This window comes from Phaethon aethereus, assembly GCF_964289735.1.
Source record: "Phaethon aethereus genome assembly, chromosome: 7".
In the NCBI taxonomy this organism is placed as follows: Eukaryota; Metazoa; Chordata; class Aves; order Phaethontiformes; family Phaethontidae; genus Phaethon; species Phaethon aethereus.
The window spans coordinates 22,831,274-22,886,630 of record NC_138583.1 but is presented as its reverse complement, the minus strand read 5'-3'; the positions used below and the strand labels follow the sequence as shown (position 1 = coordinate 22,886,630).

Genomic DNA, 55,357 nt, shown 5'->3' with positions numbered 1-55,357 from the left:
GCAACCATGACCTGCAATAGCAGGTTTCCTAAACAGACCGCTGCCAACAGCATCTTTGTTTCTGCATGTCATATGGGCTTTGGAGTGCAATGGTAGAAGTTAACCCAACCATGTATGGATCCCTCAAGTCATCAATGTGAGAACTCCTACTAACATTAAAGGGGCCAGATTTAAGCTACAACATGCTTTCTCCTACAGAAACACACTAATGTACATGAACAAAAATTTACAAAGGAGTTACAGCCTTGCATCTATCTTTTATACTTGATCCCAAGATAGAATTTTCACTTTGTCTTATCTAAGTATGATTAGTCCACTTTGTAGTATCTTCTGAAAAGTTGATTTGGTTCCTTTTTGCTGTATGCAAAAGGCGTAAGAAATTAAGTAGTTATCTACAATACTAGCAGGCGTGTATTAAAGTAGAAATTACATAAAGGTACTGAACTCTAAGTATCTCCACAGAATTTGAAGTGAAAAACTCAACTGACTTAAGCAGAGCAAAGACAATGGAAGACTACAGAAAACATATGCATTACTATGCTCCCTGCAACATTACCAGAAACCTCAATAAGCATTCTATACTAGAACCATTACGCTTGCAATACCTAAGGCAACAATCACTTTTTATCCTGCACTACCAGGTCTTAGGAAAAAGAAGACCTGAACAATTATTTTGGTCAGACTGCTTATCTTCAGTATTGCATTACCTCTAATTTTCTGGACATATGAATGAAAATTTCTGTAATGAATGATAAACTCCAGACAGTCACAAGAGATATATAATGTAATTAAAGCTATCTATTATTTTTGTTTTAGCATATTATATACCTCCAACCAATCTTAAAAGGAAATGCTTAGTATGAAAGGCAATAATTCTGTAAAAATTTGCCTTGACTGGAATCTTACAGTGAAATTTATTTATTCCATAGTCACTAACATTATTTTTAACTTCCTTTTTATGGAGGTTTTATCAGAAGAAATGTAATCTGACCAGAAGCCATTTTCCAAAAATAGCTAGTATCCCAAATTCCAATCTTTAGGGAAACCATAGAAAAGTGCAATCAAAGGCTGCAATGCTTTTAAGCAATATTAGCAGAATCTACTTAGAAGATTTAAAATTACTGTTCTGAATTACCATGTTCTACATCTCTTGTTAAAGGTAATTAATCTTCATTCACTGCAAAAGGACTGTTGCACACTCATGAGTGAGCTATACCTGGACCCATGAGAAGCTTATCAAGAAAAAGGTAGTGGCCCAATCACCACTTTTCTAAATATATCTTCTATACAAAATATTTTCAAGGTATAATCCTTAGTTATTTGTACAGTACTCTATGATTTAAACAACAATATTCAGTAAAATAGTAAGTGTGTGAAACTGCAACACCACATGGAATGAGCACTCTGCCATTTTGCTAGTGTAATCAATATTAGGACCAGAAAAATTTTCTAACACGCAAGCAAAAATATTCCGTAGTTTTTGAATCTTGACTGTACACTTCATGATTTTGGCTATGATTTGCAGCACACTCGTAAGATACACAACTATCTTATGCACATTTCAGTAGCAGAATGGCACTTGGCTTGCTCTAATAGAAACAGCAGAGATGCAACTGACAGTTTTAAGAAAGACAATGTCCTTATTTGCATGCTGAAAATCTGGTTGTGTCCCCCTAATCCAGGCACATCCATTCATTGTGCAATCTGTCGATGGGTAAACAAATAGTGCAGGATTCATCTCAGTGGGATCTGGCCCTTTGGTCTAACCGAAGTCAATTCTAGGTCGATACTGAAGTACCATAGGGTAAGACTAAAAACAAAAGCAAGAGAAAAACAACAACAAAAACAGACAAGAAAACATGAAGACATAATTCATAAACAAGACAAAGAAAATGCAATTAAAGATTGGTTTAAGAATAGCCAGAGCTTATCCCTAAGACACACATATATGGCAATCAGTTTTATTTATATGAAATAACTCTATACATTTCAACAGTTAAATCCATACCTGTACTTGAAATCTACATTTAATCTTCAAGTCAGTTAGTAGTAGTTATTTGTCATTAATAGAAAATTCCTGTATCTGCTTTTATATATTTCATGTTTTATATGTTTTACAACATATATACTTCGAGTGCTCAAACAACTCCTCATTTCTGTGTTGCTGTGTCTGAGGAAAAGCTATCTGGAAATTTTATACTTTCTAAAACAAAGTCCATTTATAGGTGATGTACTTTCTTTGATTTTCATATATACAGAGGTTCCATAGCTATACCAGTAGTCAGCACTAGTTAATGGGAGCCAAGCTACTCTGGTATTAAAAAGGAAAAAAATGAAAAAAAGATCAGGTCAAATTGCTGTCAGCTGAATATCTGAGAGATGCGGGCTAACTTCTTCCCCAAATCCAAACTCCTCAACTTCAGATCTAGAAATACATTTTTATTAGTTCTTACTGGAAAAAAAAAAAAAAAGGCGAATAACTGCTTGGATCCCTGAATTGGACAAAACTGTTGTGGAGTGGGAGGCAAGGGTAGATGTGTTGCCAGAAAGTGCATCTGGATACTTGTTGCTAAAAGTTGTTTCACTAAATGTCTTAATTTTTCAGTCTGTCAGCATTTCATTTAAATCTGATGTTTTCCTCAACTTTATTAGGATACCGGGCATTTTCTATAGCATAAAACCCAGTCTTATTGCCTCAGCAACGGTATGGGCTTAACTACCTCTTTGCCACAGGGCAGGGGAACATACCTAATTTAAGTCTTTTTTTAATTGCAAATTTGGAATTATAAGGAATTATTACAGAAGCTATCATTAAAAGCAGAAATATTTTACCGCATCCTTCAGACACAATACAGATGAACTTCAGTGACCAAAACAGAACGATATAACTGCAGAGGCCTATACAGGTTAATAAACTTTCCATGCCATGGTAGTGAAATGATCACCAGAACTAAATGTGATCATACTTGCTGGGGTTTTACAAACTGTAGTTCAGAGAAATCAAAACATAAACCAAGAGCTATTCAACTGTAGCAGAAGCATTTAGGAGAGAAGACAGGGAGCACCATATGTAGTCTGCAGGTGCAATGAACAAACATATATTTTTAGTATCATAAATTACTTGGTCTCTGATTTTTTTGCATAGGATATGACTATCATATTATTTAAATGCTATTTCACATGTTTTTCATTTTGATTATAGAAATTGTATCTAAAAGTACTCATCTCTAACTGGAAGTGCACGCAGGCAGAGACAGAGCAGTCACCTCACTGAAACTGCCACATAAACCAGTGAGGCTCAGTGTTTTTGCAAACAAAAGTACAAACCAATTGTGCAGATAAAATGCACTATGCTGGAACAATTCTAATTATTGAAGTAGGCATGCCTGCAGTACGTCACTCCCATCCATAGTGAGGAGCAGCCATCTATCATTAACTGAAATTTCTTGCTCAAGCAAAAATATTATTTCAAACTTCCAAAGTAACTTCTAGAATTTAGTTCAAATCCAAATTCCGAATGAGGAAACAGAAATATTGTTTTGTATAGGTATGAACCAGTTTGATCAATGAAATTTAGAAATCGACTTCAGTTTGCAGGTTCTGGAGGTTTTGGTCTGTTATATTCTAGAGATAAGGCATTATTCCATTTTCAATTTTAAAAGATGTGAAAGGAAAACAGTATTAGAAAAAGCTAACATTTCTTCACTCCTCTAAAAAGGACGTATGAATTGCCACAAAGAGATGAAACCAATGTAGTCTCTTTTGATTCACTTTCTTCCATTTTGATCCCTTGTCAGTGACTGTCCAATGCTACTAGTTAGAAGGATGAGCTAGGAAGAAGTAGATAATCCTTCCAGACCGATGCAGATACCATCCTGCAGAACGATCTCTCTCTAACAAAAAGATAAATGGCCTAATGTAAAGTAAAAGAAACCCCTAAATCTTTTGAATGGATTCTATTTATTCATTCAATAAAACTTTCTCTGAATGAACAAAAATGCCCAGGCCTTGTTCATAGAGTTTTAGCACTTTGTAGTGAGGAATTAGAAAAACTCCCCAACTTGGATTACAGTTGAAGTGCTGACAGGACCTTAATGACTGTAGTATGTACAGTCGTGAGTGCCTCTTACCTGATAGAAAGTGCCATCCTGTGAGCAGACTTGCGAAGATGAGCAGTTCTGACACCGAAACTGCGAAGGAGATGATTTTCTGATCAGATAAGAGGCATCCACAGCTGGACATATACATTTACCATTTAATGTTGGGTGTTGGGTTTTTTTTAAATGTTCAAATGTAAAGCTTAAAATTAATTTACTTATTTAAAATGGGGAAGATTTCTCTAGTGAATAAATGGATATTTTCCTTTTACTACTCTACCTCTTGTAAGGTCCACAGGTGTGCCAGTAAAAAAATTCATGATGAATAGTACCAAAGACAGACATAATGGATTTACTTGATCTTCATCCAAAAGAAGAGATCGTTAATTAATTACCATTGCAACTTCTGTTTTCTAACAAGACCCAACATAGTTACAGAAAACAAAATCACAGAAGCCCAGATGTTACTGGATTTATTACCAGTACAATGTAATGTTTACAGGTTTTAGTTTGTCATCTTTGACTTCAGGGGAGTGATTTAAAACTACATAAAGGAAAAGATTAATACATACTTGACTATACTATGTGTATGTAAACACAACTTACAAATTTAATCAAGGGTTGTCACATCTTATATTCACTTAGTGTCAAAAACTATAGTTCTGAGATTTTTAAAAAAATTTAACCAGTAAATAATGTCCTTTTTGTCAAGATGCTAGTTAACTGTTGTTTCCAAACCAATGCAACTCCCAAAAGTCTATTTGCAGGCAGGGGCTGCAGGATTAAATGCCATGAAAGAATTCCATTATCTCTAAAGTTTTTGCCTCAACACTTACTTCCTAACAGTACAGCCAATACTAACAAAAATGTAAGATGGCAACCAAATACCCACTGGTTTCACGGCAGTATTGGAAAAAATACTACTTAAAACTCCCTTTTTGGTGCAATATTGGGGTGTCAGCAATCATCAAATTTCCGTGCAATATTACTTTCAAATTTAATGAATGCTTGCCCATATACATTAATTCCCCTAATTCCTATCAAAATCTATCCTTCCCCCTTCCCCCCTTTCAGATTAAGGTAAGAAACTTGTGAATTGTTAACCCTACAGTGTGCTTAATCCTCTGTCTGTGCCCCAGTGCTTTTTATTCTGAGTACTAGGAAACAAAAAAAAAAACAAAACAAAAAAAAAAAAGGGTACAGAAAGCTAGGAATTTTCTACAGATCGGTACATTAACATATGTTAAGTGCTTAACGTTAGCTGCACTCCAATATAGCCTCCACTGGTAGTGATAGACAACAAATCTGCATCTACTACAAAGCAATAAACAGTGAAGAAAAATCAACAGCCACACACAAACAAATGTATAAAAGAAAACAAAAGGGGATATGACTTCTAATAAAAAATTTTAAATATACAAGGCTTTATAAGGGCTACTAAATCAGATTGAATATCAGACCTGAAAGAAGTGTCTTTTAATGTTAGATATTGCAATTCTAAAATAAACACATGCAGCAAGGAAAACCCATTTAGCTGTTTTATCTGGATGTTCATGTTATACAGCATATCTAAAAAAAATGGGTGTAGTATTAACAGAAACATTAATAAAACAATTAGATTTTGCCAATAATTTTTCAGTGTCACTTTCAGTTTACTGACTGAATAAAACAGATTCTTAATAAAGAACTGTTGGATGCAGATTCCCCAACTATTGTAACTCAAAACGTCACTAAAAGCAAACTTGCGGAAACAGAACAAGTCCTTGGGTTTTCAGATACTTGACTTAGAGCAGAACTTGCATGTAAACATTGTATACCCGCTATTTTTAAGTTTCAGAATCTACACAATATATGTGCCGTAGGGTTTCATTCATAGGGTTTAACACAAGAAATCCAGAAAACATGCAAAATGCATTTTTAAATAAGGGTTTTTTGAAGGGTCACAGAATATATTTTGGATGAAGCTGTGAAAGCATGTATACTCTGTATAATAAATATACCAAAACATCATTTATTAATAATGTAACAGTATTTACGTTTTCGCCTCTTAGTCTCCATCTTGTCATATAGATGAATTCCATGGTATGATCCTTCCCCATGATTTCTCCATTGCATAGTACATCCAGCTTAAAATACAACAGAACAAACAGTAAGGCAAGAGGAAGCAAAAATTTTAATGTCTAAATGAACTCCTAAGTGAATCTCAGAGTTAATCCCTCAAGTCCTATCATTATACAATAATTCCATCAGACATGTATATCAAACCTGGATAAATACAACCTGCTGACAATATGCTATTTTGTACACTCGTATTCTGCTTTATTTTTTCACTTTTGTGTTTTCAATTAAGGTGTGGACAGAAGAAATCCTGCTAAACTAGTAGACAAACACTCCCTGTATTTATCAATACTGCGCAGAATCTGTTTGAAGAGAAAGCCTCATGCTATATTTTGAAGGCCTTCCTGCTATGTCAACGCTTTTTCAAACCTTAAGATACAAAACAGAAGTACTGTAATTTTCATTTAAAAAAAAATTTGAAAATAACTATAAATCAGAAGAAAAATGCAGAGTATACAAACATGATTCTTCAATAATTGAAGGCAAAAGAAAATGAAAAGTAATCTTACTGTGAAAAATAACTGGTTTAAACTGTATTATAGCATCTTACTTCTATCCCCCACTGAAAATGTATGACAACTCTTTCATTACTGTAGCCATAATGTTTTCTGGATTTTAGAGGGGAAAAAATGTCAAAATTTTAAAGTAAGCAGATACTATGTAACACAAGCCATTAAGGTACCAAAGACAGATTAAATCAACATAAGTAGCAAAACCAAATGACATCAAAATGACTGGTCAGCATGTCATGATACTGTGGCAAACACTTGCAATAACCTGTGCACCTAACCTAACTCAGCCCTACCTCTGACCAAAGCTGGGAGGCTGCCATTTGTGCTAAAGGCAGCCTGCAGTTCGTGCAGTCATTGACTCCTGTAAGAGAACTGGCTGAAGAAATAGTCTGTGCTGAGGTCAAAATTCCTGTATCCTGGGAAGAGGGGAAGCCGAGGCAGGAGTCTCACACTTCCCAGCTCCACCCTGCATCACAACTTGTACCATGTTAGGAAATGCCCCCCAGTGAACAGTCTTGGCCAAGATCAAATCACTCATGCAGCAAAGACCCTCTCCATCAAATTCCACCTAATTCTAGAGAGGGTGCAAAAAAAGTATCTGCATTTTGAAAGATTCAAATGGTATGGCTCCTCATTTCTTGATAATTACTGGATAGTTTCTTACATCTAAAGAAAATGAAGCTGCAAGAGTAATTGGGTGTATGCTAGTTGAGCTCTCCTTTTCCCCAGTAGCTACTAGCCCAAAACTGTATTAAGTGACTTTTTTATTAGCCACATGGAAAGGGAAAGCATTTATTTTTTACATAAAAATATCAAAACCTAATGTATCTGTTTCTTCACAGATAAGCAACAAACTGAAGTTACTAGAATTATATGAGTTCCTTGATTAGCAACTTTAGTCACTATGATAAAATGATCACCTCTCTTTTAAGAACAGAGAATATAACTTGGAATTTTGCACAGTGCTTCCTGATTGGGCTAAAAAAAATATTCCTCAGGTTCAAATATCATTAAATTTCATAAAAACCTAATATTTGGGAGGGAAATGAAAGTACAAGCATCATTCTTTCAAATGTACCTCATAAGAACTTGGAAGTTTTAATTTTAAGCTGAGAAACTTTTTGATAGTTCCCACGGTCACTCGAGTAGAACAGCGGATAAACTTCTTCATTAAACCCTGAAGAAACAGCAATAAAACAGAAAAAACATATTAGAAATTTTGGAACATGTAAGCAATCTTTAGTTCAAGAACAGCTGTAATTGATTTCTCAACCAGTAACCAATTTTACTGCCCTCACTTCTAATTCATAATGGCACCATAAGTTCATTTTTCTCCACTTTTTTCCAACATTTACAAGATGACAAGTTCATTTGACCCATCTCCAGTTCTAAAGAAATTTCCAAAAGATACATAAGGGAGGAAAGAAAAAAGCTAAAAACAACCACCCACCAAAACCCCCAGAAGAACTCTAAGTAGCTGGGTTATTAACACTGGGGGTCAAACAGATGTTACCTTTCTCAGAATTTCTTCAGTCCTTGAGAGAAAAAGGAAGTCAAAACACCCTCAGATAATCTTGGTAAACTACAGGGAAGCTACAAACCTGAGACGTGATCTATTATCACAGATTCTGTGATCCAGAACCTAGTAGTTTTGATTCAACAGGAAAGCTGAGACTCCTATACAGTGATGGAGATACAGATTTCTTACTGTATATAGCATAAGCAGTCAGTGATAACACATTTCTTGCTGAATCAAAACTTTCTCACCATGTAAGAACTTCCAAAATTATACATGCAACATAGGACACAGAAATTATAAGTAGTGTTTTATTAGATACATTTTTAATATTTTTTAAATTCTTGTCTTTGTAATTTAATAAAACATTATTAAAATCTAAGAGGATTTCCAAACACTGTCTTCTAGACTCAACACCATTAGGTAATCTTTCCTTTAGTAATAGAAACCAAATATCCCTAATTCTTAAAACAGCAGTTAGCAGGTATTGCTCTACACGTTTTACAGATGGAAGTGACCTGCCCAAGGCCACAGACAACACGTCAGTGTCAGAATCAGGTTTACAGCTCAGAAAATCTGGATTCCAGTCATTCAGTGCACAGCATATCTGAAAAGCAGCTTCATGCCGGCATGGTTAAGATAGCAATGCTGAAAGCGTAAGGCAGCTCACCTACAGCTAGCTTTTTAAGTACCTCTGTGGCATGCTGTAATCTGTTGTGTAATGCCGTTATATACCATCAAGGCTGTAGACTACAAAATTATAATCCATTAAAAAAAAAAAAAAAACACCACTGTCACAGATAGATTTCTGTATGGAATTGTGTTTTTTACAAAATTCCAAGATGCATTGAAATTTGTCAAACAAAAGGACTAAATAAGTGTGGAAGTGGAGACAGGTCACCACATTAAAATTTATTGTTAATGGTTATAAAATGATTTCGTTCCTGTAAGAAGCTATTGTGCCAACAATAACAACAGAATAGATTATCTTTTCTACTCACTTTGACTACATTATCTCCTGACTGCCCATTGTTGCGTAAACAGTCGAGGCAGATAGCAATCTGTGGGTCACTCCTGTGATAGTCTTTATCTTCTTCATTTTCATCACACTCCTCATCTACTTTGGGTTTATCAGCTTTTGGGCTTTCATCTGTAAAATATGAAGATCATACTATTTAAGTGTAAGATAATCAAAAGTCACAATAGCAACAAACACATATTTAAAGTAATACTTCATTTTCAAAAGCACATTTTTTCTTCAAATTAACTTTATACAATTTTAATTCAGTACATTCTTAAACTGATCAATTTACAAATCTCCGAAAACAAAGTTTTACTATTAAAATTTTAATGTAATATGCAAACAACAGATTTTTATGTGACAGAAAATAATTAAGCTGATGGACTATTAATGGTTATGGCTGTCTAGTTCCATTTGTGTCCATGATTAAACCCCTGCAACTGCACATGCTCAAGATCATTCAACCACGTACACCTACTTTATGGTGTGGCAGTTCACTGCCAAAAATACTGCTTTTAAATAAACCATGTTTATTTATCTATTTAAATAAACTAATCCCAACACTTGTATATCAAAGTAACATGGGTAATCAATTCATATTGACTGACTGCTGCAACAATCAAACGGAGACAAGTTCCTGAAACGTTATCATGAAGTAAATCAAGGGAAGATGAAACTTAACTTTCATCCACTTTTGATGTAAGTAATGTCATTGTAAAAACTCCACATGTCTCTCTCCAGAAGGATTTTATTGCTAAATAGCCATACACTTATTTATTTCCCTTTAAAAACAAAAAATATAAAAAAAGAGGAATGGTCCTCATATTTTTTGGCAGAGCACATATATCCTATGTAATCACATATACCATGCTATCTCTTTTCACTGATGCTGTTACATGTTCTATTGATTCCTGGTTTAAAAATCTAACTCTGGAAAAAGTACCATCTCCCACAGTTTTCAAAGGTTTAGCAGAGTTGAAGACTCAAATGCTAAGACTAGCAAGTACACCTAGATAAGGCCGCAATGTATGTAAATAATAGCCATACAATGAACCATAAAATGGAGTAATTTTTACAGATTTGGAATACATTATACAATAACCCTATATATACATCTGCTTTTTTCCTGTATCCCCAACTTATTTATTTTGATTTAAAACAAAGGCTGCTCTCTGTTGGAATAAAACATTATCACAAGTAATTTGAATAAGCTACTTTTGCATTTCCTGAAAAACTTTCAGGTCAAATGCTGCTGTTTTCCTACACTTACCACAAACTTTTGAAGACATTTCTACACTTTAGTTAAGACGAGAAGATAGAATGAAAACTTTAACAAATATCAAGCTATGCCTGAGTTTCTAGACCCAGTAATTAGTCCATTTCATTCATTTTACATATTCAAGATGAGTTTCATTACATTCACTACTACATTCACTACTTTTCTTTCTTACAATTTTGAAGTAATTTATAGTTATAGAAGACTTGTCCACAAGTCCACACTAGCTATTGACACATTTCGTTGCGTGTGTATCATACATGCATTTTGTTCCTATCATCTTGCTATGAACAGAACTTACAGCATCAAACTACAGATTATTTTCTTTCTTTTTGTGAAAGGCCAGGAAGCAAACTCTCTTAATCAAGCAGGTGCAGTCTACCTGTCACAGGCATTTGTCTGAGGAGTCTGCCTAGGATTCACAGATTCTTCAGCAATGCAAATGCATTCACAACTTTCAACAGTTATCACTGCTGTGTAATGGAGGAAGATTTAGTTATGCAGTTTGAAAAGTCTTGAAAGGCAAATCAACTACAGAACGAGGGAAATTAGCAAATTTCCAATCATAAAATCAATCTAGAAACAGGTACACACGCAACAAAGGTCGTATCTTTCAAGAAATCCTGATAGAAATTCAAATGCTCCTCCATGTAAATGTCAACAGAATATTTACTAAAAAATCCTTGTAGATATTAGAATGAATGTTTGAATGATATTTGTACAGGCAGCCTCCAGAAATCAATGTGATGGCCCATTAGAGGCATGTTATTAAAGTTCAATATGATACAAGTTAAAAAAAAAAAAAAATTAATGTCACCAAAAGGGACTTGGTGTTCTCCAAGTCAAAAGCATTAAGACAACAACAGAAAACAAGAAAAACAAACCAACACCCCACCCAGCTCCACCCCTCTTTCTTTAAGGCATATATTGGTGTCTCATTTTTTTCCCCCCCATCTTTCTTGCAAACCTTGGAAATTGTCTACTTTCTGCACTTTTCTCAGACATTCAACATAAAACTGATCACCTGGGAGTGAGTCAATGTAGAGCTGTTTGCCCTCTTCCTTCTCCAGTTCAGGCTGGAGAGGACCAATTGCCCAAGATTGTTTTCTCTGTACCACAGTACGTTTCCTATCATCATCCATCAATTTTCTCCAGTAACCACTCTCCTAGTGGAGTCACCAATACTGGAGATATGCTTTTTTGTTTGGTTTTTAACTCCAATATGTGAAAATTGTAAGACCTGGGATTTTTTTTTTACAGATCTTAGATGCTAAGGTTGGGAACTGTGTTGTGACCTGTGGTATAGGACATAACTGACAGGCTCTTTTAAACTAGACTGACTGTGATTGCCAGACATGGTATTGCCAACTGAAACAGTCCCTTCTTACTGAAATTATCCTCACCAAATAATTTATTCTCAGGCAAGATTCTAAATGCTTGTTTATGGCAGAAAATAGTTTAAATGCTCATAATCTCTCTCAATGAGTTATCATGACTTTCAAATGGTTTGTAGAGCCAAATTTCTACAGGCCAAGAATACAGCCACTAACAGAGCTGGATACATCTGTAGCTACTTAAAAGTGTATTTTGAGGGTTAAGAGCCTTCCTCTGATTCACAAAACAATCCAATCACCCATTACACTTAGTAACTGATCTCCATTAGGTTTACCATTAAATTACGGGAGGAAGGTAAGAACCAGAAATTAAACTGGTTACAAGTCAGTCAAATTCTACAAATTTGCAAATTATACGGTTTTTTTTTCCTATGTATATAGCAGAAAATAATCTTCGAAACAGTCAACAAATGTCTGAATTTAATAAAAATATTTTATATGTATTTTTAAAACTGAATAGGTATACACTACACAGTATGTTGTAGTAAACTAATACAATTTCATCTAAACTGTCCTGCAGTTATTCATTTAATTGTATAAAGAGAAAAGAACCTCGTCCCTTATAATGGATGCCAAATGTAAATCAACAAAACTACTGAGAAAGAAAATGAAATGTTATGAAGTTGAAAAGAAGATGTTATAAACAATTGAGTGCAGAGGAGTATTGCAAAATGTTTACTTGACAGTCATCCTTTACTAAAAATGGCTGTTTCTTTAGCTTAGCAGAGCCTTTCAAAAATTCTTAAGAATGCCCAAATCAAATAGGCTATGGTATCAAAACCTGGATGTCAAATTAAAGGGGCATAAAAACAGTTGTATGTAGTCCTCACTTAGCACCTCAATACTGAGCTCTGAAAGTTCATGGGTCAACTACAAAAAAAACGAGGAAAAAAGAAAAAGCATTTTGGAATCTATATAAAACAATTGTTTAGCATGTGTGGAAAACTGTTTTACTACTTGTCATAACTAATTCTTGACAACCTCCTACTTAACAGCTGCTCAAATTCAGCAACAGAAAATAATCTGTAAAAAGCTGAAGTAGTTCTGCTGTATAATAAAATTAAGAATTCAAGTGGAAAATCACATGAGTGTTGACAGTGGCAAGTTAGGGAAATGCGAATAAAAATAATGGTAAAACAGCCAGCGTTTGTAAAACAACTGGTTGATAGATAAGCAGCAGTACACGAAGGCCCAGACTACATTTATGAGTTTCTGCGGTATCTTTGAATTCAGTAAAAACAATGGACATGCATATGGACATGCATAAGTGTCTGAAGACATGGGGCTTAATGAGCAGTTACTTAACATACAGGTGAGAGAGGAAAAAAAAAATAATCATCACCTTGTCCATTTTCTTGAGGTTTGTTTTTCTTCCAAAATTCGATCTCTCGCTGCAGTTCCTCTAGTTAACATCAAAGAACAGTAATGTGAATTTTTAAATCAATACTACATGTATATAATTAGAAATAGTCATATTCCCTCTATCCACACAAACAGGTACCCAAAACCAAATGAGAAACTTACGTTCTCGAAGTCCAGGCACCAGCTTAAATATAATTTCCTCTAAGGTGTTATCCAGCCTTTCAGAGGGAAAAAAAATATTTAACATTAAGTACTAACTAGGATTTTAAATATTTTTAGCCTTTAAATAACAAAAACTTTTGAATAGTACAATAAATTCCATATTTGTGGTAAACAATGCATCCTCCAAAACCCAATTGATTTTAGCTTGAGAGACAATATGCATTAAAACTTTTCAACCACCTTTCGAATGGATTTCTTTCAGAAAAAAACAAGGAATTTATTTTTTAATGTATAAAGACAAAAAAGCAGCAAAAGAGAAAAAAAATTATACTCTAAAATTTTCATTGTTTTCATTTGTGTTACAAGCAAACAGTTGTGTTACTAAAAGGAACAAACTGGAAAAGCAGTATCCAATTTTAAGGTCCAGGTCATGAGTAGTAAGCATGAATCCATTATCATACTAAGTGTTCAAGTGCTTTGGCAATAAGGCTGTTATGAAAAACTGAACAGACTATTCCCTACCCATTATAACACAGACAAATCAGTCTTGGCAGGATGAAGAAAACCACAGAGCATCCATGCTGCTCTGGCTAGACAGTTCTCAGTACCCAACATAATTCATTTAAACTATTTAAATCTGCCATGAGTTTGTCTACCACGTGACAGTACGCAGCACAGACATGTCCTCTGATACCCTAACATTAGTGCCAAACATAGCTATTAAAGTCCCTTCCAGAGGACACGGCGCATTTGCCTTTGTTGATGAAGCTAAAATATTTTTCTTCCCTTTTCTCTGGATTTTACCTACTCCCCTATCCTTTTAATTTATCATCCGCTTTCTAGTTCCACTTCCTCTCCCTGTCTCACTTATCCTTTGGTTTCCTCCATCTCTCATTCAGTTTCCTTTTCCTTTCTCTCCTCTGCCCTCTACATCTTCTCCTGTGAACAGTAACTCCCACTATCCACAGCCTAAACAAAAACCCACGAGAAAACAAAGTACTAGAGTAATACGGCCAGAGAAATTAAGTACCTTGAGATTCAGTCAGAAGCTACAACACAATAATTGCCTTTGATATATCTTTAATTGCCTTAATTTTTCATCTCTATAATGATATATATATAGTTGGTGTATACATATATCTCATATGTTTGCATACATACATACATGTATGTGTACATGTTATTAATAACACACTACAGGCCTGTTATAAAACATATGACTGTTCTCCATCTTTTGTTCAGTAGCAGCAGCGAAGTAGGAAGAAGACTGAATGATCTTGTTGAGGATGATGTTGACTGAATGATGTTGAGGAATGCCTAAAAGCCATTTTAATAGGTAACAATTATCTTCTTATAATAAATATATGAGCATTCCATGTTCTCTTCTTTACTGAATTGGTGTTTGTAATTGAAAGTTTTAATCAGACCTATTAGCCAATCATCTTGTTCTGAGGCTAGTTCCCTGTGTTATCTGTCAGCTCATGGAGACAGTCATACCACAAGAATATTCACGTTTAAGCTACAATCATGATCCATTTTTAATTGCTGCTTCTTATAAGGACCAAAAAAAAAAAAAAAAAAAAAAAATCTTCAGCAAGTGAAACAGATGTCCCCTAAAAGAAAGCAGCATAGAGAGTACTTTCTCACAGATAAGAAGGAAACCAAAATCATGGGGTGGCTGAGCACTTAGCTTCTACTAGATGACAATATAGGTCTACCTTTCCAAACGGTTTGTTCTCTCTTCTAGCCTCTCCTATAAATACCTAGTGCAACTAGATGGTACTGCTTTCTATGAAGTTCCCACAGCAGAGCACTGGGAACTTGGGAACCCGTCTTGGAAATGGAATTAATTTCACACTGTAAGATACTATTATACTATTGTATAATACATGCTGCTTTTTCTACATTTATTTTTGAAAATTCCCACTTAGCACTCTCTAATTAATCTTCAATGGCCCAAAACAAAAGTCACTGGTAATGCTAACATAGCAAGAAAAACAGTATACTTAGCAAATTTATGATGTTAGCAACAAGAACTGGCTTCATACTCTAGTCAATGACTTCATTTTCTTTCAAAAACTAAACAAAAAGATCTATTTCATCCTTATGAAGCATAAATACTAATCAATACTTTAAAAAATGCAGAAAAATAACACTGACCTTTAAGTACAGGGAAACTAAACAAATTACAGGGAAAAAAATAGGAAATTATAAAAATATTCTCAATTTCAGATGTATCTTACAGTGTTCCTATTATCCATGCCTGTGAGCTCTCCAACGAAGATTTGAATTTCTGTGTCTGGCATCAAACCCATTCCAAAAATGAAACTACTTGACCTAACTCCAAAGTTGGTCTCAGTCATTTAATATGATACTTCTTGATAACGCTGAAACAAGAACATTAACACAATATGGGGCTCTGAGCAACCTGATCTAGTTGAAGACATCCCTGCTCATTGCAGTGGGTTTGGACTAGATGACCTCTAAAGGTCCTTTCCAACCCAAACTATTCTATGAGTCTATGATACTATGATTTTAGGCACACCTCTTTCTACCCTCACATCTTCCAACCTCCAAACCAGAACATATAGAAAGGAGAACCAAGCATTTACATCAGTTTCATATAGTTTCTTTTTTCACCTCTTCTATAATATTCAATGAGATATAAGATCAAAGTTACTCTCTGATAATTGCTAATTATCTGAAGTGAAGCAAAGACAGACTATCACTCAGGAAAACTTGCATCCAAAGCAGCATTCTACCAAGAAAAAAAGAAGCATGCCTTCATGGTATAACCAGCGCAGACCCTATTGAATACTGATGGTGCCGAATTCTGCTAAATCAGCAAAGGGAACTCTAGAATTTAACACTCTTCCCCAGATTTTCATTTTAGAGCTCAGTGTTGAATTTTAGACTTAGGCTTATAGTTTCAACAGACCCTTAGAGCTGCCAAGTAAAAGATAAAGCTAAAAAGCTCACACAGTTATAAAGTTTATTCAGAATTGAGTTTGTAAAGTAGTTTTTAAAGTTTATCTCAAAGATCTGCTAAAAATACTATCTAGAGCGTTCAGCACCATTTCTCAGAAAATTACTGCATTCTTGAGCAACGATGGGGCTCGTCTCTACAGTCAGAGTAAAAGACATGTATTAAGTTATGCAGGAAACATCCAAAAAAGAGAATTCCATTACACTGCTCATGTGCTCTTCTGATTATTAGTTTAGCAAATGTTTAAAACTGTTTCATAAAATACAACCAGTAAACTACTAGCTATATGCAGTTTGTTGGCAAATAAACCAAATGACTCTAAAAGGAGTTTCAGGAAATAACTGCAGAGCAAATAGCTCTTCCCGTGTTTTTGGCTTGTGGTCTCAACTTTTCTCACCCTTCTATCATTTCCTGCTTCAAGTACAGTATTAGTTACTAAACATCTACTAGATGTTTCAGAAAATGCATTTTTCAGTTCCTGTGAAATGGTCCTGTCAGAATAAAAGAAGTATTTCTAAAATGCTTTTGTTTTCAGTTTATTAGTAGCCTCATGCACTCTGTATAGCATCTTCTGTTACGGCTGACACAGTGCCTCAGACACTGACAGGAGATCGGAAAAACACTGATGGTAAATATCTACATAAACCCTTTTAGGTGTACCCTTCCAAAAAACATTCAGACGATAAAGACTTAAGCTAATAACACCCTTTAGAGTTACTGAATGTAACCTCTCTCACCTATCCTCATGGTACCTAACTGAAGCATGGGAATTGCTATGCACACACATATCAGTCAAAAATAAAAATATGACAAATTGTAGCAAACAATGACATCAGGAAATATATCAACCCTAGTAAATTCCAGATGCAAATATTTATTTTAATGTTGCTGTAAGAACATTTCTTCCTAAATTCACAACAGTATTACAAACTAATAATATCGGGGGGGGGGGGGGGAGTGTTGGGAGTGAGGGCAGGTGGTAGCTTCAACATTTTAGGAAAACATGAAGTTCTTCCACTTATGATGACATTTCTTGATTTCTCTGTGCTATGCTTGTAGGATGGCTATCACCTCTGTTTCAACATAACAACACTAAAAGAGAATCCAGAATTTCAGGAAAAATAATTGTTTAAAAAAAGATATTTTATTTTGATATAAAAAATGCAAACTCTCAAGCAAGGGTATTTTTAGTGTCAAAACATTCTTTCATGAGTGCCTTTTCATTAATCTGACAGCAGATTTCAATTCAGATTGGTAGACCTACACCCTGGAAAACATTCAGTTATTTGCATGATTCATCTTCTACATTGCTCTAAGAAGAAAAAACATCTGCACGCAGTTTGGAATGCTCTAAATAATCTGAAAAACAAACTCTAGAATTAAATTAATGTAAAGAATAAAAGGCATCTGGTTCTTTTATTTGTTTAATAGAGGTATTAAAATATTTATTTTAATTTGTACAATATACCCAGTCTTTCTGTGTCTTTCCCTTATCTTTCCTCCTCTTATTATACCAGAAAAAACACAATTTACAATTTACTGGGAGATGAGACCTTGACAGAATCTATGGCCAAGAACAGTTAATATAGGTATTATACAAATAAGCAAAAAAATTCATTTCCTTTCAGGATAAAGATGTTAGGATTTTTAATTTTTTTTCCTTCCATTTCAGCAAATGTTGTGCAATGTCATCTTACCTTAACATTTCTAGTGGATTAGTCTCATGCACTTGGTTGCCACACCTGGGACAGTCATTGCTGTCTTCAAAGTGTTGAACAATGCAAGTCTTACAAACTGAGGGACAAAAAGACAAAACAAAACAAAAAACCAACCAACTTAGATCTAAATAATATTGCTTGAACATGACCTAATGATACCAGCTAACTACTTCATGCATCAAAGATAAGAGTATTATTTTAAAGCAAATAATTATAATGTATCTTATCCACTTTTTGTTCCTCAAAGCCATAGCTAGTTCTGCTCTGCCAAGACACCGAGTTCAGCAGCATGGGTTAGACAAGCGCTGCTTGAAAGTATGCAGTATTTTTGCTACTTAGAATTCTCCCAGCATCATAAAATGCAAAACTCATACCATGTGGCACATGTAAAGCGCAGGTCCTCAGAAAGTACTTGCTGGGGAGCTTGAGCCCAGCAGAGCCAATCATTACTTCAGATGATTTGAAAATGACTTATGCACATTATTTTCTTTACAATGGTGTTGCTGCCCACTGAAAATACTGTTGTAAATACTTATTGTAAGAGAAAAGTTCACAGAAATTGTACACAGCTTCAAAGTGGCTGTTTCCCTTTGACACAGCACCTTCACGAACATTGACAGAACTTACAGTGAACATTTAATACTTGAATCTTAGAATGAGAAATCGGGATCATGACCATGGCAAGTATAAACAAACCCAAAACAACAATGTGAATTTAAAATCCAATAAATGGAAATTAAACTGAACAAGGTGCTACACTACTGTTGCTTCCAAATGATTAATTGCAGACTGCAGATTTTACTGCCATTAATAAGAAAATGGAAGCAGAGCTGATGAGTACAAATATGCCTGCTATTATTACTGCATTACAACATTCTAGATGCATACAAACTCCATCCCCTGTTTATTATTGCTTCACCTAAACTGAAACAAGAACTGCAAATTCATCAGTAAATGGCCTGAAAAAATAAATGGACTGCTGCAATTGCAATATGCTTTCTGCTGAAACACTGTAATTTCTTTCATCAATTACCTAAAGAACTACGAGTACTTCTAAGCAACCTGGTAAATCCTAATTATATGACAATCTTTAAGGAATTTTGAAATTCCTTTAACAAATGTTACCTAACAAGCAAAGACTGCATTCATCTTTGCCTTAGTATGCTCTGAAGAGTTATAGTGCACACACATGAAACCTCCGTGGAGGTGTTTTTTCCAACTGCTTTAAAACACTAACTTAAGGACATTAACTTCATAGCTTTGGTTGAAATTACAATGAACTTTCCTCTTCAAGCCTGACAGACAGACTTCAGAGCGCTCTGGCTGGCTCTTGGCACGCTCCCCAAGCTAAATGCCCTAGCAGTGCTGGACGCAGGGCAGGTTTCCGATGATCTGGTCAGATGAGCTCAGGAAGCCCCTGAGTCCTGCCAAACAAGCCCAGTAAGTGGGGCACAGTGCTGTCCGCTGCACATGGGCACTCCAAAGCAGCCCAGAACCCTGATGCTATGAGAGCACTGGTCAGCCCTCAGGGTGCAATTTTTTCTTAACCTCAAGTTGTGAGGTATTTATTGCTGGCATACAGACACAAGAACCTGTAATCACAGAATTCTTGTTGTATCATGGATCTTTTACGATTTGTTAAATTACTAACTTAACTGATTTTTGCACATGCATTCCTTAACACTTCCATAGGGTGAGAATTCTAGAACAGCGCGGCAAATGTGATCTTCTATACCTACAACTTTTCTTCACTTTTCTATATACTTTTTATAACTAATACTCCTAAAACTAAACATTTTGCTACTACACTTACAGAATACAAAGAATTTCATCACCCATAGAAGCCCTCATGACAGTCCAACACAGCCTTTAAGAACATGCTTAAATCAAAGCACAAGTCCTAATAACTTCTAAAATATAGGTAGTTAAGATTTCTATAATCTCTCTTCATTATGATGACTGAGAATCTCCTCTAGAACTGAAAATAACAGAAGTTATGCTTGAAATTGAAAAGATGTGAAGAATCTCAGCTCAAAGTTTTTCTTAAGATGTAGTTTCTGCACACGTTCAACCCAGGGGCAAACATCACAAGGTGGAATTCTTTATCTGATCAGCAGCTCCTCAGCCATCCCAGCTCCAGTAACTGTCTGAACTATCTTTCCTTCTGTCACCCACTTGAAATACAAAGAAGCACAGGGAGCAACTGAAAGCGTAGTTCAGTTCTTTCACTAATCTGAACACAGCCACAGACACACAATAATATAATAGGGGAGAGGCACAGGCAGTAAAATATATTCAAAAATCACCTCTCCAAGAATATCAATCACCGTTCTCTTTTCTTAAATTCATGCACTATCTGGATAAGGGTTAGAGCTTTCTGATTTCACTAGCTATGCCAAGATTAAATAGAGGTCGGATTTTTTTCATTTCTTGACCTGTGTCTTTTATAGGCATTTCAAACTGCATTACTTGCTTTAATTATCACAATTATTACGTATTTATTTACTTGCACTTTACCTCAAAAAGTTTTAAATTCTGTACGATTTTGGAGTAAACAGATAAGAACATGACACTGCTCACCAAAACATGTCATGAATCTGCTCTGCAGTGCTCCCTGCATATTTAAACCCTGATTCTAAGTACAGCCTCCAGCATGTTCAAAGGTAAGGGTGTAGCCTCATTTCAGGTGTACAGCCCTGGAGAGAAAGGGGTGTTGTATAGTAATGTGTAACAATCAGAAAGCCCCCTCACCCATAGCTAGATAACAGGGTGCATGCTTGATCCCCTGAGGTCAGGAGCTGTCACGAGTAGGTATCAGTTGCAGACGAAGAAAGAGCATCACTTCCCTAAAGTTATACTTTTTGACATTGCCGTAAGACATAATGCTCTGTAAAAACATGTACTAAGGAACAAACAGAAACCCCACAGGTGTCCAGACCCGAATTACTTGCAAGCAGCCACTCACACCATTCAAGTGTGCAGACAGAATTTGAATAGTTGGCCAAACAACATAATGTAGTATTGTCAAAAAATGTTTTTGCTTACCATCAAACTCTAATTACTGTACCTTAGCTCCAACTAAGTCATGAGGATGCCATGTCATTTGAATTGAAAAAACCCAACAGCCAATAACACTAATTAATATGAAATTCTGACACAGTGTTCATGGGAAAGCTAGGATGAAGTGAGCTTTTCTTTCTGAAATACGCCATCCTGCTATCAAGTCATTCATTGATCTTGCTCTTATTGAGAAGTGAAAAATGAGCGAATCACAAAAACATCCTACTCTAAATACATGACAGGAAAATCAAAACACAAGACAATGTGGCATGAAACCATGACGGAGAAGGCTCTTTAATTGACAGTAATATGTACTGTAATCGCTATAAAAAATTTTTTTAAATATTGCAAACAGAAGACCGTATGCAGACATAGTGGCTAAACTGCATTTAAATTTATTTATTTAAGCAACTGAGAGATTTTTAGGAAGAAGATAGTATAGAAGAGGAAATATTGCCACGAATGAAAGTAGTTAACATTGTTGCAAATCAGATCTTCCCCATTCATTAATGGAGGAGAAGTCTTCTTCCCATTTATTAAAAAAAATCAGGACATTTTTGGGACATGATTCTTCTATATTATTGAAGTAGAGAGCATCAAAGCAATTAAATGTAGAGATACTAGGTCTGCATGAAGTAAACCAAAGGATTAAATAGGATTAACCTATTACATCTGATGTCACATATAGTAAAAGTCTAAAACCAGAGTCCTAGAATACGCACTTATTGGATGACTTCAATGAGAATGAAAAGAACCATATTCTGCCCAAGCTTTTCAAGGAATCTGTGAAATATGCTACTGTCAACTGAGCTGCATGACCTGATATCTCATAATCCTGGTATCTATACTGTGCTGAAGATGATACACTACCTCTGACAGGAGAAAATGTACAGATTAGTGGTGGATGATGACAATACTGATGAGAACCACAAGGTTAAGAATCATCTGCTATCTCAGAAATTCCACTGGAGAATCTCAATGTAAAAAGCATGGAGAAAAAATGCTGAGAAGCTAGTATGATGATGAAATTGTGAAGTCTAACACAGTTTTGAATAATGGCCACATCTAAATTCACCCAAAGGCTGCTGAGTTAAGTAACATAAGGGTTTGGTTTACTCTAGACCTTTTCTGACTTGACTTCACAGAAAGTGAGCTTAGGCATAACTCTTTTTCAATGGAGAACCGCAAGTGATACAGAGTTCCTCTTCTGCTAATTCCTATAATAAAGGAAGGGCTTAGTCTTTAATTTTTTTTTTTTGTAAGCCTCCTGTCTGGTAGAAACAGCAGCATCTCTTGGAGTCAGTCTTTCTAGCCTGATACCAATTTTAAATGATTGATAAAGAATAGAAAAAAATGGAAAAAAAAAGGTTAAAAAGTACTTGGTATAAATTTTGGAACTGATAAGCCTAACCCCTAGCCTTCTCTTATTTGGGAAATTTTTAGCAATGGGCACTCTGAGAGCATTAGCACAAAACTTCTTCAAAAGGAGTACCAGTGCCTTCATATCAACACCAGAGTGGTTTCTTATTTTTCTGTCAGCAATTACTACTAGCCTCCTTCAGAAAACATTTCCCTGTGTTTTAAGAAAGCTATGTCTGAAATTCTTTGAGGACAATTTAATTCCCTTCATTTGCTTTTAGATGGATCTCTGCTCCATTCATGTCAGTAAATTTCTTGAAGTCTATGGTGAGATGACATTGACCTGACACTACTTTGAAAAGTCTCATTGATTTGTCTTGTAAAGTATTTTAAACTTGGCTTTGCTAGGCTTTTCATTTGCTTTCCAAACTAAAGACAAACAGGACCTATCTGAGCTATGGCTTTCATTTACACATAGAATAAATTTGAAATTATTACTGTTCCGAAGAACCTTATGCCACAGGATAAATAAATAACACACTTATTTAAAGTGAGATGATTGACTCCCCAAAACCTCCCAAATACTAAACACTGCTAAACTTAAAGCCTGCTAAAATCCACACTAATGTAACTTGAAGAAATATTTATAATATAAACCAATCTATGGAAAGGAACTGAATTCCTCAGTCTGAGTATATTTATGTGCTTTCTTCATACCTTTTTTTGAGAGAAGATGGCACCCTTGGAAGCCATGCGTGGTCCAAGAAAGAGACTAATGATTAATGAAGAGCTTAATCTTCAGTGTAAGAGGTCTTTAAGTAGAATATATACAGACAAAGCATCATAAGAAACCAAGAATCTTAAGCCAGTCCTATATGGATGTATTCCCTACCCCAACAAACATACAGATCTGGATCAAGTCTTTATGCAGCCAGCTCAAATCATGAGGTCATCTTATACCATGAAAAAAAACTTTGAAATTGTAAATCAATACTGTAGTAATCTAAAACAACTTTTGCTTTTTCTCATGTAAAGCTATGGTGCTATGAGGATTTGCCTGTCAAAACTAAATGTGATTTACCGACAGCAATGTAAATGTCAAACACACACATAAATTCTAGCACTCAAAAATAATGAACTGATATGTGATACTCCTAGTAGGAGTAGGATCATCAACCAGCATTTTCAGATATGATAGGTATAATCATCCTCTGTTATCCTCAATATAAAACAATGAACATTTTTCACACTAAACTTTGAAGTTTCAGAGATTGGGATGATGTCTAAGGATCAGGTGAAAAGGGTAAGGAGAAAGGGAATCTTTAAACACAATTAAATTACAGATATATTTAATTCACCACCTTAGAGGGAAAAAAGCACAAACCAACCAAAACCCCCAAAACCTTTAACACTTCCAGTATAGATTAACAAAATGACATGCTTTCACTTGCTTTACTGTAGGTCATGGTGTGACAGCAAACAGGCAAAAGAAAACAGCTTAACCGAAACGTACACAGTTTGCAGAATTCTGAGGTAGTGCTACATATGTCGGTGAAATGAGGACCCGAATTTCATGGTTGTACTATGACACTTCAGATGAGCCACAATAAAAGTTAAACTCGCATACGTTGATTTACTACATATGATAAAAGTACTTGTGTGACATATGCTAATTGGCTGGCAACCGTAACATACTACACAATGCTATGTTTTTCAATACAGACATATCTGGCTCACACGTTCTTTCAGATCTTTGTAATCACCTGAAAAATACAGATACAAGTGTCACGACTGTGCTGTATGTCATCTTATGCAAACAAAAAAAGTACATATCTTATGCACATCTACACACATATTGTTCAGTGAGAAGACTCTTCCTAGGTTATTTTTTAAGTGCTATTAACAAGGTACCTAAATAAAGCTTCATATTACATTTTTAAACAAAATATTCTACAAGAGAAAGTTTAATTAGTTAATTGTGGGACAAATTCTTTGTCAGAACTCATCCTTTGAATTCTTCCAAGGATCTTCTCTCTCAGAGTTAATCACTCTTTGAGCCAGTGAGCAAAGAAGGGGCAGGACACACACAGCTAGTGGAACATCAAACCCATCTCAATGATGGCACAGAGATGTAACGAGTCACTTGGTGTATTTAATAAAGTATTTAATCAGCTACCTTAAACCTGCTTTAAAAGCACTTACTTTTAGGCAAAGTGTCTACAGAAAAACAGGACAGAAAACTGTAATATACTTAACCACCCTTCTCAAAAACTATACATGTGAGACTACTCCAGTGTTGATTACAATTACCAGACACAGTCAGTCCAGATTCCCTTCTATTAAAAGGGATAAATCATTTCAGTACATGGTGATCAAGAAAGACTTTTTGGGTTGAAATCCTATTTCAAAATAAGACAGATCTGCTGACCTTTAAGATCTGCTACATGCCATTGACTGAAACTTCTGCAGGAGGAGCATGAAAGCAGCTCAGCTTGCTTTTCTGAGAGTGGAAAGTTTTGCTGCAGTAAAGTTCTTCTGGGATCTCCTGGTAAGAGCATAAGTTTTTATGCTGAAAAACATATTTGAAAAACACTCTGGTTGCAAGATTATTGGTTTGATATTGAAAATTACATCTCTGGTCATTTTCCTGCAGGGAATGGCATTTCTGAAAGTTCCTAGACTGCACTGGTTGACAATTTCTCAAGGCAAATACTAGAGAGACCAACTAGGAGTAATGCACCACTTGATCTGCTGCTCATAAACAGGGAAAAACTGGTCATGGGTACAGCTACAGATGGCAGCTTGCCTTGCAGTGACTGTAAAATGACTGAGTTCAGGATCTCGAGGAAGGCTACAAAGTTAAACAGCAGAGTTAGGATTCTGAACTTCAGGAGATGGGACTTCAGCTTGTTTAAGCAACTGCTAGTCAGATTGCCCAAGGAGGCTATCATTAGAAAGAAAGGTACTTAGGAGAGCTGGCTGGCTTCTTTATAAGAAAATTTATTTAGACCTCAAGAGCTAACCAGCCCATTGTACAGGGAATTTCATCAGAAGAACTGCTTGGTGCACAAGAACTGCTTGGTGCACAAGCTTCCTAGTTAATATGCAAAAACAGAGCATATTAAAAGTGGAAACAAGGATGGGAAACAAAAGGACATAAAATCATTGCTCTGGCACTTTGGAACAAAATTAGGAAGGCCAAAGCCCAGCCATAGCTAAAACTGATGAGGGACATAAAGGGATTCTGCAAGCAGGCTAGTAGCTGAAGAAAGTTCAGACAAAAAGTCGGTCTGTTAATGAACAAGGGAAACAGCTTAGGCATAGATTATATAGAAAGGTTTGAAGTCCTCAATGTCTTTTTTGCTTTGGTCTTCATAGGCAGAGCCTGATCCCAGATGTCCGTGCATGTCAGCATGACTGGAGAAGGAGAGGGATGACCAGCAGCCAGGGAGCAGCAGATTAGGGCCCACTGAGAAAAGCTGGATGTATTCAAATCTATACACCAAGTAGGATTCACTAAGCTGAAAGCTCATCACCATAATTGTGGTGATTATGGGAGATGCCTGATAACTGGAAAAGGGTAGTGTGTTATACCCATCTCTGAGAAAGATGGGAACTATAGCTAAACAGGCTTCCCTAGCTCCCTGGAAAAATAGCAGATCACATCATTTCCCTTGGAATCAATTTCTAACTATGTGAGGGACAAAAACATAATCAGGAAGAGGCAATATCAATTTACCAAACGCAAATCATGGTTGAGGCTAATTACAGCCTATACCATTTGAACAGCATTTACAGGAGTGACAGAGCCCAGTTCTTGGTACTGGCAAATAGTGTTACAAGGAGCAATGGTCACAAGTTGTTGTTTGGTAGGACATTCAGAAAAACTTCTTCACTAGGTAAATAGCGTAGCACTGGAAATGGTTACCGACAGAAGCTGTGGAGACTCCATGCTTGGAAATTCACAACTCAACTATACAGAGCCATGGCTTGTCCTGGTATAGTGCTGGCAACTAAGCTGCCTCATGCATGAAGTTGGCCTACACAAGCTCCAGATGTCCCTTCCAACCAACATTTCTATGATTGTGTAAACAGTCTGGTATTTTTTAGGACACTAAAGAATGTTTCTGAGGAAAGCTTATTTTCCAAGTTTTGTAAGCACACACTGTACTAACAACGGAGTTACTCAGGAGACAGATAATGGGACATACCCTTTACCTCACATCTAGCCTGCTTCAACATCCTTGACAACTGTCTAACAGACTAGAGAAAAAGTCTCGGTCCGTAAGACAAAACCATTCTGCTGCAAGTAGCCAAAAAGAAATGAAGTACTGAATTTGCAGAATAATTATTTTGCAGTAATATAAGCACTTCCTTCCCAATAGATATAGGAAAGTTTGTACTGCTGCTGCCCAAGTTGCACTTATTCTTCCCAGTAAATGGTGGTGTCATCCAACACCTCCAAAAACCCCATCAGAAACATCTCTTATTAAAAAGGCACACTTTTCTCAGAGCAGAACTTTGCTACTTATAACATTTTTCAGTAAACGCAAAAGATGTGAATCAACCGCTACCTGATTTGGTCACTACTGATCACATTAGTTCCTCTGTGATCACTGGAGAACGTCTATGTCAAGACATGCTTTTCATCTTGTCCAGAGTAATACATTGTACTCCCAGTATCTTATGAATTTATGCTTCTTCTTAAACTGTTAATATCTGCAGATTTTGATGGTTTGTGCAACACTATTTTGAATTATGGCAATTAGCAGTACGAGACAAATAGCAAAGGACCTTTAAAATTGTTGTATTTTGCAGTAACTATTTGGATATGACTGAAGAACCATATCTGCACTTCAAAAAAGGTTTAACTATTTTCTAAAAGCCAAAGGCTAAAATAATTTATCGGAGTATCTTCCTGAATTCTGCCACATACAGATCACTTTTTCCTCTACAGACATAAAGCTTCCATATCACCACTTGAAGTTTTTTGTTCTCCTTTCCATCATCGTAAGCTTTATATTTTGGCAACTCAACTTTGCTTTAAAAGAAACATCACCTTCTTTCCTGCAGTTCTACTTAATCACCCAAACACGTGGCAGCTTTTCTGTGAGGAGACCTGTGCAACTATATGGAAGCTCAGTAACATTCACGTGCGCTTATCTGGGGACTAGGCAGTAACAGACCTGTCTCACTGAAGAGCTCACAATCTACAAGTGAACAAAAGAAACAGATGCTGCTGAGAAAAAAAACACTCCTTCTGCCATTATTGTTTTGTAATGGGAGTGAAAGTAAATAAACAAAAATTATCTAAACAGAAAGATACCATAATAAAAACATAATAAAAACTTTTTTTCTAAGCTTGAGCTGATTTCTGATGCAACATTTTTCCCCTCACCCCAACCTTTTAAAAGGTTACTACTGTTCATTAAACTTCAACATTAAAAAAGTTAACCAATGCTGGAATTTTTCCATTTTCTTTAAACGGAAAGATAATTTAAGAATAGCTAATATACCTCTCTTCCTCCTGTTTTATTTCAAGTTCTTATAAGGACACTTTGCTTAACTTCTCCTGAACTTAAATTCCTTTACCAAGTAACCCAAACCAGAAGAATAATATCACAAAACACAATATCAGATTCTTAGCTGATATTAGACTTGGAAAAAGTCAGTTCAACATTATTTTTTCCTCAAAAAAAAAAAAACTAAAAAGAATATTATTATAATGGTAAACAATATTAGCATTGTACTATGAACAACATACAGGAATAACAGTTTTCATTCTTTATGTGCTTGGTATACTAGGGACATAACACCATAATGTAAAAATTAACAGAGAAGACAGTAACAACTGCAAGAACAACGCTGTGCAGAAGTTACAGGAAATGCGAAGACAAAGATTTTAACTGTTAATTTATTAAAGGTTTAAAAATAGGAAATCTACCAGAAAACATGTAGTTGCCCTTACTCTTCTTAGAAGTGTTCAAATTTTATTTGGAAAGATGCCAAATTCTCGAGACGGTCCAAGCAAACTATCTTCAATTCATGAATAAATGGAAAGAAATCAAGCATGTAAGTAATTTAGCTTGTGCAAGTAAGATGACTGAGTTTGATAGGACCATTCGTACCTTTAATATAATTCATACACACTGATGTTTTAGAAGTATTAGGAGCATAAGACAAGCTGGATAATTTTTCCTGAGTTAGTTTCATTCGAAGAGAACTATTCTCTAACCAAAAATTTTGCTAACTTTCAAGTATTTCTACACCTTGTGCCATGGAACACATTACAGAGAGATGTGAGCCACTATTGACCAAACTGGTGTATCTATCATGCCCACTGCCACCAGATACTTTGGCTTAAGTTTCAAAAGCATAGTTATATTATCAAAATACGACATCCAACCTAATGATCTTACTTGTGATCAGCCAGGCCACAAGTATACATGTTTGGTGCTAGAGCCAGCACAATCACCACTAGCTTAGGGCAAAAAAAAGGGTACCTCTACTCTGCAAGGTGTTAAGCAGAGTCAATATGCCCTCATGATGACCCAGATGGCAGATCAGTGTCTGCACAGCATTTCATGCAACACTTCAGATGTAAACAAAAACTGGCACAGAGATCATATTAAACACGTAACACTTCAAGGAAGTATCACTTATGAAGGAGGGAGTGTTTTGCAAAGTACTACTTACAGGTATGGAGGCACTCAGTTACTGTAGTTGGCTTGATGAGATAGCCTTTACAGATATAGCAGGTGATATGAGGATTGAAATCTTTCACCAAGTGCTTCCTCTGAGTAGCCATTCGTGGGGTAAGCAATGCTGGCAGGGCGCTCGGGGCCAGAGAAGCGAGTCTGAGAGGCGTCGATGCCCACGGTTCACAAGAGCTGCGGTGCTGCTCTGTGGAACTGGACTTCTCCAGGCATTTGCTCTTAACTCTGGAGGTCTCACAGGGACATGGCTCATAACTCCTGCTCCTGTGCCAGGCGAGTCATTTTCCTACCTGTAACACACGTGGAAAGAGAGAGGTGTGTAAGCCTGGCAGCACAGCACCGGTGACGATGCCCCGGGGGCAAGTGTCGCCATAAACTTGGCAGAGGCGCTCGGGTTGTTATTTACGTAACAGCAGCTGGGCGCCCGGCAGCCGCGGTCCGAGCCGGCGCCCGGCCCCCGCCAGGCCGCGGCCGCCAGCGGCACGGGTAGCCGGGCGCCGCGGGGCAGCGCTGGCAGGTGCAGGGGCCGCTGGGCGGCCCCGGCGGGGCCCGCGGACGCCCCGCTGCCCAGCCGACACGCCCCCGCCGAGACGCGCCGCCGCCCGCAGGCCTCGGAGGGCCCCCACGAGGTGGAGCCCTCCCCACCGCCCCAGCAGCCCGCCAGCGGCCGGGCTTCCCCGCCCCCCGGCTCGACCGACTCCTGTCCCTCCCCGCACCTGCGGCGGCGCCTCTCGCCCTGGGCCTCGCCGTACCTGGTGCAGCCCGGCGAAAGAGAAAGGGAAACGGCGTGCGCCTCCCGCCCCCTTCGAGCCCTCCCTCCTTCCCCCCCGCCCGGCTGCCGCCGCGGCCGGTCCCAGGGCGGGCGGGCGGGACGGGCGCGCAGGCGCTGCTCCCCGGCCGAGCGCTGCTGCGACACGGCCCGCAGCGCCGCTCCGGGGCGGGAGCGGCCGGGCGCCTCTGGGCGGCCCCGCCGGCCGGGCAGCGGGGCGGGTGGCCGTGGGCGTGAGGGGGAGGCCAGGCGGGGGCGGAGCGGGGCGGAGGCGCTGCCGACCACAGGTACGCGCAGGAGCGGCCGCTGCGCAGCCCGCGCCCCGCGGCACCGCACTCGCCTGGCTTCGGCCCTCGCACCGTTGCTCAAAATAACTTCAGCTTCTGCCCGTGCAAGAGTGAAACTTTAACCCATGTTTTCCATCCCTCAGGAGGCAATGCTCAACCACTGCACTAAGTTAGGCCCAAATCCTCTGAACAGTTATACACGTTACACGGTGCTTCCCTCTGACCGGGACCAGCTAGCCAGAGAACGATCAAGCACGAGTGAAAGCTGTCATTTTGCAGTGCGTCTGTTTGCTCCCCTATTCACAGAAATGCACCATATTACGCGGGAAATCATCCAGAAAACTAAAGGTGACTTAATGGTATTTTTTAATTGCACTATTTCTAGAAACTTTCTTCTACACTCCTTTTAACAAAAATAACAAAAATATAAGAAGGCATTTCCTATATTAGCTGCAATACCATCATGTTCCCTGTGACTGTGCTAGGTCTTTGCTTTTCTAGTGTGCATTTGAAATAAACACTTTCTGCATTTGAAATAAATACTTATTTTGCACTGGCCCTCCAGTGCAGTCTCCCTCTCATCCTTGGGTATGTGCTGCAACACCAAAAGGCTTTAGTAACTTAGGCCTGCTCCTGCCATCCATTCCGACTGCTGGAATATTTGCCCTCCAATAGATCTCCATGTACATCAATTCAATTGCCAAGCTGAGTCAGGTGTATTAAAAACTGTTACAATTAAAGCTGCAGTGCAGTGGTGAATGCATGGTAAACCAGACATAGAGTAATTCAACAGAATGTGCTTAATTTTTTCTGATAAAATGTTCATCTTGTATGAGATTATTTCTCTGCAATGTCCTGATTTTAGTTCCTGGCTGGGGTTAAACCACGACACACAACATGAACAAAAGTTTATAAAGCCAAAAATCTTTCAAAGCAGCATGTGGTATACTTGAACAAAAAGTTGTGTTTTGATGGTTTTGGCCTTCTATTGTTAACTTTGGCCTTCTATTGTTCTGTTGCATTATTATACCATAAAGCACACACTGCCGAGTCGAAGGTTAGGTTAGAGAATGCTAAACTAACAGAGAAAGTAGACAATATAGACTATATCTATCTCCTGGGAATATTTTAATTAGTAGTCACATTCTGTCAGTTTAGCAGAAGTTGACATTTTTCAGAATGAGCATGAGAGTGTCCCTTCTTGAATGTAGACTAAGCATGATACAGAGTTATTAAACCTATATACCTGCATTTAAAACAAGCAACTGCTGATGCTCTCCTGGCTGTTTCAAAATGACTGTGTCTGGTAAAATGTGTTTTAAAAATAAACTGGATTCTAAGTGAAATTTCAAAGCATAGTTTATCAAGTGTTCCTATCGGGGAAAAAAACCAAAAAACAAAAAAACATTTTCTAAACAAATTTTTTAGCTAGGCTCATGTTTACACAATTATGGATACACAATGTTCAAATTCAAAATTCAAGCACAGTAAAAACAGTTATATAATTTTTTAGACTGTGTAGCCCATACAGTGATAACTGCACTGCAGTTGTGATACTTGCAGACACACACAACTGGTACAGATTCACAGAATCACAGAATCATTAAGGTTGGAAAAGACCTTTAAGATCATCAAGTCCAACTATCAACCCAACACCACCATGCCCACTAAACCATGTCCTGAAGCGCTATATCCACACGTTTTTTGAACGCTTCCAGAGATGGTGACTCCGCCACTTCCCTTGGCAGCCTGTTGCAATGTTTAACCACTCTCTCCATGAAGAAATTTTCCCTAATATCCAATCTAATCCTCCCCTGGTGCAAGTTGAGCCCGTTTCCTCTCGTTCTATCACTAGTTACTTGGGAGAAGAGGCCGACACCCACCTCACCACAACACCCTTTCAGGTAGTTGTAGAGAGCGATAAGGTCTCCCCTCAGCCTCCTCTTCTCCAGACTGAACAATCCCAGTTCCCTCAGCCGCTCTTCATCAGACTTGTGCTCCAGACCCCTCACCAGCTTCGTTGCCCTTCTCTGGCCACACTCCAGCACCTCAGCGTCCTTCTTGTAGTGAGGGGCCCAAAACTGAACACAGGATTCGAGGTGTGGCCTCACCAGTGCCGAGTACAGGGGCACGATCACTTCCCTACTCCTGCTGGCCACACTATTTCTGATACAGGCCAGGACGCTGTTGGCCGCCTTGGCCACCTGGGCGCACTGCCGGCTCATGTTCAACCGGCTGTCAACCAGCACCACCAGGTCCCTTTCCGCCGGGCAGCTCTCCAGCCACTCCTCCCCAAGCCTGTAGCGTTGCATGGGGTTGTTGTGATCCAAGTGCAGGACCCTGCACTTGGCCTCATTAAACCTCATACAGTTGACCTCGGCCCATCAATCCAGCCTGTCCAGATCCCTCTGCAGAGCCCTCCTGCCCTCCAGCAGATCAACACTCCCACTCAACTTGGTGTTGTCTGCAAATTTACTGAGGGAACACTCGATCTCCTCATTCAGATCATCAATGAAGATACTAAACAAGACCAGCCCCAGAACTGAGCCCTGGGGAGCACTACTTGTAACCAGCCGGCAGCTGAATTTAACTCAGTTCACCACAACTCTCTGGGTTCAGCTGTCCAGATTCCCACTATCCATACCAAAGCCCCTCTTCTTCGGACTACCAGTCCCACGCCAGGTAAGGGACAGCGCACATGACAAATTCTTGTCTCATCTCTCCACAAGTGTATGAGCTCGGTCCTGCTGGTACCGAGGTGTATTTATGAGATGCTGAGTGCCCTTAACTGAACCCAATGAAAGTTGAGTCATTCAGCACCCTTCTAGACCACAGCATAAATAACAAATGAGCAGCAGTGTGGAAGGTTTATTTAAAAATACAGGGCCATATAGGCGATGTGAGCATTTTGATCTGCTTATAGCAGTTAAAAGGTAACATAGGAATAGTGTTTGAATCAAACAAGGCAGTCATATTCATATAATGAAACAGAATTAACAAAATAAACTGAGCTAGTCAGGGTAAATATATATCATGTATTAGTGACAGCAAATATGGTATTACAGAGAGGATGATTATAGCCCTCAACTCAGTGATGAAAATACAGCTGCTCTCACCTTTCCATGTTTCTTAAACTTCTGACTTTCCGATCGACTGACTTGTACTCAGCAGTTCTCAGAGTGTCCTCTAACACGGTACTTTTTTTAACAACTAAGTCCTTCTTTACATGTACAAGCTCGTCTAACAGACGTAGAAAATAAAGACTGCTTTCTAAGCATTATCAAAGTAGAGGAGTAGTTTGCTGAAATCCCTGAAGAACTACTGGATCATGCTAATGTGAAACAGAGTAATTCTTTACATTTAATATGCATAAAATGTATCTTTTTAAAGGAACAGCCAGGACACAGAAGAACTTGTGAACTCCAACATTTTTGAAAAATACCAATGTTTGATGTCAGTTCTCAAGTAAATTCCAGAGAGAAAATAAACATTGATCAATACAGCCAAGTTCTCAGTAACATTTGAAATGAGCGAATAATTCTAATTCTGCAAGTAGACCCACATGAGTACAACCTTACATCCCTACAGAGCTACACTGAAGTCTGTTTCTAGGCAAGTCTCCAATTGCCCTCCAGTTATCCTAAGAGTTACTTGTATTTTGTAGATGGAAGAATTATTGGGACCCATCTGGACTGGGAAAATAATGAAAAAAAAAAAATCCTTACTTTTCTTAATCGCTATTGTGGAGCAATCTGAATGATATTTAGAGGGAAGGCACAGCATTCACTTGCACTGAATATTGAGTCTCTAGACATCTGATGGAAATGCCATTTTATGACTTTTAAAATCTTAAAAACGTCACAGAACTGCTTAGGTTGGCAGAGACCTCCTGAGATCATCTAATCCAACGCCTCTGCTGAAGCAGGGTCAGCTACAGCAGGTTGTGCAGGACTGTGTCCAGCTGGGTTTTGGATATCTCCACAGATGGGGACTGGACCACCTCTCTGGGCAATCTTTCCAGTCTTGACTACCCTCATAGTAAAAAATGTTTTCTTGTGATCAGCTGGGATTTCATGTGTTTCAATTTGTGCCCATTACCTCTTGTCCTGTTAGTGGGCACTACTGAGGACAGTTTGACTTTATCAACTTCATTCCCTCCCATCAAGTATTTATATATACTGATAAGATCTCCCCGAGCCCTCTTTTCTCCCAGCTGAGCAGTCCCCACACTCTCAGCCTCTCCTCATATGAATGATGCTCCACTCCCTTCATCATCTTTGTGGCCCTGTGCTAGACTTGCTTCATATCTTTCTTGTACTAAGAAGCCCAGAACTGGACACAGCCCTCCAGTGCTGAATAGAGAGGAAAGTCACCTGCCTCCGACCACTGACAACTTACTTGAAATTACTGCATATTTACTCAAATATTAAAAATAGACCAAATGTAACCACTTTTGGATCTTTTATTTCCAGTGTTAAATTCCCTATCCACTAGAACCTTATCTAGAATAGAACCATACACTAATTGGGTTGGAGGGACCTTTGGACACCATCTGGTCAGATGCTCAAGGCTTTATTCAAATAAAGTGTGAATATATCCAAGGTCGGCAATTCTACAGCCTCTCTGAGCAACCTGTTTGAACCCCTGGCAATCCTCATTGTGAACTTTTTTCCTTAGGTCCAGTTGGAATTTTGCTTGCTGCACCTTGTGTACTCTCCCATATAGATATATGAATAATTTTCTAGCAACAAGTAAACTTAACTCTTTATGTCATTATCACTGTCTTTATTATTATCTTGGGATCATGTGTCATATTTCTTTGCTTTTTAGGCAAAGAGTAGTAACATTTTTTATCATATAAACAATATTACTATGCTCACTGTGAAGACTGTCTTTGATTTGATAGGAAATGATAGGAATTAGGCTATTCTTATCCCCATCCCTTATTCATGAAAATGATCAGCAATGAAGTTTTGCGTTTCTACTGCGAGAGATTTTCTTCATCCTTACTGAGCTCTATATAAGATGCTGTATGTTAGCACATAACAGCACTTCTGGGATATACATAGCATTTCTTCATGCTTGCTCTTCTTTTATAGTCTAAAGTGAAGTAGCAAGCAGGTTGCAAAATGCTAACATCTGTATTATTATGCCATTGACAAATAAGTAAACAAGACAAATGCATTCAAGATACCTTCCAAAAGTGAGGTAAAATTGTGTTACAAAGTGTTCCAACTTTGTTGAACTAATTTCAAGGAAATTTTAAAAGGTAACAGAAATCATAAAGTAAGTTCCTATAGGTTTTATAATAATTGGCTGCTAGTAAAGGAAAGGGAATCAAATTAGCGACTCCACCAAGGGAAAGATGAGCAGATCTGTATTGTTAAACATTTCCCTGGCACACTAAAATACTTATCAACCATAGCACACACTGTCTCTTCCCAGCTAGAGAAACACAGAAAACAAGTAAGGAACAAGGCCATAGCAGTGGGAGAGGGAGATTGCCACTGCAAGAAAAAAAAAAATCACAACTGTGAAATAAAATGGACTAGAAATTGTCACTAGCATGAAGGAGACAATTTACCTTTAGCCACTTGTATGCAGAGGTTGAAGTGAAAAAATACCTAGTTTTGAACATATTATTAGCTGACCATTAAACACACTGTGGGAAGATCCTGTGACCAGCTAGACGTACCTCCCTGTGAATAAGATTTAAGAACTGTGGTTACATTCTTCAGGGGTATTGCAAGTTTAAAAATACCAATCTAACACAGCAGAATTCAAACTGTTCAGCTGAAAGCAGCTGTAGATTTAAGAATTAAGTGCAATGGGCATATTTTAAAAAAAGTATTTTCCTTGGGTTGCCCTGATTATTTTGTCAGTATTTTGTATTTTTCTTTTGAAGAACAGTTTTAATAGGCATGACTGTATGCATCAGACACAAACATCTCCAGAAACTTCCCAGAGAAAGTGGGACAAACTTCTAGTAACATTAGCGACCAAATTCTCTATTCAGTTACACTAGTGTCCAACTGTGCGAACTCTGATCAGCTGTTGCTTTCTGTTTTGGTTCTTCTTTTTAAGCATGGTAAAGGTACAGTATAAGCTGCCATGTAGCCAAGTTGATTCTTCATGTGAGCATGACCTAACTGACATTAGTTTGGCTTCAAAGGCAAAAATTCTTCATTATGGTATAGAGCCTTGTGTTGGGTGGGAGTGTTGATCTGCTGGAGGGTAGGAGGGCTCTGCAGAGGGATCTGGACAGGCTGGATCGATGGGCAGAGGCCAACTGTATGAGGTTTAATAAGGCCAAGTGCCGGGTCCTGCACTTGGGTCACAACAACCCCATGCAACGCTACAGGCTTGGGGAGGAGTGGCTGGAGAGCTGCCCAGCGGAAAGGGACCTGGGGGTGCTGGCTGACAGCCGGCTGAACATGAGCCGGCAGTGCGCCCAGGTGGCCAAGGCGGCCAACAGCGTCCTGGCCTGTATCAGAAATAGTGTGGCCAGCAGGAGTAGGGAAGTGATCGTGCCCCTGTACTCGGCACTGCTGAGGCTGCACCTCGAATCCTGTGTTCAGTTTTGGGCCCCTCACTACAAGAAGGACGCTGAGGTGCTGGAGTGTGGCCAGAGAAGGGCAACGAAGCTGGTGAGGGGTCTGGAGCACTAGTCTGATGAGGAGCGGCTGAGGGAACTGGGGTTGTTTAGTCTGGAGAAGAGGAGGCTGAGGGGAGACCTTATCGCTCTCTACAACTACCTGAAAGGGGGTTGTGGCGACGAGGGTGTTGGTCTCTTCTCCCAAGTAACTAGTGATAGGACAAGAGGAAATGGCCTCAAGTTGTGCCAGGGGAGGTTTAGATTGGATATTAGGAAAAATTTCTTCACTGAGAGAGTGGTCAGGCATTGGAACAGGCTGCCCAGGGAGGTGGTGGAGTCACCATCTCTGGAAGTGTTCAAAAAACGTGTGGATGTGGCACTTCAGGACATGGTTTAGTGGACATGGTGGCGCTGGATTAATGGTTGGACTTAATCTTGAAGGTTCTTTCCAACCTAGTGATTCTGTGATAAGTAATTGATTTTTGGTGACACGGTGAAGAGAGGTTTGCCTTCGAACCATCAGATATTGCTCACAGGGAGCGATGCAATAGCAGGAAGCATCAAGTTGTTCAATCAAGAGGCTTCTGTGCCTCCGTCTGCCTGTGTGCTTGGTTTCAAAACAATGATCTATGGTGGAATTAGAATCTGTAGGCAACTAAAATACTGGTGGTATCCTCAGCCTCTCCTGGTTTTGTCTTATGGCATGCTGTAGTTTTCATGTACTTTGGTGTCCTGTACTACATTGCCTTTAGTTTTTTAAAGGGTATTGAAAAAAACGTTTTGTGGTTCATGGTACGTTCTGTAGGCTGAAAGGGAGTAGGCATTATATCACAGTGGCCTGCAATTGTGGGGGACCACAGAGAATGACCAAAGTAGTGTTTTACAGTCCTATGTTTTATATAAATTTATGGCAATTCTGTATAAGTACTTAGAACAAGTAACGGTTGCACATTTTGGTAACAGCTTAAAGGTGGCACATAATTTGAAACAACCCACCTTGGTTCTATATCAGGTGCTCTCCATGCACCACAAGATCTTGCATCTTCAGAATTACTTTTTTGGCCTCTGGCCAGTTATTTCTCTTCCACTGCGTATTTTGTTAGACTTTCTCTGAACTCATGGAATTCACACCTGTGTTGCCATTTCTATTATTGTATAATCTCTGATACTTCTTAACTACTTTACCTATATCGCTATCTGATTATATGCTTCTGCCAGCTCAGTTTCCTTTTGCTCTGCTCTCTATAATTGTATCACCTGCTTATTCTGTGGCTTTTCCAGAGAAAAATCTACTCAGGAATAAATGCTATCTCAAGTCTCCCTGGTACTGCACAATGAAAAAAAATAAATCAATCGGTGACAATCAGAGTTACATTATCAGCAAAACTCCAGTGGTGTAACATGCACAGGTCAGCCTGAATATACCTGTTGTCTGCATGGGCAAGACTATGTCTCCTCTATAGATTTCCAGGATCTGTTGGTCATGGGGCAAACACTTTGCCAACTCTATGTATGTATCCTTCCAGGGGAAAAGTACCTTTATACCAGTATAATCATAAGTTTCAAGTTTTCTAATTGGATCTCAATGATGTCTATGCTTCTCCACAAGACATCCTAAAGTCTACTTGCTATAATTCAATTACTTTTTTTTCTAAATCCTTGTATCTGTCAGCATTATATTGCTTCTTCCATTCTATACTGTATTTTCTATATCTATAAAAATATATATTATATATTAATTTTTTTCACTCCTTTTTTCCCTGAAAATATCAAAGCCACTTACATCAACATATACAGTTCAGCTAAACAATAATGTGAAGTGTTCAAATAGAGTTCAAATACGAGTGTCATCTTTCAGTCTGTGGGAAATGGAAAACAAACTGTAAGAACCCTCCGATGACTCCCACTAAAATTGTTACTAACAGATTTTGTTTCTTACAGTTGAAAACTGGCAGGAATACAAATCAAATTGTATCACACATGTCAAACAGCTTCACAATTATGCAATCAACTTGCACTGCAAATTAAAAACAAGACTTGCTACTAGATCTTAAGTCAAAACAAATTTAAAACTCCAGTAAGGCTCAGCAAAAGCAATCCTAGGAAATCTACTCATGCCTGTTATGATGGCAGACCAGCAAAGAAAGAGTCTTGAAAGGAAATAGAGAAGTAGCAACCAAATTGCCTCATCTTTTACAAGACAAATTAATGACATTCACAATGTCTTAGGGAGTTAACTACCCTACTTCGATCGATTTTCAACAGGAGTCCTGTTTCCAGCTCTCTCAAGAATAAAACCTCCAGCTTAATAACACAATGTTGGAGGGACTCCATTTCATTTGAACTGCATGGGAAGACTCTCACTCATGGGAACCGTCACTTTGTCTGCCAGTTAAAACAGTAGGCTTCATTTGAGGAAACCTAATACAGATACTTGTGAATTTAATTTTTAACTTGTGAAATAAATAGAGAATGTTTTTTTCTGGATAAATTAAGAGAAAATAGGGGACAGACCAAGATAATCCAACCTTAGCTTTGCATGCTCATATGATATTTTTTGATAGCAATTTAGCATATATATAGAGTCAAACTCTGTGCAGCATGTTCCCTGTGATCCAGCCCATCCAATCAGATTACCATAGTCACAGTTGAACTTGGCCTACTGAGTTCGACAGAAGACATTATCTCTGCCTTTCCCTAAGAATAAGCAAAATTAGAAGGTCTTTACGTATTTTGGACATTTCTAACAGTTCACATTAACAAATGAGAGTTACTCCAAATAACATTTTACTGAAAGCATTATCCTGAAATATTAATTTTTTTTATCCAATATACTAATGGAAAAAGATTAAGCAAAACTGATACTTTTAATTGATTCTTCATTTGAATAACATGCCAGTTTTAGGGAGAGACAAGCTCAGGATTCTAGCCAGAAGCTATTTTCAAATGAACAATCACTTCTGAGCCCATAACTTGGCATCATATGCCTGTTCTGCAGTCACATTAGCTTAGGAAGTTGACAGTGGTGGTTTCCCAACTTTAGTCCCATGACTGCAGTAAGTCAGAAAAGTTTGCATAAACAGTGCCTGCGTCTGACATTATCATCACTAACTTTTCTAAAGAAAAGATGTATAGTACAATTCTCAAGTATACAAAAAAATGTTTGATTTTCTTTTTGAAATTACAAAATCACGGCCTTCAGACTCTGCCTGCATGTAAACAGCGTACTCTGTGTTGATGTGCATTTAATCAGATTGAGCACCAAAATCAACCAAAAGCTGTGGGACTGTGTTTACCACCCCTGCATCTTGAGCTTCCTTTTTGTAATGCTGGGAAGTCTGGGTTCAGCATGGTGCTAATGAGATCATGTGGCTTTGAGCTGAGTAGGCTGGGGCAGTTTGGACTCTCTTTTCAGGCTCTGGACAGAGCAGGGCTGAGTCCCTCCCAGAATACAAAGAATATACACAACGCTGCTTTTAAAAAGCTGTACTGTCTGCAGAAGTTCATTCCCACATTACTAACTTCTCCAGCCTCATCAGCTAGACAGGATGAGCTACTTTGCTAGGAAATTCTCTACGAAGAAACTGATGGTAAGGAATGTAGCTAATACTTCAGGAGATTACATGTTTTGAGTCTAAGAAATCAGTTCTTAAGCACACTAGTACAGGAGAATTCCTTCTAGAGATGCAGTTGCTTGAATAAAACAAAATAATGTCTGTTTTGGTCCTTAAGTATCTAATGGCACTTACTGAAAAGTCTGACAAATGCTCAAATTGGATCATTCTGTTAAGAATCTTGCTTTATATTTAGAAAAAAAGAGATCTTTATTTCCTCTTCAAAAAGCTGTCATTTAGCAAGAATCATTCACTACATTCTCCTGGAGGGGTATCTATACTTAAATGGCAGGTGAACTATGTTTATATGTCATATTTAGGCCCTGATTCTATAAACACTACCAGTCATGCTTCACTATGCATGCCCATGGCCCATGCAAGTCTACAGTCCAGCTCATTCAAGTGGGTGACGATTCACTCACATCACGCTTAGTATGTAAGTCCATGCAGCAGTGTACATATATAAGTCACCTCCTTATAGTTTATAAGGCTGTATAATATTAGCAGAGAGCATGCAACATTCTTTCCCATTGTTTCATACCTCACTGCTATTTCTAATCTGTATTGGAAGAATCCCAAGTCCTATATTCACCATCAAACTCTAAGAGATTATATTTAACTCAGATATAACACCTCAGCTTGAGGTTGCCAGCTGCTTTTTTTTTTTTTTTACAGTATCAACAGATGTAAAAAAAAAAAAGCCAAAACTTTTTCACTTCCAAAATTTTTCACAATTAGTAATGAACTGAGCTGCCTGTTAAAGACATCTCAAGAAAATTTTTCTAAAGTAAATGATAAACTATGCTAAAGTTATGACGAGTTTTTTAGATATGACTATTTTCTTCAGCGCTGTGATAAGTTTAGGTTCTAGAGGCTTAAAGATAGGAGGTTTCACCTATCAATTTACATGGCAAATCTCACTCCATTCCCTAATCTAATATCCTTGGGTAGGCTTTTAAGAATAAAAGGCATAATACTCTTAAAATTATTACCCTTTATCACAAATGCATAGATGGGAATATGAAATTTTGACAAGGTATTTGGCTTATGAGAACTTGTTGATACATATAACATGTAGCCTCCTCCTATCATCATCATGCTGTCTGTATAATGATTCACATTTAAATACAAGACCTTAGTTGCCACAGCTCAGTAAGAATAAAATTAAGGAGATTTACATTTTCCTGCTGAGAAATCTGCAATACTGTCTAGTGTTTTATCCTTGTGTCTTTTGAACTTGTCAGAAACACTGGTGCCATCGTAACCCTCCATCAGTCAGAAACTAAATTATATATTTCAGGGCTATGTCTTCCACTAAGCAGCAACTTAACAAAATCATGAGAGAAACCATTGTTACAAAATACATCAAAGAGAGAGACCTTCGAACGCAGACTGCTAATTTACACTTTTATCCGATATATTTTAGATCTATTGTACAAACTTCTTCACTGGATCTGTTGGTCTCCACATTTGTACCAGTGAAGCATTTCCTTCCCCACTTTTTTTTAAAAAAAAAGTAATCAGTGAATAGTGTAAAAAATGCAAGAACAGTTGAAAACCCTCAAGGTGAAGTACTAAAACTGCTTCCTAATAATCCTATTTTATGTTAGTGTCCCTCATTCAACAAGGACAAACTAATGAATTTTAGTACAGAGAGACTCAACAATATTCCTGAAAACTAAGATTTTTGGTACAATTAATGTGGTGCTAACAAAACCACATAACAAAGATTGTTATAAAGAAGATAAATGGAAAGCATATTGTTTTGCTGTAGATAGATTACATAGTCACTTTTCTGAGGAAGGAAAAAGTAGCTCCACTATTTGTCTGGAATCTAGGACCACCTGTCCAAATCTTTAGAAACATAATTTTTACTTAGTAACAAGGTCAATATTATTAATTTTAGAGCAAACACCCTCTACTGTGAACATGACCTCTCAATGATGTTATTGTCCAAACCACTGGCACTGATATAAACAGGAGCCAATTTAAATGGTACCTAGTACTCAAAGAATAATAAACTTGTAACCACTTACAAGAATACTGTAATTCACTGAGCCTAGACAAAAGATGATGAAGATCCCTACTTTTTTGATAGCTGTCTCTTCTTCAAAGCCACAGAATATAGTAACACTAATCAGACAAGATGCAAATATTGACAGTAAGGAGTGAAAGATAACTGCTACTCTACCACATAATTTTCTCTCCCTGTTTATGATTTTATCATACAAAGTGCTTGAAGAGCCACTAAGATGATTAAGGGATTGGAGCATCTGTCATATGAGAAGAGACTTGAGAGAACTGAGGTGGTTTAGCCTGCTCAGGGGAGTTCTTAGCAATGTGTATAAATACCCAATGGGGGAAGAAGACAAGAAAGAGCAAGAGACTTCTCAGTATTGTCCAGTGACAGGACAAGAGGCAGTGGACACAGACTGAAACATGGGAAAACCCATTTAAACATAAGGAAAAAAAATCCACTGTGAGGGTGGACAAATTGTTCGCTTGGTAAGGCTGTGGAGTCTCCATCCTTGGCAATTTCATTTGTCAGCTGGACAAATCTATGATCTGTCTAGTTGACTCTGCTTTGAACAGAGGGGCTGGACTAGACAAATGGACAATGAGGTGGACTGAAAACTGGCTGAACTGCCAGTCTCAAAAGGTTATGATCAGCAACACAAAGTCCAGCTGGAGGTCAGTCACTATTGGAGTACCCCAAGGATTGATAGCAGGGCCAGTACTGCTTAACATAATCGTTAATGACCTGGTGATGGGACAGAGTGCATACTCAGCAATTTTTCAGATGATGCAAAATCAAAAGGTTAATACACCAGAAGGTTGTGCCACCACTCACAGAGACCACAAAAGGCTTGAGAAATGGGCCTACAGGAGTCATATGAAGTTCAACAAAGGGAAATGAAAAGTCTTGTAGTTGCAAGGAATAGCCCCCACATGAGGACATTGCTGTGGACTGATGGGCTTGAAAGCAGGTTTGCAGAAGAGAACTGGGTTGTCCTGGTGGACATGAAATTAAACATGAGGCAGCAATGCACCCTTGCAGTAAAGAAAGCCAACAGCCACCTGGGCTCCATTATGAAGAGTATTACCAGCAGGTCAAGAGAGGTGGTGAGACACATCTGGAATACTGTTTCCTGTTGTGGATTCCCCAGTAAAAGAGACATAGACATATTGGAGCGAGTTTAGTGAAGGGCCACAAAGATGACTGAGGGATTGACATCTATCACATGAGAACAGACTGAGAGAGCTGGGAGTGTTTAGCCTGCAGGAAAGAAGGCTCAGAGGAGATCTTACCATTGTCTATAAATTCTTGATGGAGGATGGAGGGAGGAGTAAAGAACACTGAGCCAGAATCTGCCCAGTGGTGCCCAGTGAAAGGACCAGAGTCAATGGGCACATATTGAAACACCGGAAATTCCACTTAACCATCAGAAAAAAAAAGCTTTTTACTGTGAGGTTGGTTGAACACTGGAATTGTTTGCCCAGAGGGTTTGTGGAGTCTTCATCCTCAGAGATTTTCAAAACCCAACCGGGTAAGGTCCTGAGCAACCTGCTCTAGATGACGCTGCTTTAAGGAGGGGCAGTAGAATAGATGACCTCCAGAGATCCTTTCCAACCGCAATGATTCTGGGATTCTGTGAAATACTACCCAGAATTACTCAGTAGTTTTAGAATATGCTCACTACATGCGGTTCTGGGCTATCTGTGATCAGAAAGCATTACCAATTCCAGTTGAGTCTGAACTGTATTAGAGGTGTAATGCCATGGTGAATGCTGGAGTCTTGTCTCACGGCCATGACATTGGTCCCTCATGAGTGCGCAGCATGGATACTAGGGATACACCCAAGCATGCACCGGCTCTGTCACCTCCTTGTCTTCATTATCCTATGGAATCCACTGTGGTGAGTACCATAATGGAAACTAAACAAAAGCTACTGGGTTTTCCTAAAAATCGTTACAAATCAGTATCATTATATTACACAGCAGCTCTGTGTCCATTCCCATTTGCTTCATGGCATATCTAAAAAACTTTAAATTATGAAGAAGCTACTGTACGTGCTAAATAATTTAAGGACAGATTTACCATTATAGTACCAGATTACCGTTATAGTAAGCTTCCTGGAATAGGGCAGAACAGCACAGAAAATACACAGTCCCGTTAAAGTGGGTTAATAGCTGCTTTGCATGTCCCAGCTTCCCTCTTCTTTCCCTTCATTCAAGTTTTTCCCTTTTTCTTATCCCTTCTGCATTCCTCTGTTTCTATGGACTACTACATTTCTTAGATGCACCAAATTTTAACTCAAAATTTGATGAACAAATTTACCCGTTATCTTCCAGAAAAGTAACCGTGTTTTCAAATTATTATAGCTTTGAGGTAGAGGTGTTACTTCATGTTACATATGTAACAGGAATCTAAATCCTTCCTGAAGAGGAAAATTGAACAATCTCAAACTGCAGAGTATGTCCTTCCATAGTATAGAACTCTACTTAATCAACTAAGTTTTATATTCAGTGCACTACCTGGCTTTTGAACACCATAGCCCAATTGTCATGGAGGAGAATGCAGTTTCAGAAGTGGGTAATTCATGCAGGAAATGGGCTTTCTGTTAGAGGTGGTTCAGGAAGAGAATGAGGGCAACTGCATTTAGGGTCTGGGCTATATATGACCGCTATCTAGCCCTAAGGAAATTGTGCAAATCTGTGTTGACTCAAGCTTTAATTATGTTTATTTCTTGCTTTTCTTAAAGTACCAAGGAAATAATACTACTTACGAATTCTGGGGCAACTGTCAACTAGTACTCCCCAGCAAAACAGCTTTGTTGAGCAAAGCAGCCACAGAGGCATGCCTTCTGGTCTTCTGTGGGTAAAGGAAGGATCTGTGTATTACGGGGCAGGGAAGGCCAAGGGAAGACAGAGGATGGAAAAAGCTTGCTTCTACAGGAGAATAAATCAGAAGAAAATCTAAAAGTTGACTGCAGAATTTAGTAAAAGAGTAAAACAAAAGCTGATCAAAATAAAACAGATTTTTTGAAAAGGAAAAGCAGATCTACTCCTTAATCTAGCTAACTCCAGTAATTATGGAAGTGAACATATAGAATGTACATCAGCATAACCTAGCCACACAAGAGACCAGGGCAAGCTGGGTCCCATTTACTGAAACACCTGACACTATTTTTATTATTTAACAAAGCTGACTAAATTACACTTAGTGCAAATATATCCACTCAGCTGATACACTTTCAGCTGCAGTGGAAACATACCCTTTGAGAGTCCATCTGGTCTAAAGAGTCTCCAATCCAAACCGTGTGAAGGAAAGGATGCATTACTGAGCCTGTTTTACACAAAGAGTGAAATATTTTTAGCTAGTTTCCTGATAAAATTCTGATGTCAGCCATAAAGAGACACATGACTGCCTAGGAATTAAACTTCCAACTCTCAAATTCCAATACCATGTGTTAATCACAATATTATTCTCCATCTGAATGTTCATTTGACATGCATTTAAACCAGACACCTAATCTTTGAGGTGAGAGATTTTATTTTGTAAAAATAGCCATTTTGAACACTTTACCTACATATTGCCTCATATTGCGCAACAACCAAGATATCTGCAGTTAGTTTTAGAACAGGATTGGTAAGGAATTAAAGGGTAAATCTCAAATTTTCAACATATGGAGGCATGTATAACATTTTGCAAGCTAAAATATTTGAAGATAAAACTGGATTCTTCAGAATTTCATACCCTATATAGTATGTCTGTGTATTTATAGATATATAATTTTATACACTTGCAAAATTGAAGTGAAACAGAACACTGGGTTTTAATTGGATTTTTGTATTCAGTTTTAAGCAAGAGTAAATGACCACTTAAGATGACAGAGAATCAGACCCATCAACTCATCCTTCTTTTTCATATTAACAAACATCTCATGAATGTGAATACAGCTGTTTACACAGCCTAATCCCACACAATACCTCCACGACTTCCTGAAACAAGTTATTTTTATGTTTCTATGATGTAATTAAAAGTACTTTTACCTCTGCTGTGATGAAAAGGTTGTTGGCTAATACACATCTAGTACTGACAGCGTGTTTTACAGCTACACATTTGTTAGTAAAAAGGAAATAAAAATGCACAGTTCCGCTCATTTCCAAAGCAGAAGTTAATACTAACCATCATTAAACCAGAAATACTGTCTTACTTTATATTTGTAATTAACCAAAAGTATTTTTCGTTGCAAATAAAAGACTGTTATTACAGATTAAAGTGCACACCTGTATCATACTCTGCAGCAAAGTTTAAAGTTATCATCTCCACCACTGCTGCCTTTGCAGCATGGTTAGAAGTGTACTTGTAAACTACCCTTATTCCACACATGCACAAGTACCACAGTCTCCCAATAACTAGGAGAGAAGATGTCAAATGAAGGATACCACCGGTGTCCACAGTGCATTGATAACTCTGGGAGAACACAGTGTCACACCTTCTAACTCCTGTAAGCATTCCTGTGTGAGAAAATTCCAGCACTACATTATCTAATAGAAAATGTGCTCATTATCTAATAGAAAATGTGCTGGAAGCATGTGGACACTATTAAGAACCAAAGCGGTCCTCTGGTCTACTGTTCTATTACACCTCTTAGTCCTGAAACCCCAAAGATTGCATTAGAATCCCATGGATGTTTCATTATCTTTGGTTAGGCTGTGATGACCACTGCACAGGCAGAAATTGCTTATAAGAAAACTTCCATTTTTTTCTAGTCCCCTCCTCACACCTCCCAAACCAGCATAGTCAGATACTATAAGTCTCTTCTACTCTGCCTAAAGTACTTCCATACTTTATAAGCATTCGAGTGAACTCTTCACAGTGGAGTCAGTGGCTCGCTTCACTAATGACATGTGAGCAGAGATCAGGAAAGAATAAGGTTTTCATGCAACGTTCAAACGTTGTTATGGAAAGAAAACTGCTCACATGAGGAATGCTAAGCTGCTTACATCCCTACAGACTCCATGTCAACAAAAATATCAGCAACCTTTTTGCTGTATTCCCAAAACAGCACTGCTAGTAAACCTGCAAAACTCTCAGTAGATTCCAGCAAAAATTTCAGTTTCACTGAAGACTAATGCCTAATATGATCTTTCAGATCTCATTTCTCTATAAAAGGAATGCATTTTGTTAGATAGAAGTAGGTGGAAACATAAGACATTCAGGCAAAACATCCAAAAGACTCCTGCACAAGAAAATAAACACACTAGTTTGAGAAAGTTGAGCATTATGCAATGCACACAACTGTATAAGCAGTCTATTTTCTGCAGTAAAAGGAACGAAACGGAACACTTACTGACTCAAGTACAAATCTGTGTCCAAGACAAACGTAAACTCTTATTTTTCAATTCATTCAAGTCTTGAGCAACTTCAGTGGGACACACTGCTTAAATATGCACCTTGAATATCTTTGATGTGTGGATTCTCTCCTCCGTCTGAGTTAGAAATATTCATCATCTCCCCTACCATGAGAACCATAAAATGTGTTCAAAAGCACTAAGGATATCTATAAAAGACTGTCTTCTTCCTTCCTGACAAATATTTTGTTATTCAGATGCTACCTATAGGTTTTTATAGTTTATGTCTCAAATGCTTCCCAGGTCATCCTGATAAATAACTATACTGGGCCTAGCTAGGATGGAGTTAGCTTTCTTCATAGCAGCTCATATGGTGCTGTGTTTTAGATCTGTGACCAGAGCAATGCTGATAACGTATTAATGTACTAGCTATTGCTGAACAGTGTTTGCACAGCATCAAGGCCTTCTCTCTTTCTCACTACCCACCACAATGAAGACTGGAGGGTGCACAATAGGTTGGGAGAGGACACAACCAGGCAGATGACCTGAACTAACCAAAGAGATATTCCATGCCATATAACGTCATGCTCAGCCGTAAAAAGGGAAAAGAGGAGGGTGTAGGGAGATTAGCTGTCTTTTGCCTGGGAACTGGCTGGGCATCAGTCTGCCTCTGGGAGGTGGAGAGTGATTACCTTTGCCTCATTTGTTTTGTTTTCTCTCCTTTCTCTCATCTTCCACTTATCCCTCACTTATTAATTTTTTTTTTTTTATTTTGACGCCCAAGTTTTCTTGCTTTTACTCTTCCCCTGTCCCACGGGGGACCAGGGGGGGAGTGATCCAGCAGCTTGTGGTGCTTAGCTGCCTACCAGGGTTAACGCACAAAAATAATATAATTGACCAAATCAGTAATGTCCAACCTTTCTGTTGTGTTGTCCAGTGATGTGTTAGTAGGTATTGAGGGTTTATCATAGAATCATAGAACGATTTGGGTTGGAAGGGACTTTAAAGATCATCTAGTTCCAACACCCCTGCCATGGGCAGGGACACCTTCCACTAGACCAGGTTGCTCACTTTTGACATGACTAAGCCTGTATTTGTGTTACAACTAGACGTATGCTGTCCCATTTCTCCACAGCCAGATACAGATGTACATGACATGACCGACACCTCTAAGCAATGGAAAGAACATAGGAGGGGGCTGGATGTCAGATGAACTACTTACCCAGGCAGTATCCAGCTCAGTCTGTAGTTTGCCTATAGGTCAATCAACTACATGAGAATAATTTTGTGTAACACTATACATTGATTATGTGTTGTAAACATAAATGCTTTCAACATACTTGCCCCAAAATAAACACAAAAAGTTTACCAAAACATGTCCATCCACTGAACATGCTCCTCTCCTTGCGGAGAGGATGTGTTAAAAGCATGTGATTGATGTTAGGCACATTGTTTAATACATTGCTGGAAGATGTTTCATTTATATGGCAATAAAGACAGTGTAAGAAGCCATACAGAATAATGACACGATCTCATAACAGATAGATATGTATATTGACTTTTTTTTAGAATGGGAATATACTAGACAGAAATGATGGTATTTCTGGGTACCATCTCACTCATACTTGTTACTTTTACTGCATTCATAGTAAAGCACCATTTGTTATTATCAAATATTCTTAATGTCCTCTCACTGAGCACAAAAACGCTGTATTACATCAAAAATAAAAAACCTCTTAGCAGTAGATTTTCATACAGAAATTTTATGGGTAAAATAGAAATCAAAATGTACAGGCTATAAGTTAGAAGATGTTGCAAGCAATTTTCCCTATTGACTTTAGGGGGATTTGAAGCAGAGGCTTTTGACTCTTAAAATAAACACTGCATCACTGTCACACATATGAAAAATGCTACGAACACTGAAGAGTACAGCAGAATAGTGTAATCTACTTGTTATAGCAAACTGCATGTCTCTTACAGGGGCTTAAAGATTACTGTACAACTGAGGCAAGGCTCTTTCTTGCACACCACTGGAATATAGTACAAAGATGACAATGAATGTGGTTATTAAGAAGGATGTTTACCAGTTATAACAAAATATTTGTTTTCTAGCAGTGGTATGAAAAAATCTGCCAAAACGAAGAGAAGAAGCCTCAAAGATAGGATTCCTGACTTACGGTTCCTAAGCATGTTAGTTCTACTTACACAACATACATGTGTTACCTTAGGGAAGCTAGGGCATACACTTCCACACATTATTTATTTTCTCTGACCTTATTATTTGCAAAATAAATACGAGACGTTCACTCAAGTCTGGCTTTCTTCTTTCAGAAAGAACTCTTCTGGAACGCTGATCTTGGACCATTCTGCACCTTAGCTAGTTTGCTTTTATCAGTTGTTAAAACAACACATCTTTTCTATGTTTATTTTTAAAGAACATAAAAATATAAATGGAGAAGGGTTTAATACTGAACAAATAGGGAACAGTATTTTTACAGAAATTTTTACCAAATGGCCAAGCAGATATCTAACTGACTTTGAGACCAACACGTTATGCAAATACAGTACATAGCTCTCCCTTGTATCCAAGGGCTATCTTTTGCAGAGCTACAGGGCTAGCTGTTGCTTTACTTTCCATATACTTTTTGAATACTACCCACCACAAAGGAAGATTAAAGGTCATTTAAAATTTAAATAGCCAGGTATTTTACAAAAGACCCTGTCATGCCTTTATAAACCACACTAGATAAGCTGTTAGTGTAAATGTCTCATCTGTCTAATAGTATCCTTCTGCCTTCTCGATATACATGTCCCTGCATTCTGCTTTTACTGAATTAGCAATCTGAATTCTGGAGAATCTCAAGTAATTGCATGCAGAACACTCTCTGCCAGGGTTGTGTATAATTAAACATCCAAATGTTACAGTAAAGACTGACTGCACAACCTTTACTGTAATACATATTAAGTCAAAAAAGACCACTGTGATCATCAAGCATTACAAAAAACCCCACAATCCATAGGATTTGTATTAATTCCCACCTGTAGTTCAACAGATTACTTTGACTAAATCATACTTCTTAATTTTCAAGATTACCAGCACTGAGGAATCTATCACAATCGTCAGTAGTTCCAACTAGTAAAATAATAATAATAACAACAACAACAACAATAATAATAATAGAAAATCCTTAATTGTAGTCTAAATTAGTCTGGTTTTTATCACCTCATTTGCTAAGCTACAGTCATTTGATTTTCTGTTCAGTCCTGCAGATTAAAAACCTATTTTTGAATATCAGTTACTGTATCTCAAATGTTTCCATTTAGTTCTCCAAAGATAATATTAAGGGATGGCTTGATTACTGGCTGGAAGTGCCACCTAAGCTTTACTTTTAAGTAAAGTACTTTTAGTGCCACCTAAGCTGTGCCTCCGGTCTTTTGTGACCAAGTATGTGTCCCAAGTCCTGTATTATTTTTTTAAGGTCTTCTGTATACCCTTTCAATTTTTCTGCATCCTCCTTGAGGTGCAACTGCCAGAACCAAGTTCAGTATTTCAGTAGTGATCACAGCACTAACAACCGCAGATGTAATTCAACAACTGCTTGATATTCCCCTTGCCCATTCATCCAAGACTACCTTAACTCTTTTGTCTCCCCTTGACACTGGCAACTGATTATACCATGACCCTTCAAGACTCTTTTAGAAGTCTGTGCTTTGTGAGGGAAGAATACGGCACTCTGTAAATAGAACCTACAAATAGTTTCTACATAGCGATTTCTCTTTTGCTATTTATCCTATTCTTCTATTTTATTATCTCAGATCTTCAAGAGCTCTGGAATATGCCCATGGAAGTGTATGAGACTTCTATTTGAACTCATCTAATGTCATAGAGCTTAATTACATTTATATGGAATATATCAATTTTAGAATTACCCCCATGGGGTTTTTTTCTGCTGTTTCCCCTCATGAACACCTAAACACTGCATACTTATTTCTGCAGTTTCAAGTGAGGAAAGAGTTGGTAGGATTTGAATGCTCAGTCCCCCATATGCATTCTTTGGCTTCCACCTCCCTTGTGATGCTTTTTTCCATTCACAGTTAAGCTGTACTCTAACATTTGAATCAAATGTCTCCTGTAGGGAAATCACGATTATATTACCTGAATATTGCCAGATTTTATCTCCATTTCATTTCTGCTCATGCACTAGTCCTTATTCCAGGTTTTGTGTCATTGAGTTAAACTACTTTTTTAATGAGTTTCTCCTCTCCCTGCTCGCTGTCCTTTCTTCTGGTCACTCTAAACACAAACTTCTAGATGCAGCATTTTATACCAGCTGAAGTCAGTACTTAGCAACAGTGAGATCATAACTTAAATTTCAGTTCAGTGGGCACTAAATGGGTGTTTTTATGAAACAACATCTAGAATATAGGCCTAGAAAACATACATGGTGACCTTCCAGTCTTCTGTCTTGCACTTACAAAAAGAAAGTTTTTGAAATTGTACCAGTAAGTCCATCTACATAAGACTAAAAATAATCAAGCTATTTCTCTAGGATTAGGTGACTGATCTGAGACAGTCAACTTGTAATGCAAGTATACCTGGTTTTAGCCTGATGAGCTTTTACATAGCCAAATTCTGGAAATAAACACTAGCCAAAAAAATGCAAATTTAGTGCTACAGAAGTTAAAAAAGAACAATTAAGGTTTTCTAAATTTAAATAAGCTTTCTTGGGTTTTAAACATAATCCAATTTCAAGGGAAAGACTATTTTTTTCTTGCTTCATGCAAATTCACAGGTCTAAATTCAGAATTTCCACAATAACTATAAAGGATTCAAATTGCGGCCCCTTAAATTAGCAGGAATGCTTGTCAGTGCCTTCAGTGGAAATACGGAGTCGGAAATAGACCAAGGTATTCTCTAGGTGAATACTGATACAGCATTATTTAAATGTGTGGAAGATTTCAACATCTTCAGTACTAAGAACATGAATTGCCTTTTGATTTCACATTGTGGAGACTGAAGAATGCATCTCAAGAGTATTTACATATGGTTTTCCTTCTTAAGGAGGAAAAAAATCCTACTCAAAACATTTTTAACAGTGGTAAAAAAAACTAGTACTAGAAAGTTGTCCTGACTTCATGGTTAGTTTCCATACAAACAACTTTTCTCACATATAAGACACTTGAACATTTGGATAGAGCATGAAAAATATCTCAGTGGATACCATGTACAACAGAGGAGGAACTATGCTACTCTGAACCCATTTATGCACAGTTTTTCTGGTAAGAAGTAATCTTTGCCTGGCCAGCACACACTCAGTGGAAGTATTTTACATGCTATACTCTATGTTAAGTGAGGTTTGTCTTAGCAGACAGTGACTTGAATTCCAAGGAAAATATTTAGAATTTCATACCAGAACTTGTACTCGAGATTCTTCTCCACAATCCTTCTGTGATTTCTTTTCAGTGTATGCAAGTTTCTTCTTATTCTGAAATTTATCTTCTACCTGGAGTTTCGATCAGTTCCTTGTGCTTGTGAGATAAGCAGGAACATGCAAAAAAAAAAAAAAAAAAAAGAGAGAGAGAATGAAAAAATAAAACCCTGAATACAAAACCTTGCTAACTCAGAAGTGTTGCAGAGAAAAACACAAGCATAAGACCTAAAAATCAAGACTGTAAACATACGTTTATATGAACAGCAGCTCCAGCCCCCAAACCGAAAATATTTAGCACCTACTTGCTCACAGGAAAAAAAAACTGAAAAAGACTCTTAGTCTTTAAGCCCAGTAGTCTCTTGTGCAGGTAATTGCCATGCAGTTCATTCCTGCAGGGACCTCCTGACTATGAAGGTCCTTCAAACTGGTATCCCGCAAAGATCTGATGTACTGCCTTTCCCCTAGAGGAGGAACACAGCCTGAACACCTCCTCCTGCATCTCTGCATGGTCAAAAAAAAAAAAAAAAGAAAAGTACAAGCTGCTAAAGCAACTATTCTGTCATAGGGTTTGCTTTATATGTTAGTAGGAGTCAAAAAAGTTCTGCAGCTCCGGCTCTACGCTCTGTTTCTGGGTACACTACACTGATTAACTGTGGTACATGGTGAGACAAAGCGGGGCAGCAGCACGGTCAGCAGTTGGATTTCCCTGCCCTGTTCAGCTACGTAGCTATCACTACATATACATATATACAAATCAATATATATGGCATCACTGCTTTCCTGTATTTGGTATAGGTCCAGGGACTGATGCATGCAGAGCTGGTGACTTCCAAGTGAGTGCTGCTCATGACAACATGAAAAATGAGCAATGCTGAAGAAGCTGGGTTTTTAGCCACTATGTAACACCTGTGGAGCCCACAAGATACATAGAAGTGAGAGCTTAAAAAGAAAAGTTACTATAGTTTAGCCGCAAAATTAACATTTGGGACACAATGTAACACTTGATGTAACACTCCTGTCAGACCTACAAAAAGCTCCTGCAGCACAAGCTCCTGAGAGATCCACCGACACAGGATGCTCAGCAATGTTTATGCTTTTCTTACTGGTAGGAAAGCACAGGAATCAACATTTATCTGTCAGTCGCCACTTTTAAGGAATGTGTAGGTTTATTGCTGTGAACAAGGTAAATCCCACCAGCTCCAATACGGAGGATCAATAACACCCCACTCACTAAGGTATAAAAGAAGAGAAGGTTCTGCATTGTCCAGGTTTAAATATTGTGGGCTCCCCTCTATTATTCTACAGTTACACTATTTTTTCCTAAACTCTGCCTGTCTCTTCCCACAAATACCATTTTCAGAACTCATCCATAAAATCACTGTCACAGTTTCCTAATAACAGTTTGTTTGTTTGTTTGTTTTACTAAAGTATTTTTAATGAATCATGTTTGTTTTAATGACAAGAAAAGTTGCAGGCTGGGTCTACTAGCAGTCAGATATGTCTGTGTTGTAAGCTGACTAGAAACCATATTCTGGTGTTACCATGGTACTGAGCCACAGTTAATATACTCTGTCTTGATATTACATTAACCATAGGCCAGGTATCTCCTCAGTCTCTTCAAGCGCAGGCAGCAAGAGCTTACATCTGCTTAAAGTCACATGGGTATACCCCAATGCATATTTAGTTTAGGGAATAAAATAGCACCTTTGTACCTTCAAGCAGCACACCAGTTACGTTATGGAAAAATACACCTGTATGACTAATGCCTCTCCCTGAACCCAATTTGTCTATTACATTCCTTTGTCTAAATACACAAATTTAGGCAAAACCAATCTCTTGTACATCTTCGTGAAACCAAACTCACCAGAACTCCACATCTAGACGTGGCCTTGCAAGATTACTATAACTTCAGTAAAAATTACAGACTCAAAAAAACTTGAAGAAAAAAATCTGTGCCTTTGCATATGTGAACTGTAATCTGAGTTTTAATACTATGAATGTGTA

At 37.9% G+C, this 55,357-nt stretch overlaps 1 protein-coding gene across 2 annotated transcripts; it reads right to left on the bottom strand.

The window, feature by feature from the left end:
• Positions 1-1,762: 1,762 nt before the first annotated feature.
• On the bottom strand, positions 1,763-29,389 carry PCGF5 (polycomb group ring finger 5; the record flags this gene model as incomplete). Of its 2 annotated transcripts, XM_082002220.1 has the most annotated exons (9): positions 1,763-1,810; positions 4,131-4,190; positions 6,134-6,223; positions 7,806-7,904; positions 9,245-9,393; positions 13,277-13,336; positions 13,459-13,514; positions 18,142-18,238; positions 29,278-29,389. In XM_082002220.1, 9 exons carry the CDS (start codon positions 29,387-29,389, stop codon positions 1,763-1,765), a joined length of 771 nt encoding a protein of 256 aa, XP_081858346.1. The 2 variants fall into 2 exon arrangements, with proteins under 2 accessions (XP_081858346.1, XP_081858347.1); XM_082002221.1 differs by lacking the exon at positions 4,131-4,190.
• Between the last annotated feature and the right edge of the window lie 25,968 nt (positions 29,390-55,357).